The sequence below is a fragment of the Schistocerca gregaria genome, chromosome X (assembly GCF_023897955.1).
Source record: "Schistocerca gregaria isolate iqSchGreg1 chromosome X, iqSchGreg1.2, whole genome shotgun sequence".
Taxonomy (NCBI): Eukaryota; Metazoa; Arthropoda; class Insecta; order Orthoptera; family Acrididae; genus Schistocerca; species Schistocerca gregaria.
Window position 1 is genome coordinate 318383718 of NC_064931.1, and position 72089 is coordinate 318455806.

Consider the following 72089-nt stretch of genomic DNA (forward strand, 5'->3'; position numbering starts at 1 on the left):
GAAACGTTGGTGAATACGTGGCGACTAGTGGAATATCATCTCGACGTGTGCAGGGCAGCAAATGGATCCCACGTTGAGGTCTACTAACAGTATACAAAACTTGAAGGAATTCTCTTTCATGATATGTACTCATTGATGCAACTTCCCCATTACATTTGTACTTTAATCTAGGGAGTTATTTTTCACACACACTGTATTTAAAGACAGATTGTATATATATTTATAACATATTTTAATCTTAAACAGTAGTATGAAGCGGTTCATAAAGAAATGACTAACATGCTTTTGCAATTTTGGTATCCGTAGATACACAGGCACGTAATTTTTAGTTTCTAATAGACAAAGACCGCATTTTTGCTCTAAGGTGGAAGTGACCCAATAAAACAATTTCATAACTCTGAAGCTGTGATCACATTAATGACTTTCAGAACCTTCCCAACCACTTGTCAAAGTCAATATGAGTAATGAATTGAAAGATATTTGTAATAGGGAGATTCTCACCCTCACTCTGTAAGGGGATAAGAACGGCAATATGGTCACTATTTGCTGTACCTTTTCATATGTCAAATATAACGAGATGCAGAAAGAAACTCCTTCGGTAAGTCTTAGTCTCAACTGTTCATTGTTTTTTAAAAAGACACTGTGGTACAGGATTCCCCTGAAATTGTAACAGAAATAGCGATTTATTTTCATGTAAATGGCCACTATTTGCTGTACCTTTGGGTATGTCAAATATAACCGAAGTGCAGAAAGAAACTCCTCCGGAAAGTTTTAATCCCAACTGTTCATTGTTTTTTGAAAATACACTGTGGTACAGGATTCCCCTGAAATTGTAACAGAACTAGCGATTTACTTTCGTGTAAATTGTGGAACTATTGTAGCAAAAAGTCGTCAGTAATTACGCTTTCTAGAAAGAGAGAAGGTTAACAAGTCAGGCCCAAATAATCTTTCTTTTTGTTGCAATTTCAGAGTAATCTTGTAACTCAGTGTCGTTAATAAGGTACAGTTGATGCTGAAACTTAGTAAATGATTTTCTTTCTGCATTTTAAACCTCCAAAACAGTGGTTCATTAAGTGAAGAAGCGAGGACAAATAACATCAATAGCTTACAAGAAGTACATTCTTGATATTAAAATAATTGTGTCATCTCTTTACTTATGTTACTGCAAAAACCCACAACAAATCTCGTTACACCATTGATGGTCCTTAAAAATTACGTTGTTTCATTACTTTATGAACTGCTCGAAATTACTCATTAAGGTTAAAATAGATTCTATTGTTTCACTATTTTGTGAACCACTCAAAATTACTCATTAAGGTTAAAACAGAATGTAAATATATACAATATAACGTTAATAGTTTTAAAGATAATTATGGTGGAAATGTTCACCGTTTCAGTCTCGATGGGGATAGAAACAGAAATATTGTACACTATTTGCTGAAAATTATTTTCATATTTCTAAGATGAAGAATTGCGAGAAAATCCTTTTGTAAGCTTCCATTCCAGTCGTTCACTATTAAAAATATGCACGTTACAGGATTCCGTCAAAACTGCAACAGAATTGGCGATGTATTTTTTTGTGAATTGTTAACTACTTCTCATTTGGGGAAACATCATCAGTTGTGAGATTGGCTACATTTCTCTTGCTGACAGGTTCTATTTTTTTTTAATTATATAATGAATTGCACAAACTTACCTTGGAGTGCCTACTGCGGCAGCATCGTGAAACGAAGTGTCTTATTAAACTGCTATCGGCAACTATGGTGGCCAGTAGCCTACGGAAAATCTCATTGCCTCGGTCTTCTGTAAAATAAGATAAGAAAATTCACATTTAGGTTCATATTTGCCAATCCTTTTTCCAATAGTTGTCTAAGACTCTTAAAAAATTACAGAACTGGATTGAGACGATAAAATAAAAATCATAGCTTCCACTATATCGGCGTAGATAAAAAGTTCCCTATGTTAATCCTATAGCAAATTACTTATCTCATTGCATGCTGTCACTTGCCAAAATCTCGTCTCGATATCTTGAATGGTTTAGGAGATATGATGTATATTACGAATGTTGTAGTCCCGCGCTCGTGCGGTCGGAAGTGATCTTGCTACATACATTCTATTTTCTGAAGACTGGATACAGATAGAGTCATTCTCTTAGCACTAAAGAAGTGTTTAGTATCTCAGCAAAATTTCATGTGTAGCACCATGTGGTGTAATATGCAGCAAAGGCAAAATCATAGCAGCCAATATTTTTTATTGCAAGCCTTTCGAGATCCGCAGAGCGTCGAACTTAGATACGAACATAACGTATTACCATTATTGAAATTTTTGGCACTTCACCATGAAATCGAATTATAAAGCTATAAGTAACGTGAAAAAATCAACTTTTCACTGATTATCTTATGTACAGTTGTGTGAGAAAGGCTACAGAGCTAACGCAGGAAGCTTTACTATCTACCCGTAATGGCAATGCTGCACCTTGACTAGCACGCATACCAGCGTTTTCTGTGTGCATCCGTATGCGCGGATAACTGCGCCAGACAGTACTGCGAGTCGGCGCGCAGACTACTGGCTGTCTTTCTGTTCTCACACTAAAGCATTAATTTATTTTGAATTCTTTACTGAGATACACAAGATGGGACGTGAGTGCTGTTTACGTGCCGCGGTTATCGAAAATGTTCTTTCCCGACTGCCAGATGTTGGGTCATCGACAAAAATGAAAATTGGATACTACAGGACGACAATGATCCTAAGCACAGCAGCATGCTTTGCAGCGACTGGAAAAACGAGAAAACTGTGCAGGTACTGGATTGGCCCTCACAGTCGCCTAAAGCTAATGCTATTGAAAATGTATGGTGTTAAATCAAAAATAAATATCAAGGAAAAAGATTTTCAGTTTGAAACAGCTCTCAACATAAATCTGACACATTTTGAGGTCTCTTCCACGTTATTCTGCGGAAAACTTGCTTTCAAGAATGGCTCGAAAATACCTGGCAGTTATCGACGCTGCGGATGTCTGGACGTATTATTAATTGTAATTCAATTTTTTTTTGTTCATATACTCTGAAGAGCCAAAGAAACTGCTACACCTGTCTAATATCGTGCAGGGCCCCAGTGAGTACGCAGAAGTGCCGCAACACGACTTGGAATGGATTCCACTAATGTGTGAAGTAGTGCTGGAAGGAATTTACACCATAAATCTTGCAGGGCTGTCCTTAAATCCTTAAGAGTCGGGAGGTCGGGGATCTCTTTTGAACAGCACGCTGCAAAGCATCCCAGATATGCTCAATAATGCTCATGTATAGGGAGTCAGGTGTCTAGCGGAAGTGTTTAAACTGAGAAGGGTGTTGCTGGAGCCACTCTGCAGCAATTATGAACGTGTGGGGTGTCGCATTGTTCTGCTGGAACTGCCCAAGGCCGTCGGAATGCATAAGGGCCATGAAAGGATGAAGGTGATCAGAGATCATGCTTACCTAAGTATCACTTGTCAGAGTCGTATTTAGACGTATGGTTCAAATGGCTCTGAGCACTATGGGACTTAACATCTGAGGTCATCAGTCCCTATAGACTTAGAACTGCTTAAACCTAACTAACCTAAGGACATCACACACATCTATGCCCGAGCTAGGATGCGAACCTGTGACCGTAACAGCAGCGCAGTTCCAGACTGAAGCGCCTAGAACCTCTCGGCAACAACGGCCGGCTATCTAGACGTATGAGGAGTCCCATATCACTTCAGCTGCACACGCCCCATAGCATAACAGAGCCTTCACCAGCTTTAACAATCCTCTGCTGACATGCATGGATTCATGAGGTGTTGTACACGTCCATCTGATCGATACAGTGTGAAATGAAACTCGTCTGACCAGGCAACATGTGTCCCGTCATCAACAGTCCAATGCAACACACTTGCTGTCTTATACAGGCGTTGCCGACGGCAGCGTCGTATCCTGCCTGTATGCATCTCTCTGTATTTGAATACGCATACCTATATCAGTTTCTTTGGCGCTTCATTGTATATTATCTGGAAGAAACAGCACACGTTTGATTATGGGAACAGACAGTGAGATATTATATTCGCTTGTGCAGAATATTTGAAACTATTAGTCACATAATAGAGTCGGTACTACACCGAGACTGTGGAGCACAGAAAACAATGAGTGCTGCAGGTGTCAGTGCGAGATAATGTCATAATACAATTGAACAAGGCCACAGTGACTGACCACGTTGTATTGCGGGTGCTGTAGAAAACCCGGCTGCCATTAGTTACTATATTAGCAGTTAAAAGTGTGCTTTATCGCAATTTTTTTCACAAAAATTTGAACCTATCTGGTTCCTCTCCAAGAGGTGCAGGTCCTGCAGAAAGTGTCATCACTTCTGTCTCTATGCTGTTCATTTTTGGAGCACAATTTACGAGCAGCTTAGAGACAGAAGAGATGACACTTCCTGCAGGACCAGGCCATCATTTTGCAGGACAATTCTCAAGCACGTACAGTGCAAGCTGCTACTGATTTATTTGACTGATGGGGTTGCTAAGTGCTATACCATCTACTACACTCCCTCGACTTAAGCCCTCGGGAGTTCAACTCGATTTTTAAACTGAAGGAAGCACTTCACGGCACTCGCTTCAGAGCTGCTACAAATTCGTCGGGCAATAGACAGTGCCGCTCGAACTGTCAACACAACTGGCACTGCTAAGTGTATCCTGCGACATCAACGTCGCTGGCTACGGGTTATACACAATGCTGGTGACTACACTGAAGATCAGTAAGACTTTGAAACAAATATCTATTTTGTACGAGCTGTAAATAAATAGTTGCCACTAATAAAGTTCCAATTATCGTACATACCAAAAACATCGAGTCAGGTACACTGGTACTCGCAGAAAATGTGTTATTGGTTACGAGATTCCACTCTCATTGTCCATTACCTCTCTGTTGGAGAGTTAGAATTGCCGCTTATCGCATGCTGCAGTGCTTGCTCCTTTGGCACACTGTTACGTCTCTGGGAGACAATCACATATAGGGACGGCGCGGATGGTAACTGTTGTTCCATACAGCTGCCATCAACCATCCTCTGCTCAATGCCACCAGGCCACCAAAATTAATTATATCTGTACATTAACTGTGCGTGGTGTGTGTGTTCTAATGTTCTATGTACGAAATTACAAATGTCGTTAGAACAGACATATCCAGAACGAATGTTCCACTGAGCAGCTTAGTTTTCGCTGTTTGAAAACTTCCTGGCAAACTAAGAAGACGTTTCCAAACAGCGAAGAGTAAAAGATTCGTCCTGGAAAGAATCCCCTAGGTTGTGGCTATTTCTACGCAACATCATTCCTTTCTGAAATGCTATTCCCTGAAGCTACGAAAATCAATGTGACGTTCGAAAAGAAGGGGAGAGGTGCTCTTTGAAGCAGAGCTGTGAGATTATCCATGCCTCGAAACCTCAGTAGTAGGATATACATAGATGTACAGCAGATTCGAAAGGGATTATATCATTTTAAGTAATTTTTAATAGTAGTTTTCTATATCCAAATGAAACTCCCTTCTAAAACAGGAGAAAAGTGAAAAATGTATACCACAAATTAATGGAAGGTAAGAACAGAAACATGACAGAACAGATGTACCTCCACTACGACTGCAAGGAGATCTGGAAAAACAGTCACCTATATCTTCCTTCGAATGTGAAAGCGACATCGTACAAGACTGTGAATGGACAAATGCCGGAAAATTCTAAACGCCACACCATTTACCAAACTGAGTCACGTTATGTGCTTATTGTAGCTTAATGGATACTGAGGAACCAAGAATTGCATCTGTATGAGTAAAGGACAGCTGGGAAACCATTAGGTGGAAATCAGCTAGTGTATCGAAGACATCAGCAAACAATATTACACCAGCAGACTTTTTGCATCGGGATACAGTTGCATTATCCAACAGGAAAAGAAATGCTGCCAGTCGGCCTAAGGGACATACGGTCCCTTACATTCTGGCAGAAGATACCAAATTCAAGTAAGACTTGTGGGTAATACCACACCAGCATCAATACTTAACCAACACGAAGAATAAAGAAAGGTTTTTGCTAGTGGTTTAAAATATGCAACTGTGCAACAGGATAGTAACAAAGTTTGATTCAACATTCGTACTCATTTATTGAGTTGTGTCGTTCCCTTTTTTCTGCCCTTTGCTATTTTTTTACTCTTTGTAATGCCTGGGACTTCTGCTGTGGCCGAGCATTTCTCGGTACTTCAGTCCGGAACCGCGATGCTACTACGGTCGCAGGCTCGAATCTTGCCTCGGGCATGGATATGTGTGATGTCCTTAGGTTACTTTGGTTGAAGTAGTTCTAAGTCAGCGGACTGATGACCTCAGATGTTAAGTCCCATAGCGCTTAGAGCCATTTTTTGTAACGACCAGAAAGAACACTGAGAAGTCAATAATAAAAGTATGGAAAAGGTTATATGTAGATATCAGATCATATACAAAAAGGAGAACGCAGTATGGTGAAGAATATTGAAGAAAATTTTTGATTTCCACGGAAGATTAGCTCGACGCCGAAGAAGGAGAATTTGGAGAGCACAAGCAAGGGTGTATGTGGAGGTAAGAGGCCAAAAAACGGCAGAGAAATCTTTAGCGCCACTGCTCTGGGTGCGGAAGGATTCGACTTCGATTTCGATACCTCCTCAGATTTTTCCTGAGGTATGGAGGTCTGGTATGGGTTCCACAGTGCAATATGTAGAGCTGCTTGTAAAAGAAGCAACGGTACAATAACAAAGTATGTTGAGCGTTATCAGTGACAAGCAATGTTTTCAGGTTCGAGGCTCGGCACAGCACACAGTTTTAACCCTTGGACACATAACAATGGACATGGGCAACCTTTCATTTTACAAATAAACTGTCCTCGGACTGGTTTATTTTAGTATATATTGTGTGTAACACTTGCAGATACAATTGACTTATTTAATGAAAACATTACTTGCTGGAAATTAAACTAATTATTTTCTTTATTAATTTTGTAATGCTACACATCTAATGGGATGACAGCGATCCTTCAAGGCGAATATTTCGAATATTTATATTTCATTTGAATGGCAAATTATATTGGCAAGATTACTAGTAAGAATTGGCAGTTGGGCACACCTATTACTCAGTGTTAAAGAGTCAGAAGTACTTTGAAAGCTATAACACAGTATTATTTTGGAAACTAAATGTGTCTCTATACTCCAAAATTGCTTCAGATGAGCGTAGCATTCCTTTCGTGAACAGAGTAATTGTACAAAATACTTTTATTCCCTAGTTACAGCATAGGTACTACGTTATCTCTTAGAAATAAAGGGGAATCATCAGAAGGCATCACAAGTGATTAAAATTTGTTATCAACAGTATCTGAATGGCTCCTAGCTGAAGCTTTCTCTGATCAGGAAGATGACTCGTCTAGCATCCAAAGTGATGGAAACACATTTGCAGTTAACAGATATGATGATATACGAATAGCCTTCAGATTCGATGACAAACAGACCAGAGATACCAGGAGCCAAATAGACAACACGGCACCAGTTCGCTACAGTTTGGATCTTTTCATACAGATCGCCGACGATGATCACATCCTTACGAAATGTTAACTATTGGAGAACAACTTCTCGTCTTCAGACAACGTTGTAAGTTTATTCAGCACTTTCTCAGCAAACCATGGAAATACATAATCAGCATATTTTGGCTTTGCGATTTTTGAGTTCATACGCCAGGAAAATATTACATCAATGGGAACTTTGGGACAAACCAAAAAATAAATTTCACCAAAAATTAAAACTTCTAAGTCTAGAGAACTCTTCTCTTTATCATTTGGCTTCAAAAGCATTTTGACAGTTGTAAGTTATGTAAGAAGAAAGACCAAAAGTGTCACAGAGCCATCTAGGTTCTCTGCACCACATTCCCACAAAAGGAAAAGGACAAGAAAGAAGCCAGGGATTTTTTTTCTATAATTAAACTAAAGAGTTGATTCTCTTGACCAGTTAGCACATGTAAGCGAGGACTTCATGGTAATGTACATGTGCGTCAGTGAAAAAGACCAATAAAAATGTGTTAGCATGTGGACGTAATGTGCTGTTCCAGTCTCTTCTGTACCTAAGGTCCATCACCGTTCCCTTTGGATCCCTACGTAATTCGGTGCTCTCCGATACACACGATCGAACAGAGGAGGAGTGGTACTCAAGCGTCAACTTTAGGTTACGATATCTGCGGATGTAATTAACATTTTACAATGCAACAAACGTCACTGATTATGTATTTGTTTATATGTTCAGATGTGCTAACAAAACTAACGGGGTTCCATTTTAAAAAAAACGTAGGTTTGTGTTAAAATACATACATCCGTACATTTTTTTATGGTCTGTATTAACCAATTACACTAGCCCCTCTCCTCACGTTCGGTCTGTGGAATCGATTCGTCAGTATTTGATGTGGTTTACGAAATATATCCAGCGGTTACGTTAGGTGACTCACCCTATATATCATTGTACAACACATAGTTCAGGAAATACAATGTCATTAACAGTGAGCTGCGCGAAATCGAAACTGCAGGGCGAAATTCGCTAGCGGAACAAATACGCATGAAGTATGTTAAATATATTTTAAACATTCGTATGACGGCAAGAACGTGGGTAGAAATCTCATCCTAAACCCCTGGAACGATTTCAACCAAATTATATTACACAGAAATACTGTGGGGATAATAACGATGAGCCTCCAATTGCGGTGCAGTTGATAAGGTGGAAGGAGAAGTGGCGAGAAGGAGATTGACAGACACAAGGGGGGGAGGGGGGGAGAAGGAGGATATGGACACAGATAGCGGAGGAGGTTATGGGCAGAGAGGAAGGAAGGGGCAAATGGACAGAGAGAGAGGAAATGAAGAAATGGGCGAAGAAAGGAAAGAGGAGGGGATGGACACAGACAGGGGAAGGAGGAGATGATCATAGAGAGGGCGAGGAGGAGGTGGACAGAAAGAGGGGATGAAGAAAGGACTGAGAAAGAGGAAAGGGGGGGGGGGGGATGGACAGAAAGAGGAGCAGGTGCAGATGAACAGGCACGTAGCAGTGGAAGAGGTGGGCAGAGAAGGGATTGAGAGACAGACAGAGAAGGCGGAAGGAGGAGGTAGCCTGAGAGAAGGGAGGGAGGAGATGGACCGATAGAAGACTGGAAAACACACCCAGGCAATGCTGATTACTCAGAACTAAAATAAATTTCACAGTATCACTGAAGGTACGTTGTTATTCATTCTGTGTAACCAGAGCTATAATAGTTCGGTAGTGTTGATTTGATAAGTATCTTTTGTAATTGTTACGAGGTAAGGTGTCTAATAGACAACTCTCATTAATTTTTCGAGGCCAGCCACTCATGCATCCAGGACATAATATGCCGCGAATTTCAAAATTCGTCTTATGTGTGAAGATATGTGTGGTTCGGTTTCTATATTCGTAGACGCGTTAAGAGTGGTCATTTATGGCAAAATACATCCACGTCTTGCGTGAGGTCGGATGAATTGAACACCGGGGAAATCTCACAGTTCCTCGGTTGCTTGACGGTGCGCCTGTTAAGGCCTCATGTGGGTAAGTGATGCATCATACATGTCCTCTCCTTCCGAAGTGGCTCTTTCCGCCTTCCCGTGGTACCAGACGGTAAGCTCGGCATTTCCCGGGCTTGCTGGATGTTACCCTGCGTCAAAAGTGAAAGCTTCGACCGAAGCCGATGCGAAAGCAAAGGGTGCGTGGCACAGGGGGAGCTGTGTCCAGGGACTAAAGATCTGTCCCTGCGGCGGGGGGAAGGGGGTGGGGAGGGTTCAGCGGGCCTGCTAGGATGTGGGCGAGAGGATGGGGGTTTTGCTCACTCTGTGTGCGACGCCTGTGCGCTGGGTGGCTGCTGCTCCTCTCCCTCTCCGCGCAGAGCACAGGACACTAGATGCTTTGCATGCAGGCAACCTCGTTTGTCGGCTTGGGATCTCGGCGCGAGTCAACAAGGATGCTTTGCGACGCCTGTGGGTAGCCGGGGCGTGTCGTGCCAAACCCAGGAGGTGGTGACATCACCTGGGCCTGGTTAGCTGGGTCCAGAACGCTGAACGACTGGGTGACTGACCCACCACCTGTGTAGGAGTGGGTACTTGGCTGAGAGGTGGAAGCTCGGGCTAGTAGGCAGTGAAGGACAAGAAGAGCATCCGCTTCTCTGGAGTGCAGGGTGTACTTGCTGAGGAGCGCTGAGTGAAATCATCGATGATGTGCCCACCGAGTGGGACCAGTACGTTGGCGACGGCGTGCTGAACTCGGCAGCTTGGGAGTTCCGTTGGCCTAGGGGCGAGGCTGGTGGGCAAGCTGCATCAGTCCCCCCCCTCCCCCCCCTCCCTGTGCCGCAGGAGTCGGTCTGGGGCAAGAGACAGGCTTCAATTATCTCACTTCTCATCATGGCTGATCAAGAGACGAGTGATACGAGTGGCTATCGAGGTGTTCCATGCTCTCTGTTCCTATCCAAAGGAGGGCCTGTCACAGAACAAAGAAACTGTTGTTGAATGGCACACTAGAATTAATCAGATATTAGTGTTAAGAATGGTAAAATTAGTAAGACAGCAGTCCTAAAGATAAAAAAATAACTCACTGCCAGGGCCTTCTCTAGTGCGACGCTCGAGGAGCGATTAGAAGAATTGGAGAGGGAGAATGAGCGGCTGCGTAAACAACCAACCAAAACATGGGCTGGAGCTGTTGCGGAAGCGGCCACCAAGACACTACTCACCAAAGGAAACAGTTGCCAAAGTGTCAAAAAGACTGGACACGGCGGTCTTCTTGAGACCCCTGCTGGCTCTAGACATCAAAAAGATGCAGGAGATTTTCCCAACAACTGTGAACCCTGCAAAAGACAAAATTAAAATAAACAAAGTGAAGGCGACTAAAAATGTAGTCATAGTGGATGTCACCACGGACGAGGACCGAAAGAGCCAGCAGATTCAAGGAATTTATACAAAAGGTCACCAGGATGCAAACAGAAAGAGTCATAATGAAAGATGCATGTATGTGATCGGACCCTTGTGGTCAGCAAGATGCTCCCTCTCCTTCAAGCGGGGGACTAAGGTCGCCTGAAGATCATGCACGACCGAAAGGGCATCCTATGATAGGGAGTCTTCCGATGACAAAACACAATCACATGGTAACCAAGGGCAAATGCAGGTCAACATCGTGAGCAGTAGTAATTCGTCTTAATATCCATCCTTCTAGGTAGATTCGGGTGTGGATTCCAAACTAAGAACACGCCTTGCAATTAGAATGCCTGGAGGAGCCGGCTATCCTCACTATAGCTCTGAGATATATGGTGCGTGTTGGTCTTGAGTATGGTAGGGACGTCACTTTCTCATTGATGGAGGCTGTGTATAGGATACAGCTTAAGACGATGATTCTCTCCACTGACTTCGGGTCCCTGCGAGGGTTAGACAAAAAAGTATTTGGAAGACGGAATAAAAAATTTGATTTAGATGAACTGTATAATCAATCTGGTTTAACAAATGGGAGGATTGCATATCATTGGACAAATAACTTTCCAGAATCTCACATACGAACATACTTATCCACAAGAACGATAAACAGAAAGCAAATAAATGCGCATAATAAAAAGCTAATAACCCAGGAACTCCGAAGAGTGGCGGAGGAAAGAAGTCTACTTGTGCTCTGATTGAAGGAGCCATACTCTCAAGCAGGGCAAATCCCCTTCGCAGCGGCCAACTGGCATGTAATCCACAGTGAAGTGTAACCAAGAGCTGCAGTTGTGATCACAAACAGGGCGTTAAGAGCTACGGTTCTTATACAGTTTTCTGACGACCACTGCAACGTCGTGGAACTACTAGGAGTGCTGTACATTATTATCATGTACTTCCAGTATGGGAGAGGAACTGACGAATTCTAGGACAAATTAACCCAGGTCGCCACGGCACTGCGGGGGCGCAGACATGTCGTCACAGCAGATATAAACGCGAAGTCACCCCTATAGTTCAGTGGCACACGAGACGACAGGGGAGAAAAAGCTGAAGAGACTATCATGGCATTACAACTAGTGTTCGCCAACCCCAACCTACACAGATGGTGGGGGTGAGGGCACAAATATTGATGTTACCTTGGTGACACTTAATCTCGTAATCAAGGTAACAGATTGGACAGTCTGGGATCAAATAAGTACTAGCGACCACAATATAGTAACATTCTCGCTAGGACGTAGAGAGTGCCACTGGGACATGGGGTGGGAAATACAGTTCAACTACAATAGGACTGATTGAGACCGCTTCGCGTGGGAGTGTGACATACCGATATTGCGGGAAGGTTATGAGAATGTGGAGTAATACGCCTAGGAGGTGGTGAAAGCAGTCATTAGGACAGTGAAGGCAGCTGTACCAACCAGGAAGAGAGCCGTTGCGGCTTCCCCGTCACAATGGTCAGCCGAAATGGTACACATATGCCAGTCTGTAAGGAGGGCTAAGATGTACTACCAGCGAAGTGTCGTCTGGGAAGAAAAGCAACAGGGAGGCAAAAGAAGAGTTTCAACAGAAGCTAAGGGCAGTCAGGTTGAGAAGTTGGGAAAAAATACGTTCAAATACAATTGGCTACGGACCCTTGGGGCATCCCGTACAGTTTAGTTCAGTGAAAGATCAGATCACCAATGGTGTTGTCTACTGTCAGGGACGAGGGCCGGAAGACGGAAACTTGGCAGGAGACTGCCGAGGTCCTCCTCCGGGTCCTACTGCCTGACGACAGAGAATGAGACGATTCGGAAGAACAACGACGAATCAGAAGAAAAGACCAATAGGACTGTGGAAATAATAGTATGGTTTATCCCTTCGGGTGGCACACCGCGTGTTATGTGGGATGAGTGACAGGCAGTTCGATTTTCGGTTGGGGAGATCGGCGTCTGACGCCATCGCCCTGGCCGCGCAGGTCTGTGATTGAGCCCCGCAGAAGAACATTGTCGCCATCATGGAGGATATCAGTGTCGCCTTCGACAACCTGTGGTGGTCTTCGCTCCTCTCCTGCTTGTGGGAGAAGGAGTGTCCAGGGCCGCTATATGGTTGTCTAAGGAGCTATTGTGAGGAAAGGAAGGTCCGGCTACCGTCCCCTAGCGGGAAAAATCTGCATAAAGATTACAAAGTGGTGTCTACAGGGCTTTGTCCTAAATCCACTCTTTTGGGACATAAATATGGAACCCCTTTTGGATAACTTACAGAACAGTAATTATGTGCTAGAGGTCATAGCCTATGCAGACGACCTCCTCCTGCTGATTGGCAGTCGTAGCAGCGAACACTTAAAGCCGTAAATCGAGTAGGTGGTGATGTGTTTGTGTCTGTTGGTAGTAGTTTATCCTGTAGTGAAGTTGAAATAGTTAGTTCATGCGAATTACTATGGGTAGAGGTTATACTCAACAGCCGTACCAAATAATAATTGGCTCCATGTACCGATCCCCCGACTCAGATGATATTATAGCTGAACGCTTCAAAGAAAACTTGAATCTCACTAGAAATAAGTACCCCACTCATACAGTTACAACTGGTGGATAATTCAATCTACCCTCGATTTGTTGGTGAAAATACATGTTCAAAGCCTGTGGTAGACAGAAAACTTCTTCTGAAATTGTACTAAATGCTTTCTCTGAGAACTACTTTGAACAATTAGTTCATGAGCCCACACGAATTGTAAATGGTTGCGAAAACGCACTTGACCTCTCAGCCACAAATAATCCTGATCTAATAGAGAGCGCCATGAAGAATACAGGGATTAGTGAACACAAGGTCACTGTAGAGAGGCTCAAAACTATATCAACCAAAACCACTAAAAAGAAACGCAAAATATATCTGTTTAAAACAGCAGGTAAAAATTCGCTTGTTACCTTCCTAAGAGAGAGTCGCCATTCCTTCCAAGCTAATTATGTTAGAGTACACCAGATATGGCTCAAATTCAAAGATACAGTATCGACAGCAATAGATAGATTCATACCGCATAAGTTAATAAGAGACGGGACTGATCAACCATGGTACACAAAATACGTCGGAACACTGTTGCAGAAGCAACGAGAAAAGCGCCGAATTCAGAAGAACGCAAAATCCCCAGGTCAGGCTATATTCACGAAAGCTCGAAATTTTGTGCCGACGACAATGAGAGATGCTTTAATAGTTTCCATAACGAAATATTGCCTCAAAATATGGTAGAAAACCCAAAGAGATTCTGGTCGTATGTAAAGAACACCAGTGGCAAAAACAGTCAATACCGTCACTGAGCGATAGCGATGGAAATGTTACCGATGATGGTGCCACTAAAGCGGAGCTACTAAATACAGTTTTGGGTAATTCCTTCACTGAAGAAGACGAAGTAAATAGTCCAGAATTCTAAACCAGAATAGGTGTTAGCATGAGTGACATAAAAGTAAATATCTTAGGTGTTGCGAAACAACTCACGTAACTTAAGAAAGGCAAGCCTTCCGGTCCACATGGTATACCAATCAGGTTCCTTTCGGCGTATGCAGACACAATAGTGCCTTTCTTAGCAATCATATACAAGCGGTCACTTGACGAAATACCTGTTCCTAAAGACTGGGAAGTAGCACAGGTCACACCAATATTCAAGAAAGGAAATAGGAGTAACCCATATCACTGACCTCAATTTGCTGTAGAATTTTTGAGTATATACTGTAATCGAACATTATGAATCACCTTGAAGAAAATCACTTATTGACACATAACCAACACGGATTCAGAAAATATCGTTCTTGTGAAACACAGCTAGCTCTTTATTCCCATGAAGTAATGAGTGCTGTCGACAAGGAATCTGAGATGCATTTCATATTCCTAGATTTCCAGAAGTCTTTTGATACCGTTCCTGGAAAACGACTACTAATCAAATTGGGTACATATGGAGTATCGTCTTAGTTGTGTGACTAGATTCTTTATTTCCTCTCAGAGAGGTCACAGTTCTTAGTGACAGACGGTAAATCATCGAGCAGATTAGAAGTGATATCTGGTGTTCCGCAAGGTAGTGTCACAGGCCTTCTGCAGTTCCTGAATTATATAAATGATCTAGGTGATAATCAGAGCAGCGGCCTTAGACTGTTTGCAGATGACGCTGTAATTTGCCGTATAGTAACATCATTAGAGGATCAGTTCTAATTACAAAATGATCTAGAGAGAATTTCTGTATGGTGTAGAAAGTGGCAATTAGCACTAAACAAAGAAAAGTGCGAAGTCATCCACATGGGTACTAAAAGAAATCCGATAAATTTTGGGTATACGATAAATCGCACAAATTTAAGGGCTGTCGATTTGACTAAATACTTAGGAATTACAATTACTAGCAACTTAAATTGGAAAGACCACATAGATAATATTGTGGGTAAGGCGAAACAAAGACTGCGCTTTGTTGGAAGAACACTTACATCCCTCTGCTGGGATGTTGCTGAGCGGTATGGAATCCTTACCAGTTTGGATTGTCGGAGGACATCGGAAAAGTGCAAAGAAGGGCAGCTCGTTTCGTGTTATACAGTAGTAAGGGTGAGAGTGTCACTGATATGATACGCCAGTTGGGGGTGGCAGTCACTGAAACAAAGACGATTTTTTTTGCGGCGTGATCTATTTACGAAATTTCAATCACCAACTTTCTCTTCTGAATGCAAAAATATTTTGTTAACACCCACCTACGTAGGGAGAAATGATCATCATAGTAAAATAAGAGAAATCAGAACTCGGAAGGAAAGAGTTAGGTGTTCCTTTTTCCCAGGCGCCATTCGAGAGTGGAATTGTAGAGAAGTAGTATGAAAAGGGTCCGATGAACATTCAGCCAGGAATTTAAGTGTGATTAGCAGAGTAACCATGTAGCTGTAGATGTAGATGTAGATTTACAGAGGGCTCGATCCATCTTGACTACGTGGAGCCGTGCGACAGTAATAACAATATCACCTAGTAAGTCCACGTATTTACTACTTGAGGGAGAACTCGTTAGGAAACCAACAATATGATCAGATGGCTCATCAGTTCTTCGGCGCCGCGAGGCCTGGTATATTGGCGTAGTCGTCGATGAGAGGTTGAGCCTCGTACATCATGTATTGACACTGTAACGTAAAGATCCCTGGAAACACTTAACAACTTGATTGGGTTAGAACATAAACGTTTCCACTTGCCACCAGACTTAATAAAATTACACCATAACAGTATTCTAACATCCATTGCAGGTTATGGGTCAGACGTCTGGGCACACAGGCTCATGAGGGTCATGCCAGCCATGGCCGTAAAAAGAGTGCAGCAAAATATGCTTCTGGGTTCTGTAGGAGCGTGTAGGACGACTCCTGGGGGAGCACTAATAGTTATAATGGGACTTTGTCCTCTTGATATAAGAATTAGAGAACAAGAGGCATAGTACTGCGTCAAAGAGGAGAAAAGGGACAAAATAATTGAAATAATGGGGATTCATGAGCCGTCCTGCAGCTCGCATTGGTGCTGTTTGTAGGTTTCCTTCTTCTGTTGGAGGCCAGACCGTATTGTTTAGTTGACATGGTTGCAGTTGTTTGTGTTCTTCTAGCGCTGACTGGCGCCACTTGGTTTCGCAAGCGTTGCCTATCCGCTAGTGGCAGCAGCGGCAGTTATCGATGTGTAGTAACTGTGTCCCTATCTTTGGGGCGACGTTATAGTTCTTACGGGTAGAGTCAGTGTGCAGTTCAGTTGTGGAACTGAGGAGGAGCCAGGTCCACGCAGTTCGGTAACATGCTGGGACCGCTCGGATGGACTGCCGGATCGAAGGCCTGTGGTCACGAGGGTGCACAACCTCGTCGTAAACCGGATCCTGCAAGCTTTAAGCTGAGTGCATTTGGATTCAAGTAGAGGAACCTCCACCATTGTGAGATCTTGCGATTCTCCAGTGACTTGGGTTCATGTTGATGCTCTCAGTGTCGCCGAGGCGAAGAGCAGCGAGGTGAGTGCTTGGGGAAGGCGGATCTGATTAGCTTCTAATTACTATTTATGGCGTTCAGTTTGTTACTATTTCTTAAGTTCAACCAACTGTATTTTTGCTTCCTCGTGCCTACTAACGCCCCAGTTACCTGCCCTGGGGGGGTTAGTGTATTTAACGACTTGCCGATGCTGTCCGGTGAGGCGTCTAGTTTTGACAGCTTTCTTGATGGTAGATTGGTTGGCGATTCTTCTACTCTGGTAATAGTGATTCCTTTCTCGTTCCGTCAGCTCTAAGCACAGTTTTCTGTGGACGGAGTCTGGACCGCCGATTCCGGCTTTGGCGTATTTTTAAATCTTTGCAATTGGTTTATTGGACGTCAGGTGGCCTTAGGAAGATTATCATTAGTCATTTGTTAGACTGCCAATAGACTGAGTTACCATCTAGTGAAGTGAGTGCCACTCTTGGCTGTCTATCTCATCGCTAATGAAACTTTTTTTGTCGGTCCTAGTCAGAGGGCGATTTCTGGTGCACTTTTTGTGACTGGTCCCTTGTGTTTTAATATTGTATTTGCTGATTTTACATTCTTGACATTACAGCAGGTTTAAATTATTGTGCTACCAAGTTTACCATCATTTTGTCTCACTCATATGGTGATCACTTGCCTGTCTTTTTAAATTATCCTTTGCTATTGATTTGCTGTTTTACTGTATGTTTGTTAATTATTTTTAAAAATGCCGTTCTTGGCGTTAAAGGCCTTCAGCCATGACTGTGGTTACCTGCCTTAAAATTCTAATTGGGATCACATTTGCTTGTTTTTAAAACATTATTTTCTGTGTCTGTATTTTATGCTTATTTGGTAAATTGTAACGCACTGAAAGCAGTATTAATTAATCAGGTGTTTATTCCTTCATTAACAACGTGTGATATCTTTATTTATTTCTGATTCTGGAATTACCGTTTTAAAATAAATGTGTGTAATTTCAAAAGGGAACCGATAGTAACTGATTACGGCCCCGTCCACAATCGTAGCCGAATGCTGCCTTCCTTGACAACCAGGTATCAATTCTTGTAGGGGACAAATCTGCAATTAAACGTAGGGGAAGAGTTGTGGCAGGAACAGTGAGATAACGATGATACAGGTCGAAGAACACATGAGCTGCTGCCCAACATCAAGGAGCGTTTACAGCTTAAATACTTCAAACCATCAAGAGGACTGCTGCAATTTCTTACTTGACATGGACCCTATGCCGATTTGGGAAGCGGGTTACACCAATGTGTCACTGTGGGGCCGTACAGGGCATTCCATACCATGTGGTGTATGAGTGGCCCCTCGTCAGTGATGTAGCAGAACAACTAAGACAACAACTACCAAATCACTGCTCAGGCAAAAGGACCATTTTCAAATCGTAAATAAACTTGCCAATGAAATATCAAGCAAAGTTTTAAAAGAGTTTATAAGGAACAACCAACAACAAGTAAAACCTGATTTGGACTCCGGGTGCCTGTCCTGTTCCGCCGAGGCGTGGACTTGGCCAGCCGCTTCACGCCTAGGATAAGGACTAGGAGCAGGGTGCACATTCCAACTGGTCCAGACACGCACTGGAAATGACAGTAGGAATTAGAGTCATGATACATGTAGGATAAGATAGGATAATCCCAATAGCTTAGAACTGCAGCGATTCAAATATTTTGGGCTAGCCCGGTGCCAGGGGTATGACCACTGGGATTAGCTCGGTGGGCGCGGCCGATAACGTAGGTTTGTAACACGCTGGCACACCTGTAACGCTGCGGGTAGTGTTGATTAGTTCAGTAGATAAAGTATCACATAAAGGAAATTACCAGTTGTGAAGTAACTCTAAGTAACATAGCAATAAAAGAAACATGTAGAATAAGATACCAAGCTGATTAAGTAATGCCCATAGTGGAAGTAGCACTAACACTCCTGTAGTAACAAAATAAGATAGGATGCAGTACTTGGAACATAAGTATAAATTCGTACCCGCTAATTTACTAGATGGTGGGTTATTATATGTATCATGCAGTTGATGAATAAAGAATTTTAAGAAAAAGTACATCCACAGAAATATTATCAAAGAGTGAAAACCGGATTTCTGAAGTAGCCAATGCCGTGGAAGTTTTAGTGTCTCTCATTAGGTGGACCATCTGTATTTGTGAAGTACCCTCGCTGTTGGAACCGCGCAACTCAGCTGTCAGCATGACCGCCCGGCTCGCCGCGGCCGTCAACTCACTCTGTCGTCCTAATTATAACAAATCGTGCAGCTGATGGGGTTCCACGCACTGCCCAGCTGGTAGCCACTATCGCAGTTCATCAGAGTTTCCACCAGGTGTTTTTCCACGGATTCCTTGAGAGTCGGGTGACAAAAAGATGTTGCTGTGGTCAGAATCGTAGTTCTCTCATACTCCATTGAATGTCCAGTGGAATTACAGTGTTTGTCAGTAGTGGAGTTGTTTGGTTGGAAAAGGCGAGTGCAATGTCGATGTTCAGTGTAGCAATCTTTCACATTGTGTGGTGTCTTGTGTGGTGGCTTACGTAAGCCATACCAAATAGACAAGGTATACTGTGTACTCCGGCCTTCCGCAATAACAAGTCGTCTTTCACTGATCCCAAAGATCTGCAGTCTTAAATGGTGGATGGAAAATCACTTTCACCTAATATTTACAGAAGATTCTAGCTATTTTAAAAATAAACTTGACCACAAAAGGAAGAAAAGCTACATATTTCGTCTGCGTGTTCTCGTCTTTATCGATTTCCTGATTCTTGGTCTGAAATGATAGCGTCCAGTTAATCTGCTGGGTGAAATATCGTATTTTTCTGAACACTGTCCTTAGCTCTTTAGGAAAATTATCTAGATCTGAGATAGCGTGACCTCTATGTAAGAGTGTTTTAAGTGCACTGGTAGCTTGCGACGGACGATGAGAACTTGGTGGTTGAAAATATAAATCAGTATGAGCGGGCTTACGATAAACTGAATCCCCAGAGAACCACCATTCTTTTGTGCAACCAAGACATCCAAGAAAGGCCGACAACCACCTTTATCTATTTGCATAGCGAATCGAATGTTGTTATTAATGTAGTTGAGATGGCGAGGACACTACATCAATTTTTCGTCTTCAAAAGGTCACAGTATGAAAGTATCGTACACACACATCCAAAATACAGTTGGTTTAAGGGCAGCCTTCCCTTAAATCGTTTAACTTTTTATCCTTTTAATTAGTAAATTACTAAAAATACCTGCTCAAGAGTGCAAGTGTCGAAGGTATCAGCTGTTTTTGTTGTTTTGCACCCCTAAACTTCGCTCACGGTGCTCAGTATTGCTCAGCTCAGCTCTGTCTCTTTTTTTTCCCTAGAAATGTTAGTTCTACGTTAACAGTGACATAGTAGCATGAAAATAACTGATAACGAGTGTGTATGTGTGTGTGTTTGAGGTTTACGGGCGCTAAACAGCGTGGTCATCAGCGCCCAAGCGCATAGAAACAGGAACACAGGCGGTGAAGGGACGAAGACGGACGCCGAACAAGGAGAACGGCTAAAAGACACAGGCCTGACGCAGTTCCAAATGCGCACATACAGAGGCAAAACAAGAGGAGAAGAAACACACTAAAAAAGGAAAGGAAACACAAGGAAAAGAGAACAGATACCGAAGTGAAACAAGGAGGTAATCGTGACTGGCGGACCTCTTACCTAAAAACTGGGTGAGCCAGTCACCCAGCAGCACATTAAAACCTTCTCCCTAAAATCCGAGGCAACAGATTGGACAGGACACAAAACCGTAAAACCTTAACCACAGTCGCTGCGTCGTCTTGCAAAATAGAGGGCAAATCCGGTGGCAAGGAAACCACCGCCCTCTGGTCAGAGAATAAAAGACAGTCAAGTAAAATGTGGCGGACAGTAATCTGGACGCCACAAGCACTGCAGATTGGGGGGTCCTCCCGCCGGAGTAAAAAACCATGCGTGAAGGGACTGTGTCCAATGCGGAGGCGAGTGAGGAGAACCTCATCCCGCCTGTATGACTGGTAGGACGTACGCCATGGTCGCGTAGTGGCCTTTACCAGACGCAGCTTATTGTCAGAAACTGCCAACCACTCCTCTTCCCATTGATGCATAACACGAAAACGCAAAAGGGAGGTTACAGCATGGAGGGGAACGGCACATTCAACAACGTGAGGGAGGGAACATGCATCTTTGGCAACCACATCCGCCAGTTCGTTGCCCCTAATACCCACGTGCCCCGGCACCCAGCAGAAAGAAACCTCCTTCCCCTGCCGTTGCAGGTGGAGTAGGGCATCATGGATGTTCTGGACGACCGTATCCGCTGGGTACAAGTGTTGAATGGTCTGAAGGGCACTCAGGGAGTCAGAACAGATGAGGAACTTAATACTGGGAACACATCTCATCTGCTCCAATGCCCGCAGTATTGCAAACAATTCGGCATCGAGGATGGTAAACACCGCAGGAAGCCGTAACTTGACGACTCGATCAGGGAAAACAACAGCACAACCAACAGTGTCCCCCTGTTTAGAGCCATCTGTGAATACAGGTACATGGTCCGGATGCTGGTTTAAAATATCGTAAAATAAGGAGGTAAAAACAAATGCCGGAGTGCAGTTCCTCCGGTTCTCCGACAAGTCTAAGAGGACGCTGGGCCTCTGGAGCAACCAGGGAGGCAGGCGAGTAAAACCTTGTCGTTGGGGGGCCACACGCTCCACACCAAGGGACTCAAGCAAATGCTTGGCACGAATCCCAAATGGTTTTGTTGCCCTGGGACGACTGGAAAAGAGACGTTCCATAGGCGGTCGGGCAACGGTAGGGTACGCAGGGGAGGTAGGACAGGCAAGGAAATGACACACCCGTCGCACCATGAGGAGTTTCCGCCGGATGGCGAGCGGCGGTTCCCCTGCCTCAGCACACAGGCTGGGGATGGGACTGGTACGGAAGGCACCAGTGGCCAGCCTGATACCCTCATGGTGTACTGCGTCAAGGATCTTCAGATACGAAGGCCTTGCTGACCCATACACGGTGCAAGCATAGTCAAGACGCGATCGGACGAAAGCCCTATAAAACTGCAGCAGACGCGCCCGATCTGCTCCCCAGGACCGATGGCTCAGACACTTCAAAATATTCAGTGCCTTCAGGGCCCGCACCTTGAGGTCTTTAAGGTGAGGCAACCACGACAACTTGGAATCAAAAGTGAGGCCCAGGAACCTCACAGTGTCTCTAAAAGGAAGAACGGTGTCCCTCAGACGCAATTCAGGGGAGGTAAAAAGACGCCGAGAACGATTAAAATGAACACACACAGATTTGTCTGCAGAAAAGGTAAAACCCGTCTTTGCAGTCCATGCCTCTAAGCGCTTTATCGTAAGCTGTAACTGCCGACTAGCACTGACAAGACTGGAGGAAGAACAGAAAACAGCAAAATCGTCCACAAACAAGGAGCATTGGGCAGGACTCCGGATAGTGGACGTGATACTGTTAATAGCAACGGCAAAGAGGGTGACACTTAAAACGCTGCCCTGAGGAACACCATTCTCCTGCACGTACAAATCCGATAGCACATTACCAACCCGATACCGAAAGAGGCGGTGAGAAAGAAAGGACCGAATGAAGATGGGGAGACGGCCACGAAAGCCCCACTCGTGGAGTTGATTGAGGATAAGGCGGCGCCAAGTAGTGTCATACGCCTTATTAATGTCAAAGAAGACCCCTAGACAATGCTGGTTACGTAGAAAGGCCTGCTGGATGGCGGCCTCAAGCAGGGTCAAGTTGTCTATAGTGGAACGACATCTCCGAAAGCCACACTGAGAGGGGCTAAGGAGCTGCCTGGTCTCGAGCAGCCAAACCAGGCGGCGGTTGACCATGCGTTCCAACGTCTTCCCAACACAGCTCGTCAAGGCAATACTCCGATAACTACTGGGATGCGTTCGGTCCTTCCCTGGTTTGAGGAGGGGAATCAAAATTGCCTCCCTCCACGAGTCAGGGTACGTGCCAGATAACCATATCATATTGAAACAGTTCAGGAGAACTTCCTTGGATGGCAGCGACAGGTGCCGCAGCATGCTGTACCGGATTTGATCATGACCAGGCGCAGTATCATGAGCCACAGACAGCGCAGAATCCAGTTCCCACATTGTGAAGGGGCAGTTATAGGGTTCAGAATTTAGAGACCGGAAGTCCAAATGACCCCTTTCGACGGCAGTGAGGTAGCGGCAGAAATCTGGATCACAGTTAATAGTGGCGGTAGATTCCGCAAAATGCATGGCCAGTGTCTGGGCAATGTCTCTCGGCGCCGTGAGGAGACATCCCTGATGTAGCAATGCCGTGACAGGTAGCTGGCTGAGTTTCCCGGAAATCCTCCTGATGGCTTCCCATACTTTCGTAGAACTAGTGGAGCGAGAGATGGAATTCAAGAACGATTGCCATGACCGTCGTTTGCTCTCTTTAATCACCCGCCGCGCTCTGGCCCTTGCCACTCGAAAGGCCGCAAGATTGTCAGCTGAGGGACGGCACTTGAAGCGGCGCAGTGCTGCACGGCGGGCGCGGATGGCTGAGTGGCACTCAGTGGTCCACCAAGGGACAGGACGCCTCTTGGGATGACCGGATGACCGTGGGATGGACAATTCAGCAGCATGAGAGATCACGGCTGCAACATGGTCTACCCATTCGTGGACGCTGGCACGGTGTTCCAAAACAGCCAGTTGGCTGAAAAGTGTCCAGTCAGCTCTGCAAAGGTGCCACCGGGGCGGCACTGGTAATGCCACAGCCTCATCCAGGAGGCGAATCCAGAGGGGGAAGTGGTCACTAGAATGGAGGTCAGCTGCAGCCTCCCACAGAGCAGAATCCGCGAGTGCTGGAGAGCAAAAGGAAAGGTCAATAGCCGATGACGATCCGGAAGCAGTACAGAAATGAGTGGGAGCACCAGAGTTGAGGAGGCACAGTTCTTCAGACATCATGACGCTTTCCAGAATGCGACCCCTGGGGCAAGTAGTCGGAGAGCCCCATAAGACATTATGAGCGTTGAAGTCCCCCAGAAGAAGAAACGGGCGAGGGAGTTGGCTAATAAGGTCCATGAGAGCCTCAGTGTCTATCGCATCCGGAGGTGGTAAATAAACAGAACAGACTGTGAGCCTCCGACCCACAAGAATGTCAACTGCAACTGCTTGCAAGTCGGTGACGAGAGGGAGCTCAGATGAGGGGTGCACATCACGGACAAAAACTGCAACACCACCCTTTGCCCTTTGCCCCGTCAGATCATCTTTTCGATATGCGGTATAGCCGCGTAAAGAAGGAGAATCAGTGGCCCGAAAATGTGTCTCTTGGAGACATAAGCACAAGGGGCACTCTCGTATGAGGAGTTGTAATTCGGCCACATGCGTCCTGAAACCATTCAGGTTCCACTGTAATATGGGAGCCAGTGATCAGGGTGGTTGAACTTTCACCCTGCCTCTGTGCTTTGGAGGAGAGACCGTACTGGCCGGAGATTTATTCCTGGGGCGAGAAGATCGCCCCCGGTCGACATCAATGTCCATAAGATCCGATGACGACCCACGGGAGATGTCAGACAGTACGATGGCATCATCATCGGACCGACGCTGACTAGTCTCCTCAGGTGGCAGAACCTTCATCTTCTGAGGCTTTGTCTTGGGGGGCTTGGAATGCAGAGCCTTGTCAACAGTTGGAGGTTGACTCGCCTGGGCAGAAGGCGCCATATGGGGGGAGGCTGGGAGTACCTCAATGTCAGCAACCACGGCCTTGTCCGATGTAGCGGGGAGAGCCGCAGATTGCAAAACAACCGCAGCAGCACAAGTGCACTGGCAAGCGCAGGTTTTAGTGCTAACACTAGCAACCTCCGTTTGTGTAGCAACAGTGGCCAGTTGTACCGGTTTTTTGAGAGCGGAAGCGAAAGATGTGGAAAACACAGGAGGTTGCATGGCCTTAAAGATCTTCTTGGCCTCACCATAGGGGATGCGCTTAGATGTTTTAATCTCCTGTACCTTCCGCTCTTCGAGATAGATGGGGCAGATCCGGCTCCAGACAGGGTGACTCCCAGAGCAATTCACGCACTTCACAGGCAATGAACAATCGGCTCCGTCATGGGCAGGCTGACCACATTTACCACACGTGGCTATTCCATTACACCCCAACGTAGTATGCCCAAAGCGCTGACATTTAAAACAGCGCATTGGGTTGGGGAAATATGGCCGTACGGACAAACGTAAGAACCCCGCTTTAACATGCTCCGGCAGTCTCGGGTAACTGAATGTGAGAATAAACGAGTCAGATTTGACGAGGTCCCCATTGACTCGTTTCATAATGTGCTGCACGTCAACAATTCCTTCGTCAGCCCACTCAGATTTTAGCACGTCTATGGGGATATCCACCAAGTCCCTACACGTCACAACACCCTTACTATAGTTCAAAGTGGAGTGGAGCTCGGTCTCGACAGCGTACTCTCCTAGACAATTTGCTTTCCGAAGGGCAGCGACTTGACGGGAACTAGAAGTTTCAACTAACAGAGTCCCATTGCGCAGTCGCTTTACAGATTTCAGTGTTCCTGCAATTCCCTCAAGACCCTTGTGGATGTAAAAGGGAGAAACCCTCTCAAAGCTACCCTCCTTCCTTTTAATAATCAAAAACACATTCTGATTATCAGCATGTGCTCCGTTACTACATTCTGTTAAATCTCTAGCAACACCAGGCGCTGGAGGACTCGCAGCGCGTAGCCGCTTTTTCGATTGGGTGTGTTTTCCTACCAGCGGCCCACCCAAGCCACTGGTAGGGGGAAATGAAGAGGTCGAAGGGTCCATTGTGGTCCCACGAGCAGCTAGGGAACTAAAAGTCCGCTCAGACAGAGCCCCGCGTGCCTGAGTAAGCCTTATACAACTGGGGTGCGGCAGGTGCCCCAGAGGTTGCCCGCTTGCGACTGTTCCACCCCAACAGCCATGCATCTTCTAGGCGCGGAGCACACCGAAAGATTGAGGGGTTTTTATAGAGGTTGGCCTTCCTCGCAATCCAGGCGGTCAAGCCAAGATTACCATTCCCCGCAGCACACAACATTTCACCGCCGCGCCGTACGGTGGTCGCTGAAGCATGTCCGGGGGTTACGGTGACAGGACACTGGCGGCGCAGACCAGTCCCCAGCTCAGGACCCCGGGGTCGCCAAGCCCGTACTCAGCAAGTGAATGCTGAGCCCCTGGGGGGAACTGATAACGAGTTGACCGACGTGTAGCTCATGTATTCACATCAGAGTTTGGATTCAATAGTACACAAGCGCCCACGAATAACCGGATCCTTTCTTGTTACTATGTTCTGGTGATTGCTTATCACAGACTTTTCACTGTTGTGAAAGTATTTGCATAGAAATGATCCTGATAACAAAGCTTAATAAATCATAATTAAATTATTATTCCGTAGAGAGCCACCGGAGACCGCAGGTTCCTTCTACCAAGTACTCAGAAAGTGTTCCAGAACGACATTCGACATCTGGTAGGTGGACGTCTGGTTCTCTCTGTAGGCTCTATATACACAGAGTGATTCCGCGATGACGATACAAAATTTCACGGATGCTGGAGGTGGGTGAATGTATCTGTTTGAGGCAACGGACACTGCTCCGGAAACGAATGTGTCGAAAGTTATAAACTGTTTTGAGGCCTCTGATAGTGGACGTTTTGTATTGCAAGCACCCAGCTTTACATATTTTGGGAGGAAGCAGCATAGACCAAAACAAGAAAATATGTCCAGTAAAGATGGGCCACAAAGTGTAAAAATTAAGAACTGAGGCCACTTGTTTATCTTTCCTATTCTGAAACACCTCTCTCCTACTGAATAACTTCTCATAGCTCTATGGTTTTCATTTTAGAGCCCATATTACCTCCAACCAAAATGCGGAAAGCACAGAGCTTGAAATAGAAGAGGTCTGCTATCAGAGACATTAGAAACATTTTTGTTTGTAAGTTTCGATTCGGTGGTTTCCGGACCAGGGTCCCCTATTTTAAATTGATACATTTACCCTTCTTCATCATCCCTGAAACTTTATGTCACGATCACGGAGTCACCATGTACCCACAGGGCGGACGGAAGCAGACTGGAAAGCTTTTAACGGTGTTGCCGGGTAGGCTATGCTGAAAAACTCCATACTTTGTGCTGTTTCACATTCAATTAGCATTGAAGTTAGGGAATCAGACTGTTGTTAGGGCACATTCAAGCGGCACGCCAAATACGGTGTCACCAAGCGTGTTCTCCGTTTGGTTTCCTAAGACGGAATAAGACAGTCATACGAACATTGTACATTGAACTGTAGTAAAGATCGAACGCGAGCCAAAGGGTTAACAGTCTTGTGTGCTATCATCTACGGTATAACAAAAACTGACACTAATTTCATCTAGCGAACATCTTGAATTTGCGCTACCAACGGCGTGATTGGCTAACTTCAATGCTAATTGAGCCGGAAACACCGCAAAGGATCAGATTAGTTTTTTGACAATTATTTATCAGCACAAGCTACTCTGCAACACTCTTAAAAGCTTTTCAGAATCAACAGAACGAAGAATCAGTCCAACTTGCAAATATTTTGTTTTTCATTCCATGAATAGTTTTACTCCGAGAACCATTTTCAGATCAACATAACAAAGTCGAAATTGTTGATTAGTTTATTTGATTTAAAAATGGGTCTCAGCCCGAAACCACACATCAAACGAAAAATAAAAAATTTGCAACATGGAATGGTTTTTCGTTCTATTGATTAACAGAAGTTGCTGATCCAAGGTACTCCAGCATGCTTGAAGTTAGCTTTTCAGAATGTTTCTGACTATGCAGGGTAAGGTGTCTGACGCTTGCACCTGAAGTATCTTTGTACTCGTTAAAGATATTTATAACATATTTTACGTTAGGTAAAGAATGGCCAACGGCTCGTACAATCCAGCCAATGGCTCATTCAATCAACACCTATGGAATTTCATAACTGTGTTAATTACGTAGAACAGATTTCAAAAATTTGTATTCATAGACCAACGCTATTACTGGATGCACAGTAATTGATCATAACTCTTCTGCTGGTTTCAAAGAAAACTACGCAGAAACGAATATGTTGGGTATGGTGAATTCCATGTTGTTCTTGTGGCCGTATTAGTGTGCACCATCCGTGAGATCACGCCACTGTCAATGGAATCTTGTACCGATGAGCTTTGAGATAGTGGTGTTCACGCAATTAATTTATATAATTTCTCATAACAAATCTGTGCTTTGTACATAAGTAAGCCACTGCACTTCAGCCATATCCGCCCAAGGCCAACACATATCTAACTTCTATCTTGTCGAGCAAACATGTTGAAATAATGATACTTGACAACGTGTGTAAGAAATATTTACGTTTCTTTTTACACAGATCAGTTGCTGAGACTTGCTAAGAAGTAGAAATCGGCAATAAAACCATTTTGGAGACCCGTAGGAGCAAAATACAACAAAAGGATTTCGAGATTAGTTACACTTAGAGCATCTATGGAATGGTCGGTATCTGATGTCAACGGGACCAATACCACACGGTACATGGGCTTCTCAACCATAGAAGAGTGAAAGTTTAACTCTGAATTCGAACAAAAAGTTTTTTTATTTGGACAGTCAAATGTTGTTATGGTGAGAAACAATTTGCAAGAAGATTCTGAAGCACTTTTAATGTTATTCATGTACCAGTCCTGCTGACACTGAATTCAGGGGACTTCACACAGTTCAGTAAGGTTTTATCGTGCTCGCTTGTTCTGTTATGTGCTACGTAGAAGCGAACTGCTTTCCGAAACTGTCATTCACTTTTGTCGTTTGCTATGAAATCGCCTTTATAAAATTTACATCGTTATTTGTAGTTTCTGTAGTTCGCTTTGTAGCTGATTCCAGACCGTCTCCACCTTGTAAAGGATTTCTTCAGCTGTCTTCTCTACTGGGAGCATGTACGTTGAAAACGTGTACTTCCTGTTTACAAAAATCAATGTTCACAATGCACAGTGTGCATGTTTAGCTTCTCTGTTGCGGTGGTTATTTATTTTCTTTTTACTAGTTAACATTTTGAGAGGGCTTTCTCTCACAATTATTTTCATAGTGTGAATATTCTTCATCTTGTAAATGCAATCTAAGAGTTATCATGTTAATTCTGTTAGGTAATTTACTGTAGCTTCACTGCAAACAATCACACCATTATCGCATCTCCTGGACTGTTAAATTGACGTCTTCCTATGTAAAATATGTAGATGTGTGTAGTTGTATATAGAAGTTACCACTGCGGGTTTCGGTTTACTTTTCTGCTATTCTACTACCTCGTCTATTTTCTTTCTTTCTTACTCATTCTTTTTTTTAAGTAAAGTTTGATGCACACTGCGTGTCCAATCATTTGGAAGAGTGGTCAACGGCCAACACGAATTACCAGAAATTAATTTACATGAGTTGAATGCAAAGCTATGACAATACTGTTATAATTCATACCATACTTTATTAACAGACGCCCACTGTATTACAATATAATCGTCCCGAATCTCGATCACCTTCTGCCACACATATGCAAGGCGTCGTACACCGTCAGCACGTCCATCTCTGTCAATGTCTCGCAAGGATCGCCCTGCGCGATGTAGCACGTGCTATCTGGAGGTTCCTTCATTTTGGCGAACAGATCGTATTCAAATGGACTAATATCTGCTGAATACGGTGGTGTTCTAGTAGCTCCTAACCCAACGTACACAGGAACTTCGGCACAGGGTTCACTGTGTGGAATCGAGCATTGTCATGAAGGATGATCAGATGCACTGCCAGAAGCTGCCGTCTCTTTCTTCTCAGTTCGGGACGATTGTGATGTCACAAGAAATTGCAGTAGTAGGGCATAGTGGCCGTCTGTTCCTGCGGAACAACGGGATGTGAGATTAACCCATGGATAACGTAAACATCAATAACCATATCTTTGGTACCACCTGGTTCACAGCGCACGTTCTGTGGGCTGCGAGAACCAGGGCGTTTCCATTAATTGGTCCGATCTTGAATGGCGTCTCTGCCATAACGAAACACTTTCACCGATCCCACCGCCCTACGACAGGGCAGTGCTGCATTACCACATGCCTACGAAGTCCTTGAAAACATTGTTATGCACTCGCATCATGTGCCACTTTCATCTTGACCCAGGCACGGGTTTCATGTTTCCTAAATGTAATGTTAGGAACCTTGAAGTAGCCTCCTGCACTTTCAAACAGTATGTACTGCAGCTGACTCAAACACAACCGTCGCCGCTCACTGCACTACTTCAGTTGACCTATTATCAAACTGGTTCAAATGGCTCTGACCACTATGCGACTTAACATCTGAGGTCATCAGTCCTCTAGAACTTAAAACTACCTAAACCTATCCAACCTAAGGGCACCACACACACATCCAATCCCGAGGCAGGATTCGAACCTGTGACCGTGGCGGTCGCGCGGTTCCAGACTGAAGCGCCTAGAAACGGTGGGCCACACCGGCCGGCTGACCTGTTATCAGCTGCACATTGCACCCATGGCAATGGACGCACATGCTTCATATTACCACAGTGTTGCAACTGATTTTTAGCCAGCTCTAGTATCTAGTTCATATCAAACATTTCCGATGAGATTCAGGTTGGAGATTTCAGCTATCCGGTCCCACATACCGACTAATATTCTTAGAAGTGCGATGGAGGACTCTAATACACTTCCCGAGCATATACAGGAAAAACAGACCCCAGACATGAAATTCCATGAATTTGTTACTGCAGCACCCAGAGTTACACACCATCCCACTTGAAATGTATCGCATGACGAGACTATTTTCAGTGTCCCTACAGTGCACTTAGTTAGATACGAATGTCTCCAATTATTAAAATCGCAATCATGAATTAGTTATAATAGGCCTACTTTCCCACAGCTAGCAGCAATCTGCCATCCACGCTAGGCGTACCGAGCGAGAATGTACTGTGATAAGACAGTAGAAATCCATCCACGAGGGCGCATCACTGTCAAGTCAGACTGGGCTTCCATGATTTCCTCAGATCGCTTATTTCGAATGTTGGGCAGGTTCCTCCGAAAGGGCATGACCGATTTCCTTCTGCGTCGTTTCCAGATCTGAGATGGTACTCCACGTCCAATGATCTCGTTATCGACGGGTCTCTAAGCGCTAATCTCACTAACTTTTTTTCACGAACTGCGTGGCTTACACTAACCAGCTATGAAATAATGAACTTTAAAGCGGGGCATGTCAAATAGTATTAGTCACAAGCATTACGAAAACTATTACACTCGCATGTAACATTTTTGCCCGTACTGCTGGTGTGAATTACGACTTAAGAGCATAGCTTAACGCACTGGGCTCTTCAATGCGAGGCAGGAAGGTGCAAGAGACTGGGATCGATTGTGCTGAGCGTAGAACATTAGTAGCCCACAACGCGTGTAGGCAAATGCGAGGCTGGCTCCTCATCTGTTTTTCAACATAACAACCGAACGGTTGTGACAATAAAAACACAAATATGCTGCTATTCTCTAGTCACTGTCTTGCAATGGATACAGTTAGGAGAGAAACCACAAATTTTAAGGTACGTGTGTTGCAAATCACTTTCACATCAACAAAATAAACGATAGTATATTTTACCTTGGATTCAAAGAAATGTGGGAGCGAATCAGGCACATTTTACATAGAGCATCAAACACTGCATCTGCATGACTGTTCTGCATTTCACACTTAACAGCTTGGCAGAGGGTTCATCGAACGATCTTCAGACTATTTCTCTACCTTTCCACTCTCGAACAGCAGGTGAGAGAAAAACGAACACCTGAATCTTTCTCCGAGAGCTCTGATTTCCGGATTCATTAGATTGACTATAATCTTGTGTCCAGACAACCGTATAGTCATTATGGAATAAAAGGATCCTTTTGGTGGCTGATTAACAGGCACGTAAGACAACTTCTAACAGTATTCTGTTGTGACATACATCTGACTTGATGAAGTCATAGAAAACCGATATACCAGTCGATGGAAAATGATTTACAGCTATCTCATCTCTATTGAGTTTGTTTCATGACCGTGATCTTTCACTGTCAAGTCCACAGTGACTGAAATATTATTTAAAGACAGTAAAGTTGCTGTAGTAGATAAGGAAAACTTCTATAAATTTCGGAGTCTAGTGGCGGGAAAAATGTAACTGCAGAGTTAACAAAGATGCAAAACGCACACTTTACAGCTTTTGACTGGTTATGTTCCTCCTGGGAAAAAGATAATTACAAAGAGAATTTGTTCTTCATTGGTACTGTTTCGTAACAGAACACACCAAAATACCACAAAGTAGCTGCGCGAACAGAAAAAAAAACTTGAACTAATTGAAACACCACTTCGTTGTTTCAGTAGTTTACTCTTATCTCTTCATACAAAAATGATTTCAGAGAAACCAAAGCCGAACGCAGGAAAGACGTACTAAGTTATGTTCTCGTTGATTGTACAAAAAGCTGACGCTTTTATGTAGTACTGCATTTTCGGTTTCATTAACTAAATTCGGACCCCAAAGCATATTATCTGCCGGGAACTGTGATCTCACAGTGTTATTTCGTTAAATTACACAGAAGGAAGTTGACACATGCGTACACAGTGCTTCAATAGTTATAAATAATCTCTTTATAAATGATTAGCTGGGAATTAAACTTTTAATTGTGATAAAGCCGTTATTATGAAATTGTGTCTCTTTATTCTGCAAGTATCACCCTACTGGCTGCAGTAGCCTGTGGGCCGTAGCGGCCAAGGTCGACGGCGGAGGACGCCTCGAAGTTTTTTGAAGGCCGAGAGCCTTCAATGCGCAGCCCTGGGCTGCTCTGACGTCAGCCGATGCGCGCGCTCTCAACAGTGACGTCATATGGGCGGCAGCGCCTGGCGGTGGCGGTAGACAGAACAACGAGGTACAACAAACGAGCCCAGGGTCTGCGAGCGAGAAGACGTCGCTCCGCGGGCTCCACAATTCAAATGACCACGCAGATACTGCTGCATTATGTGTTATATTTCCAGGCCAACATTTAACGAGCTGACTGTTTATATGCATTTGGAGGCGGATAAGTAGAGCGCGAATAAGTTTTCATTTCTGTAACTGACAAACAAGTAGCTGAGGCAAATATATTTTCTTGCTTTGCGTTACACAACTAAATGGTATATTTATACTTGTTTGTTTACTTTGTTCACGGAATTTTATTTAAAGCTGCAATGAATCTGCGAGAAGGACAGCACGTTCTGCATATATTTCGCCGAAAGAAATATTGATACAAAATTATGAAAGCATAACAGACGTTGATGAAAACTAGAATGAAGTACACGAAGTTGATATCACCTAAAATAAACAGCCAATGTTTTACTTTCACGGCCGCTTGTGATGGCGAACTTCTCATGAATATTAAGTTCGTAACAGCTACTTGGTCTTCTTGAATTCACATGTGCATTTATGTTTCTCCGTCGGGATATACCTAACTGGAAATATTTTTCTTTCCATTGACAGAAGTGAAGACAAGTTTCTTCAGAAGCAATGCATTTTAACCCTTTCCTGTCCATGTATGAACATGGACATATACCATCAGACAAAAAAGTTTTAAACTGACTTCTGAAAAACGCTGCCTTCTACGTACATTCGGCGCCAGGTAACTGAAAGCTTCTCCACCGTTAGAACATAACTGGCGCGTGGCCACTGCGCATGCGCAGAGAGGTACTTCAAATGGCTTTAAGCACTATGGGACTTAACTTCTGAGATCATCAGTCCCCTAGAATTTAGAACTACTGCAACGTAACTAACCTAAGGACATCACACACATCCATGCCCGAGGCACGATTCGAACCTGCGACCGTAGCAGCAGCGCGGTTCCGGACTGAAGCGCCTAGAACCGCTCGGTCACAGCGGCCGGCCGCAGAGAGGTACTGTTCAGAACTTATACGTAAGCTGTCTTCGGTTTGCCACCCGAGTCCTCTGTGAGTACAGTATGAGTTCGACCGTCCTTCGTGTTTTTCTGTGTTTGTATTACTGGTGCGAAGTAACATCAGATTGACATTATGACGCCTATTAGAGCTTAAAATTTGAGAGCAGGAAACTGAATAGTCAGTCTCAGGACATGTGCTCGTAACGTTTTAATGTTTATGGAAGATAAGTCCTCTCAGGTAAGGAACATTCCTATGCACCACATTCAACTGAGAGCCCAGGTAACCACAGGCGTTTGGCGTAGTGCTATCAAGAAAATTAAAAAGGAAGGCAGACTGTCGGAATCACGGCAGGAAGAAAATTTGTATCTACAGATAACAAACGTAGACGCAATACAGTTACAGACACTGATGGTTTTCATTATACTGTTGTTTGAAGAATTGTTCACAACTTTTGTCAGACCGAAAACGAATGCCTACAACTGAAGAAACTAAACAAAAGCTGAAAGAAGCTGTAAACTTTCAAGGTAGCAACAGTAGTGGAAAGCAGGCATTAAATAAATTAGGTTTCCGCTGAAAAAAAATATCGAGCAGGTTCACATTGTTAGAGAGAAGCGAGATACGAAAAGAAAGAATTGAGTATTTGAAGCAATTAAACAAATTTCGGATGGGAAAAGAAATTTTATCATTACACGTAAGTGGGAAATTATGGCGTGATAATACAAATCACTGTCTTCTCAAACTGGCATCAAAGGAACAACGCCCAATAACAAACCAAGCAGAACGTAAAAGTCCCTTTATTCCAAAAGCGCTTGTCATGTGGGAGTCGTATCAGCCAACGGGAGATTGTCACAAGCACATCAACCAACAAAATTATGAAAAGGAAAATCTAACTGTGTACTAATTCTCGACAGTGTCACTCATCACAACGTTATAATAAACAAAGCTCCATCGTCTAAATCTACTAATGACAGCATAAGAAACTGGCCAACAAAGGAACGAATCCTGTTCTTGGATGACATGCTGAAACCTGTTCTATATGAGCTTTCTCAATGAACCAAGCCAAGGACCGTCGGGTGCTCCGTCGATAAGACTGTTGTAGGACACCGGAAGTGATGGTGCACTTTTGATATCAAGTAGATATAAGTTAATAAAACTGATCAATAATGTCATGGGTTTTTCTCAGCTGGTACGTGGGTTACTTCCATCTGCCTCCATTCACCCCGACCCCGGAAACGGCGGGAAATATAAATTTTGGCAGGAAATATAAAAAATGTCAGAAAATTCAAATGTATTCGCAGGAATATCAAATTTTGAGTGTTCAGCTTGAGATCTGGAGACCAAATGACCTAGTTGACAGCATAACCACCAGAGGCCACTGTGAGCCCTCCGCACTCCCCCACTCCTCCACACTCCCCTCCCCTCATCCATGTGGAAATCGAGGAGAGAACGACGCAGTCTGTGCTGGACTACCGGATAGGATGGACGTAAGACTTTATTTTTTTGTACGCAGTGCAGTATATTGTTTATTTAAACAATCTGAGTTGCCATTGATCGAGCACTAGACAGTAGCTGCTTCCAGTTTAGTCAAAAACTGCTAGATGTGCAGTGACATTTTCGCTTCCTAGCACTAGAGAGTTGCTACAGCCAGTCTAGCCAATAGCCCTATGTGGAAAGGATGGGTACCAATAATAGAAAAACAAGCTATCGAAGTACAGAGGAGCAGCAGCTGCTGGGAGGAACATAAAGATGGTAATAAAAATATGGGAACAGCGACAAATTGTCCCACAGTCCCTACATACAGGACTCCAGTAGCAATATCATTTGGGAATGAAACACAGACCTGTTTACGAGTCGCAAGCCGCTTCCTCGCGAATAGAAACATGGGAAATGTAGTGCTCATTAGTTCACCTGAACAACGTGACAGTATCCGACCCATCGTGACTCCCGTCACTGACCGCGGCATAGTGCGAGTCAAGCACCAGCGGCTTGGATGCATGGCATAGACTCTTCAGTTTAAAAAATCCAAGATATGGGTTTTGTTGACCATACACCTCGAATTTCTTATGCATACTACAGATTTCTCAGTTTTATACGAGTTATTTTCGAAAAGAAAAGAAATCGGACCATAAATGTGTTTTCACTTCGCTAAACTATTGTTACTTGTGAAAATCCCGTACAACACTATAGAATAGGCTACATTTCCTGTAACTATCTTCTCATCAGGTGGAAAACTGTTCTTATCTGCCGGCCAGGGTGGCCGAGCGATCCTAGGCGCTAGTCTGGAACCGCGCAACCGCGACTAGTGTGATGTTCTTAGGTTAGTTTGGTTTAAGTAGTTGTACGTTCTAGGGGACTGATGACCTCCGATGTTAAGTCCCATAGTGCTCAGAGCCATTTGAACCATTTGTTATTATCTGCCACGTCCTGCATGACAAGACTAGAATATGAAACTCATGAAATACAGTCCCCGTGCAAGTTTCTCTCAGATAAATTATTATGACAAACTGTAAGGTGATAAAAAACACTACATTGCACACCAAAGAAAACATCGATTCTCTGTAATACAAAGATGTCTGCTGTTTACAAACTCCAGGGCTGATTACAGTTCCGAAATTTTTATATGCTCACACCAGTCCTATGAAATTATCGTCGGCAGCCGAAAATGCATACGATGAGACATTGTCATCTTATAAGGAGATAAACACCACGATCGGTAGCTAGAGGAGATGTAACAGTCTTATAGCAGATTAGCACCGCCCCTGCTAACCATCCTCTTGCACACAGAAGTCATGGTCCGATGTTAGGTTGTACTGCTCACGTGCGGGATATTGCCGTTTCGCCTTGACGTCACGTCTCTAGAATGCATTCTCTTTCCACTACAAAGGTGTTCATCAGTTTACTTTCCTTCTCCAAAACACGTAATTTTATTGATTTCCCTCAGTACTCATTTCATGGTATTTTCTCCCTAATTTTATCTATTCTCAGTCAGTTTCCGTAATTTTACTAGGTTTTCGCGATTTAACATATTTCATTGTATTTCCTTATTTTTACGTATTTCACATAACTTTTTCGTGATTATACCTGGTTTTCCTCGAATTTTAACGAGTTTCCTTAATCTTTCATATTTTTGGAGTGTTTTCCACATGTTTATGGTCATATTGCTGACACATCCGTCTGTTGTTTGATTTTCTACGAGAATATTTGCGTATCTTGTACACCAACTACTTAACAATTCTGACTTCCCATCCCCCCCAGATCCCTCATGATCATGAAAAGTATAATAACAGTCACCTCATACCTACATGAGACTCAACGAGTGGTGCAGATAATGGATGAATTGGATAGTCAAAGTTTGGAAACAATTCCGTTTATTGCTCCGACCCATCAGGGAGCCCCTCGGCAGACGTACTTGATGGAAACTTTAAGTCTAGAAGCAGTTCTATATGTTCATTTGACTTCGACTCTACCGTGTACAGGTCTGTAACAGGGATTTGACATGTGTACAGAGTTGATTTCTATTGCTGCTCAGACTTTTTTCCGTAAGTATATGCTCTCATTGCTTAGCAGATGTGCTTCATTATTTCTGTTTATACCTTCAAACTCAGATATGTACCCACAACCCTTTCAGGCCCTGTACAAACAGTTGATTTCTGGTACCACATTTAGCAATTATTGACGAAACTGGAGGGACCTACTGTGTAGTGCTCAAATTGCTTAAATCAACACTATGCCGCACTGCATACAAAACAATAAACATTTGTGTCTATCCTATCTGGCGGCCCAGCGCAGACTGATTCGTTTCCCTGCCAATTCAGAGATGGGTGAGTGGGGGGGGCGGTGGCTGAGTGGGAGAGTGGATGAGGGTGAAAAGCGGCCTCTGGCAGTGGTGGTCTGAAGCAGGTCAGTGGGTTTCCAGACCACAAGGTGGACATTCAAAATTTGATATTCCCACCATTCAAGTTGAATTTCACCCCATTTTTTGTATCTCCCGCCAAAATTTCAATTGCCCACCATTTCCATGGGAGGGAGGAGAGGAGGTTAGCGGGAGGTGGTGGACGTCCTGGTTCGTGTAAACCCATGGCTTCGTCAGGGGTATAGATAATTAATTGATCATTTTAATTATTTTGCATAGTTATTTTGATATCAAATTGATATCAAAAATGCACCAGCACTGCCAGTACCGTACTACTTCTGTAAACGGCTGGTCATATTGTTTTACGCCTTTCATCTACATGTACATCCTCATGAATACTCTACAAATCATACACAAGCGCCTGGTAGAGTATTCATCAAACCACCGTCACAATAATTCTCTATTAACAGACTGCCTATTTGCTTCTCTCTCGGTTTCTTCGGCCGACGTTCCTCTGATGATTTTGCTGATGTTTCGCCAGCACGAGTGGCTGGCACTGTCAAAACTTCACCCTCCATTGCCGGTGGTGAACTGGAGCCGAGCTCACGGCCGCAGACTATATGAACCTGGCGCGCCAACGTCCGAGGGATTCTCCGCGGTCATTTCCGGTGCGGTCCTCCTCTTGCTACCTACGACGGTCGTTCGCTGCGGTACAGGAAACCCGAATCCGTTTTCCTTAAGGCTTTCTTCTTTCTTGTTGAAGCTATTCCCATATTTGTGTATTTCTACAGCTTCTCTGAACAAACCGGTATGACAGTGCTTTTCTAGAGCCAGAACTTCCGAGTCGGTGAATTTGATTACATTGTCGGTCTCACTCTGCCACGGCCGATCTAACCACCTGCCCCACCCTGCAATGTTGCTTATGTTCTTTGATCCTGGTGCTGATTGATCGTCCAGCCATTCCGACATAAACCTTTCCACATTTGTATGGTAAGCGGTATATTCACGACATTGTAAGTGGGTTAATTTTATCTTTTGCCGATCTAAAACATCCTTTCCTTCTCAGTCCATGAGCCAATCCTAGCTTGTACTCCGTATTTATAACGACGTTAATGTCGATGGGATGTTCAAATGGTTCAAATGGCTCTGAGCACTACGGGACTTAACATATGAGGTCATCAGTCCCCTAGAACTTAGAACTTCTTAATCCTAACTAACCTTAGGACATCACACACATCCATGCCCGAGGCAGGATTCGAACCTGCAACCGTAGCGGTCACGCGGTTCCAGACTGAAGCGCCTAGAAACGGTCGGACATACCGGCCAGCGATGGGACGTTAAACTAAATCTTCCTTCCTTCCGTTCACCTCGCTGAGAACGGGACGCTAAACTCTAATCTTGGGAAGAAGGATGACGAAGAGAGGTGGCTTGGCCACAGCCTGGGGGCTATTCCCGGAATGTAGCAGACTGCGTTGTTCTGAAACCCGGCCAGCATCTGTCCTCGGGGAAGCAAGGCCTGAACCTCTAGGCTGTTGTGAAGTTTTCACTCATAGACTGCAGAAGAAAGCGAAGGCAGAATATTTCAAGGACAGAAAGAAATGAGCTGCTCCAGCAGAGAGTCGAACCGTGGAAGTTAGTGTTAAAATTTCAACTGTGTTCATTCTAGGATGAGTCGAGCAACATATTGCCTCTTCGCACATACTTCTCGCTAAATGAGGAAAATGAAGGAAATAAGTGAAATAAGAGGTCACACAACAGCCGTTCCACCAAAGACCGTTCAAAAAAGAAATAGTAAAGGGGGCAAATTGTTGTGGGCAATAGGAGAACGCCCCCCCCCCCCCCAAATACGATAATGTGGCTTTCGGAGTGTAGAAACTAGTTATGGACACGGAGAAAAAGATCAGCAACAAAACTCAAAATTTGGTTTAATTATGTCACAGTGAAAGTTCAGAATAATTATGGATTCATGAAGCCATTAAACAATCTTATTTCAGCAGGGAAAACTGTTTCAAAGAGCTCAATAGGAAAACAGTTCAATAAACATCCTGATAGCAATCCGAAACCTCTTTCAGGTTATTCCCTTTAATTCCAGCCTTGTCTGCGCTTAAATGTTTTTTCTTTTCTATTTTTCTTTTGGAGGCGCTGCAGGAATAGCTAAGGCCGTCAATTAAGAAAAAGTCGTACATAAACAGTCCCCTGAAATATAACGACATTGCGAAGTAGTAGAAACGAAGGTATTTACTCGATGGTAAGGCTCTCGATTTAGAACTGTATGGAATAAAAGAGTTTGTCTATAACATCAGCTGGGGAGGGAGGAATATAATTTCGCGTGAGCGGGCTTTTAATGATAGCACTCACCAGCATTGATTTAAATCGTTACGCCGATAATAAACTAGGAAGATCTGATTCTGGGCGCGTAATTATTCGGAAATGCTAGATGGAGAATTAGATTCTGAATCTCAAAGTAAATGCGCTGCGTGCAGAATGTGTAATGTACAAATAAGTTTAGAACGTTCTTTAGAATTTCGACAGTTTGTGTAGCGTTCCACGACTGCGGGAAATACCAAGAGATTTAAAAAATCAGTGTTGTAATCAGTTACATTTGAAGCTCCCCATCTCTAGATAAAACATATGCTAGCAGTAAATTTGTGACACTACGGCTACGAAAATGCCAAACTCATGATCTGTTTTTACAATTTCATTTCATATATCACGTCGGGATAGAAAAGCCTCTATTTCTATAAACAGATAGATGTTCGAGCAATTAATAACGAAGTTAGTTTAAAACAATGACTGAGTTAGTCATTATCTTGCTTTTAGAGACACGCCACGAATACTAGTCAAAATGCTCTGGAGAGGGAAAAAATGCCATTAATTAAACGTCAGTTTTAATAAAACCCTTAAACACTAGGATATTTAGACTAATTTATAAGTACATTTTAAGCTGGATAAGAATTTATATTCAGGTTTATGTTACGAGAGAAAACTAATTCTATAAGAGCTGATCATGCAGTTAACATTCACAGAACTCTAACATACTACCCGGTGATTTTAAAATTTCGAAACTTTCATACTATAATTGTAAACCTGATCATATGCTGTGGTGCTTCCTCGATCATATTCATGGATTTGCCAAATTTAGCCACGCGGGAAGGAAAATATTTCAGAATTCACACTAGAAATTAGAGATCAAAGCTGCATCCATTATTGTTTTGACTGTAAAGAAATAACTCTTCGGTCACATTTAGTGATGGCCATCGTATGCAAACTGGGTGACAGTAAAGAGATGTCTGCAGTAACTAAATAGTACAAAAGGAAGAAGTGTATACGAAGATGAAAAACAAGAATAAGATTAAAAATGTTTACCAATATGTTAATTATACCGACTACGATACAAACTGAAAACACGTAGCTTTAGCCATGTCAGCATCGGCTGTTTAGTGGCAGAAGAATTCTCAACGACGCGGGTCTAACGAAAGATGTTAATATTAATTCAGTTAAATATACAGAGCTTTATTTCTTTTCAGACATTTAGTACACCTGAAAAACCTAATTCTCGGTCAAGTGTGCAATCCAAGATATACATTTATGAAAGGTTAAGCATGCTTTACGCAAGGTAAAGCGAATGCGTTGCAAGTACTGGTATTGGAGCAGAAATGAACTGGAGGGATCAGTTGATAATGACACGCATTTCAGTTTCGAAATCGCGCTTAAGAGTGTTATGGGGTTTTCAGAGTGCGAAGTGCCGGGGTGGAGAAGTGTTTGCACCTCTTTAATTCAGACGAATTTTGCATAAGAACGAGTCATGCACTCGACCCCCTCTTTATCTACCAGCTAATTAATTATGCGCGCAATGGTAACGGACGGAAATGATGGGGCACCCTGATAGTTGGTAAATAGGGAGTGCACACTCGCATTAATGTAATAAAAATCGTTATCTATTCACAAAAAAAGAACTTTATCATAATAAGCAACAGGAAATGGGATTCTGCCTATATGTGCGAAATGATATGCGGATTAAATATCACAATAAGATTTAGTATGTATCAGAACATAAATGTAGATGACTGTCGACACCCGCAGCAGATTAAAGGATAGGATATACTGAAATATTATGCCAATAAGAGTTGGCTCGAGAACAAGGAGCTCTTACTCTCTGTGATGCAATATATTGACGATAATGACTAGAGGTCCTAATGAATCAAATATTAATCGCCCGACTATATAGCAGTATCGCAATTAGTAGTGAGAGCTCAAATGGGATCACATGGAGAAACATGGAAGGTGGATTTGTAGCAAGGCGAGAGCGTGCTGCTGAGGGATTCAGTATAAAATTGATAAGGTCCTACAATGCCGGAGCCACAAAATACTGTAGCAGTACTGAAATCTGCAGTATGTAGTCGGTAGGCAGCGTCCTGATGATGTAGGCGCCGACTTCTGCCGTGCAGCAACTCTGTGACTACCCCTGGCAGCGAAGGCTGTCCGAGAATTCTAAGTTCTTCCGAAAACGAGCGATCAAGTCGCAAGACCCTCCGACTCCGAAGAAGATCAAATCCCGAATCTTACTGCCTGCACAACATTGCTCTACTCACTACTCTCCTCGAAAAACTGTGTATCAGCATTCAGTTCTGATTCCAAAATGCCCCCACACTGTCTCAGAACATCATTCGCGCCAATAGCGACCGTTTCCTCCAATTTCTAACAGGGCTTTGTGACCTCAACCAGCCTCAATTGAAATTGACCGATCATGCCTCTGCTATTCAGCTGAGGGCACTGAACTTGCCGTTTGACCGGCTACGAAAACAACCTTCCTAGACCACAGGCCATCCGGCGCCAGACAGTCGCACCCAGCAGGACACAGTCAACAGGTATTCTCAGAATCATGAGGACAATGCAGTCAGTCAGTGCCAGGAATCTTCGTTCCGGGCGCGCCGGAACGGTAAACGCATAAGCTGCGGCGACACTCAGCCGTCTTGCAGGTCGTTTCGCCCTGCATACAATAGGCGAAACTCGACCGACGTCAGTCGTTCTGCCAGGTGCTTAAGCCTATTGTACGAACCCCTTAGAATTCAGGGAAGTGCAGCTCCCAACCGCAAACGCAGTGTGCCGCCTCCTACGATGCTCGCCTCGCCCAGGCCACCCACGGAAGTAAAACATGTTTAGGAATCAAGTGACAAGTAATTTTTTGAGCTCTCAGTACAAATACTCTCATTACAATAACCTTATTCAGACTGTTACTACAGTGCAATGACAAAGAACATTAATAAAATTGATAAAAAAGGGAGGATATATGCAAAAGAGGGCATGGGACCCCTCAAGAGTACCACGTAAAAGGAAAACGTGAAGATGTATCATGCACTCGTATGATAAGCAGCAGGAAAGACGTTAGTAGTGTTATCTCCAGTGCTGCAGATTACAAGCTGAAAGTTATAATTGAGAAAATATGTTAGGAAACGCTTTTCAGTTCTTCGAGAAACAACAAATATCTCGGAAGAATGTCTTAAAAAATAATTTGTGTTTCGGCTTCAATTTCTACAGTTCTACAACAGAAAATTACTTCAGAGATTTCTGCTAGAAATTCGTTTACTTATAAGAGACATTAAATTTAATGTTGCTCTTGAAAGGTACATATATGTAGCTTTGTCTTTTCACTTCAGTTCTATTTCTACCGATTGTAAAATATTTTATGCAATGAGTATGACTGACTTTAATAGAATCTCAATAAATGATGACATCAACAAGAGAAATTTAGATTGTTTTGAGCATAAAAAATGCTTTAGTTGCTTAATCGTGAAGAGCCGGAGTTTCTAGAATAAGAAGGAGTCTCTTGTGATCCATTCCGAGTTCTAGAAACGTCCAAATCATTAAATCTATTGCTCAATCTACTTTTCAACACTAATAGCATCCACCATCGAGGTTAGAATTGAAACAAAATCAAGAACACCATACTCTAACATAAAATGGCTTATTGCCTGGTTATTCACGACAGCATTTAGTAAATACGTCAACCAAACGCCTAGAGAGATGTACCTTTGCATCGTAACATTATCAAAGAAGAACAGTATTTCAATTTACGACACTGTCGATTCTGTGCTACGTCTTTCCTGCAAGAAATAAGAAGAGGAAGAAGATGATGAAGAAGAAGCAGAAGGAGGAGAAAATTGTGGTTGATAATGTGTACATTTGAGTCACTGCGTAGTTTCTATATTTGTAGCAGTGTCTTTCGTCTTATTTTCTGCTTGTTGGAGTTTTTGTCGCCATGTTTTCTATTTTTTGCCGTTTGTTCTCGGTCTACAACATGTCCTCTGCAACGGTATGAGCTGCTGTTGTTAACAAAGCATTAAAAAATATTAACATACATACGCCAGAGTTATACCGTTGGGAACTGCGTTAGTACTGCGGATAGAATTTTGGTCGGAACTAGGTTCTAGCGTAACCTCTCATGTACTCATGTTTACTGGTCGGTTTGTAGTTGCTCTAAAAACACAGAAGCACATAACTTAAGATTGCGACGGTAATTCAAATCATTACGCCATCTTGCTATTCGCTTGTGTCGCAGGATGTATCGAGTATCGCGAGAAGGTTTTGAAAGATTTAGCGGTAGTTCTGATGACTTCAGTTCCTTACTTAAGCCTCTGTGTGTGATGGCCGAGTGGTCATTTACGTGTTTGTTATTTCCAGTCCGTGTCCTGTGCCAGTTCTCTTAAAGTAGTAGAAAATGTTATGTTACAAAGTGCTGTGTTTCCATTTTTTACGTATTTGCCTTCCACTGAGGTTCTTTGTATGTCTAATTATTTTCTATTGTTTGATTTCGGTGTAAAATGTTGTTGTGTTTCAGGATATGTAGAACAGTTTCGATATTTGTGGGGTGGTGGTTTTTTTATGTATTTAGGGTTCAGCGGAAGTGGAATGCGTGTTGTCACCCTTCAGAGCTCTCATGTACTCTGTGTTCCTTGTTCGAAAGTTTCTGTATGTTTGCCTTCTGTGTAGGAATTGACAGGAGTTGCACGTAAGTTGCTATATTTCTGTAATAATTGGCCTTGAATTCTTTTGTCTCCTCTTACAAAGGCACACGCCGGCCGCGGTGGTCTCGCGGTTCTAGGCGCGCAGTCCGGAACCGTGCGACTGCTACGGTCGCAGGTTCGAATCCTGCCTCGGGCATGGATGTGTGTGATGTCCTTAGGTTAGTTAGGTTTAAGCAGTTCTAGGTTCTAGGGGACTAATGACCACAGCAGTTGAGTCCCATAGTGCTCAGAGCCATTTGAACCATTTACAAAGGCACTGTCTAGTCCTATATCTCTGAACCAGCCCAGAAATATTTCATTACACCGAAAAAAACACAATGTCAAAATTTTCGCTGCTTGGTCAAACTGCAAGTATTTCTTTAAAAATGTGGAAATTTGCCAAATTCTAGCTGGCCAGGCGGCTGGAGAAATATATGCCTCTGTTGCAGCTGCCGGAGATAGCGCGTACGTATTCTTTGTTGAAGGCACGTCGCTAAACAACGCGATCCTAATTTGCATATCGAACTATAATTTTCGTTGATAATTCTTCTTTTACAATTATTCACAGTAACTATATACTCGAATTTGCTACTCATTTATTATCCATAATAATTATTAGTTGGCTTTGCGGTACCGCCAAGTGTTAACAATGGACATAAAACTGAATTAATTTTCTTGTCATTCCTTCGTATAGGCTTGCCAATCGCATCTGCCTTTGTGCAGGTACTAGAGCTTCACAGTAATGTGGGATCCAGTGAATGTTTTCAACCTTACAAAGATGAAATATGAAGAACATGGGATGCAATCGAAATCACTTACTTCATTGAAGACCTACATACGTTTTATTTATTAGTTAATTTTTTGAGTTTCTTTAGAATGATGTAGAATAGGTGCGGAGGCGTTAGAGGAAACATTAAACGGCTTTATAGATATTGTGAATTGTGGTTTGAACGATGGTTGTTGTGCAAGATGAAGTCCTGAACAACAATACAGTACTTCCAAGCCCACAGAAAGTATGTACAGTAAGAGCTTTTTTAGTTAAAAGAAAGAGGGAGAAAGCGCTTATACATAAGCAGTGTGAAAATCCGGTTTCGTTTCGTAAAATATGAAGTTTGAATCATATAAGTGGAAGACAGATTTATACGAAGTACGAAATGTACGCTAAACTGAAACTCGCTAAAGTATGGAAGAAAAACTTTCGAAAGATTTAGAAGTGCTCGTGAGATTAAGTGTACCATTACCAAGGGAGACCTACAATACTAGGCTCTCTGATTTGCAAGTGAGATGAACTATACTGATTTCCAGGCATTTTCGACCTGGTTAAACGATTTATGATATTATAAGGAAAAGGAAGTCGCAAAATTACGAATTTTATCTCAAGTAAACGTTTAGAGCAGACGTCAATAAGAGGTAATACTGTAGAGAAACTGGTAGTGACGTGAAGATGAAACTTTTTGTTATGTCCTAAAATGTTGCTGCAGAGATAATTAGTCAAGTTTCGTACAAACCGCACTTTACTATTTCCCGCGGAAGAAAAAGAAGACAGAGTCGCTTATGCAGTCGATGAATGCTGTGACACATTCGTATACAACAATACCAGTGACAAGTCTCAGTGGTTTACTATTTTCCCAGCCTTAAATATGTCTTCAGCAACATCAAGATAAATTAGGACAAAAGTCTTGTAGTCGATGGAGTAAAATCTGGAGAAATTGATGAGAATGATTTTCAATATTACATCCGAAAGGTCTTCTTACCATTTGCTGAAAATAATTCATTGTTTTGTCGGACTCTTGGTCTGGACATAACTACACCTATGCCTTTAGGTGGACGACGGAAAGACCGTTAATATAATGTCTATAACATGCGGAACTAATAGTGTGATTCAGTCTCTTTATAATTTTTTTCAACAGTCTAGAGGTTTTTCAGAAAACAGTCGGGCAATATAACTTCCCTTATCTCTTTGTAATTTCAGGTTAAGCAGCAGAACAGTATTATTTACCTTCAGCCATTTGTGCATTGTCAGTTTGCATCATCATATTTTACTTCTTTGATCAAGTATGCTTAGTACGCTGCACAATCGCCCATAATCATTTCATATACTTCATTCCAGTTCTGGTTGAATGTGAGGTGTCTGAATGCATTGTTTTTCTCTGTCATTGTCCTCGGCATTTGCTCGGACGTCGTCCTTCAGACCGAACACTCCGAGCTACCGTGCCGGCAAACCTCTTCGGTCACCCGGACACAGTCTCTAACTCACTCAACTTTCCAAACCTATCACACGCTGCGGCGACCCTCGTCCATTAAACCCACTACGCCAAAGTCCTGATTCCCGTATGAGTTCGGACGATATTTGTGCATTCACGGAGAGACAGACATCGACGAGCCATCACACTCTTTTTTCAAAAATGAGTATATCTAAGTGGTGTATGTTCTGTCGAACAGCTTATCGAGCTTACCGAGTATCGAAGCAGATTTGTGACTGGATTCAAGGTTTCATTGAAGACAGAACTCAACACGTCGCTCTTAAAGAAACTAAATCAACAGATATAAAGGTAATTTCCGGTGTACCCCAAGGAAGTGTGATAGGACCGTTACTATTTACAATATATATAAATGATCTCGGAGGAAGCGTCGGATGCTGTCTAAGGCTGTTCGCAGATAATGCAGTTACCTATAAAAATGTAGCAACAGCAGAAGATAGTAACGATTTGCAGAATGACCTGCAGAGACCTGATGAATGGGGAAGGCTCTGGTAGCTGGCCCTGAGCTTAAATAAATGTAACATACTGCGCATACATAGGAAAAGAAATCCACTAACGTATAGCTTCACTATAGATGACAAACAACTGGAAGCAGGGAAACGGTACAGTACTGCCTGACATTGAAAATAGGTACAACACACTTCATTATTCTTGTCAGAACAACATATTTTTTGTAAAAATAACTCAATTTCAATTAATACAGCAAAGCCCGATATCAGTGTGGGAAAGAATGACAATTTATTTATTTAATTGATAACATGTGCACTCCCACAAAATAAATCCCTACATCCAGTTTGGTGAGATCTGGTAAATGAATGAATGTATAAAATCACTACATCCAGTTTGGTGAGATCTGTGAAATGAATGAATGTATGGTCGTCTGCTAACCGCAGATAGTGAATGTGAATATATGATCATCTTTGAGACGATTCTTTGGCCAATTTTGGTGGTACCAAAGAGATGAAATTTACCGGAACTTTGAGCGCCTGAAATGTGGCTGATCAATACGGTAGCAAAGTGCTCCCCCACTTCGGCAGAGGTGCGAGATGACCAGAAGAACGGCCAGGTTTCAGCACTCTGCCGCTGGACCTAGTGTTGGTAAGACCTGTCTTAGGTGTGCTCCGTAAAGACAAAATAGTGGAGACATGGTATGCATGTGAAATACTTAAGAGTAGTTTAGAATGATAATTTCTCTATTTCAGGAAATTTTGTGGGGAGAATTAAATATCAGGCACGTAATATTAAGGGGATCGTAGTAATCTTCGGAAGTGACCAACGGTCACAATGAAACCACGTGTAGCAATAAGGTGAAATACTTCCGAGTGCTTAAGTTAAGCTGAATTACTAGCGTGTGTACTATAAGTTTGAAATATTTGAGAAATGGTGTGTGCAGGACTTGAAATTAGAGACGAGTACTTCCACGTGGTGAGTACTGTGTGAGTCTCAATCTGTGTATGAGACAAAGGATAAAGAGAAGCACTTGTCCATGGTATCAGTTGAGGACTAGCGTTTGTGATGAATATGTTCTTAATATTACTTTGCGCGTTATGTTTCCGTGCGACGCTTGATTCAAACTATAATAGCAAGGTGAGTCCGCCGTCTATCCAGCAACGCCACTTGGTTTGCATTGCACAGGAAGACGTGCAAATATCCTCCAGAGTTCGTAGTAGGAAGGAAAAGTTACGAATTGGGGCAGTGTGTGAAACTGGGATGAATACTAATTGAAGTGGGAAAAGCTGAAAGTGATGTGATTATAATGTTGTGACTGTTCCTTGTGTTGTATTCCATGTTTCAGTGTGTTGTATGTCATGTAATTTAAGTATGTGTGGTTTGCATGGGAGAGTAGCAAGGTAGTTTCAGAGGTAGTGGGTTATGCATGTTCCTTTTGTACCGCTCGGTCTGGAGGAAAGTTTCGTGATGATGGTTGTGAGAGTCGAAGTGTGAGATATAGCAAAAGATCCACCATCCTATCCAGAAAGGGTGCTGTAGCGTTAAATAATTACGAGACTATAAGATAGAGAATCACCAATGTAAAGCCATGCTCACTGGGCGGAATTTCTCATGTGTTATTGTTGTAGGTTATAGAATTTGTGTGGTTAGGTTATAGAATTTATCGGAATAAATAAGATAGTGAAATGAAAAAGAGTGGTGGCCTTTTCTTTCGAATTGTATGTTGTCACGATATCCAGAGCTTATAATGTGTGCGCCATTCATATTCAGTGCGATGGCCTCGTGTTGATAAAATACATTAAATAAGAAAGAAAATATGGTATTGCCAGTGCGTAGTGAACAGTCAGTGTTGTGTAAATTACTAATAGTCAGATGTGCGTTACCGTTGCGTAATATTCATACAGGAGAATAATTTGTAACTTAATTGTGAATACTAGAGTTCATGTTACTCGATAAATAAGAATGCATCCACTCGCTCGGCAGACCACTTATCTTGCAGGCCTGACTGCTTGATCCCACAGTATGAGTAAAGCATGTGGGTGCCTCTCAACAGTATCTGCCGTAACATACCTAAGAGTAACTATCCGGAGCAACTGTAAGTGGGATAACCATATAAAACAAATAGTGGGAAAAGCAGATGCCAGATTCATATTCATAGGACGCATCTTAAGGAAATGTAACTCGTTCACGAAGGAAGTGGATTATAAGGCGCTTGTTTGCCCGATTCTTGATTATTGTTCATCTGTTTGGGATCGCTGTCAGATAGGACTGATATAAGAGATAGAGAAGATCCGACGAATAGCGGCACGTTTCGTCACGGGATCGTCGAGTCGGCACGAGAGCGTTACGGAGATGCTCAGCAAACACCATTGGCAACGTTACATGAGGCGTTGTGCATCACCGAGAGATTTAATTTGGAAATTTCGAGAGAGCACTTCCCAGAAAGAGTCGGACAACATATTACTTCCCCCTACATACATCTTGCATAATTACTATGAGGAGAAAGTTCCAGAAATTAAAGTCAATAGAGAGGCTCACCGACAATCATTCTTCCCACGCGCTATTCGGGAATGCAACAGGGTTAGAGGGCTCAGTTTGTGGTACAAAAAATTTCCCTCCACCACACACCATTACGTGGCTTTAGGAGTGTGCTGAAGATGTAGAAATGGAATAGACATCGCTCAGATACATATATATTTAGGAAAATGTTTGTTTTCGTGACACAATACGTACTTCACATTTTTGTGGCGACTACAGAGAATAAACAAGGAACTATTTCATTGTTAACCAAATATACGTTATTCAATGATTACCGTAATAACTGTGCTACAGGAATTGTTATAAAAATATTTAATACCAACAAATTAAAGTACTCATTAATCGAAGTCGCCTGTACTTTAACAACATGCACAGTGTAGATTTTTTCCTCTAGTCTGATAGACATTTACGCAACAATTACATCTGCAGTAGTTAATCGGTCTATATGAACTGCAATTTATGCAAAAAAATAATGTTTGAGACATTTTTGGTATAGTTTATGTGCTTAAAATCAGCAATGTGTACACTTGGGACTTCTCGCTACGTACGATACTTCCTCTGGTCACAGTTGCGTCTGCTTATTTGCTGACTCGTGCGTTAGGCCAGAAGGGTTGTACAAACGGCTGTTACAAGCTACTTCATGGGGCTGAAATAAGTAACTTGCAGTCGCTTTACCAGCTAAAATTTTGACACTGATTTTCTTCAGAAGTATTCTTCCTGTGTGACAAATTTCAGGGCAGTTTTCGACATGTCAGATTGGACCATTCCCTAGTCATTTTTGTTGTACTGTGCTGTGCGTTCTGCACGTTATTGGGATCTCTTGCTTCTTCAATATGTTTCCGGTTTTGTGTACTATTTTACTACTATATTTTAGTATGTACCTTGTGTTGTTTTTGTGTTGTGCGTCGCCACGTGGGTTTTAGCCGAGCGGTCTGAGGCACTGCAGTCGTGGACTGTGCCGCTGGTCCCGGCGGAGATTCGAGTCCTCCCTCGGACACGGGTGTGTGTGTTTGTCCTTAGGATAATTTAGGTTAAGGAGTGTGTAAGCTTAGGGACTGGTGACCTTAGCAGTTAAGTCCCATAAGATTTCACACATTTTTTGTTGTGAGTCTGTGTTTTCAGAACTTTTGGTTGAGGACTGCGCTGGGTTTCATTTTTACCTTGCCTTTGAGCTTGTTTATGGTGTCTGTTATGTATTCACTTTCAACAGCAATTTGTTTGATTATATTTAGTTCGTGTGTGTACTTGTGAGTTTTAGGAGGTGTTATGTTTATCGTCTGTAGCATGCGTGCTAAACTGGCATACTTATGAGCTCTCGGGTAGCTGGATGAGCTATGGATGATAGTGCTTGTGGATGTAGGTTTTCTGTAACAACACACTACTAACTGCTTTAAAACAAATAACGCACAACACAGACACACACACACACACACACACACACACACACACACACACACACAAACACGCACACACACACAAAGAGAGAGAGAGAGAGACAGAGACAGAGAGAGAGAGAGAGAGAGAGAGAGAGAGAGAGAGAGATGCACGTACAAACACGTATGAACACTCCGCTATCACACACACAGACCTAAGTAAGGAACAGAATTCGTCCGAACTCCCGCTACAGCTTTCAAAGCCTTCTCGCTACACGAGATTCATCTCGCAAAACGCGCGAACAGAAAGATGGCGTAATGTTTTGAAATACGGCCAAGGTGTTTAAAGGTAACTGAAAAAGAGTAACATACAAATTCTAGTGTTTCAATTTTTGCATTAATTTTTTGCTGTTATACGGCAAGAGAACCAATGTATTTCCGATCGTTCTATACGTCATTAAAAATCAAAGCGTAGAAATTCAGACGACACTGAAGAAAGCGTGAAGGACTATATGTCACAGTCACACTTTTAGTGTGAATATCATTAGGAAAAGCATCCTTGCTATCATTACTAAATACCTTTCGCGTTAAACCAAGTATTTTCTCTAAAGCTGGAGCCTGCAATAGTTTACAAATCCAACAGTGTATGGTATTAATTGTGTCGTTTCTACTTGCGATTTTAGTTTGTTGTGCTATGAGAATGGGGCACTTCTGTAAAGAGCGAATGTAAACCTTCACCTGTCAGTAATAGGAAACGTCACAGGGGTGACAGAACGGCATACTCTTTGGCGGAATTACTTTTAATGAACTCGTCGTTATTCCAGTTTTATAGAGAACCAGGCCATGCTATGAGGAGCGCAAAAATTCGAAACTGTGCTCTCAACCTCTATGCTACTGACTTGCCGGGTTTCATGACACGTGCGCGAACTGATGATGTAGCATCAAAACATTGTCATCTTCTCGGAAAGTATAGAGTGTTGACACCGAGGATAAAATAAGTGTCCGTTTACTTTCACCCTTCTTTCACTAAACGAAGTGTCACCTGTATCAGATAGTTATCCTTCTTCCCCGTTTTAGAAGTGCCAGCTGAAATTGAAGGGTTCTAGTTGGGAGTTATGTGGAGACTGGAAGCAGTGTATGTTTCCGGTTCAGTTATGTGAATTAGGGACTCCGAATGCTGCAGAGATCTCGGTAATACACAGTTGATGACTTGTTTGCACTCTCCTTACGAGACAAAGCGAGACTTGGGGTCATTATCTAAACCATTTCATCAGCACCGAGGAGAAGGGGGAATTGATGCGGACCCGACTGCAAATTTTTCCGATAATGGTATAACTACGTCACGCAGTGAGATCGCGTGCTGCATCGCACCGGGACTGCGATGGCTATCGTATCGGATGGCTGACATTCCCCCATCTCTCTTTAATGACACGTATTTGACGGTTGTTGTCTGTTTAGAGGCGATTTAAAAGCAGGAAATTTGTGGTAAGGTCCTATAATTCACCTTTTTCTGGTTATTCCACGGTAATGTAAAGAGTGCGGTATCTAGTCTCGATGTCTATTTGATCTTCTTGTACTGCCCTAATAACGTGACTCTAAATACTTTATTTGAGAGAGAGCCGATGAGCAATTGCATCAGGAGACAAGTTGATGTGCGCAGGATCTACCATAAAAACGTAGTAACGTCTTTACAATAGTCTCCACGATGAAATGAAATTACAAGTAATATTGTCCTTTGAAACAGATTTGCCCATATGTTCCATAATATTTAACATAGCACCTTTTTTAATAATTACGATTCGATAATTTTCATATGAATGTCGTGACAGCCTAGAGGCGACGTTATTGGAGAGAAACATGGAAATAAACTACGAGCAAACTGCGGCAACTCAGCGGCACTGCAAAGAAACTCCGTCCCACGATCACCCAGGCTTAAATATTCTTCTTGCTTTGGTTCCTCACTGTCATAAAGTGCCTGAAAATTGAAAAGCTCATTTATCAGGCGCTTTTCGCATTTATTGACGAAGCATCACCAGCAGTTAGTCGTATTGTTATCGTCACGAGTAGCCGATGCTTTCCGTCTCTTTGCATTTTATAAATGAAATACAGTTTTTATTAAGAACGACATTTTCGACACATTTCTGTCGGCGCTTTTTATTCCTACTTTCACATTCTCCTCACAGCTGCTTCCTCTTTCACGCCGTCAGAGGCTGGGACCAAACTTGCACTGCAGTAATTCACTTGTTTAATTTTCTTTGTACCTTCTGAATCCTATTTTTCGGCCACGAAGAAAAATTTTCTTGCATGGTGTGCTTTTCTTATTTGAGACTCTATGTTATTCGCAGTTTATGAAAATTTCATTTATACTTTCGATTTTTGTAATAAGCATTAAGTTGTCTTCTGATCTGAGCGATTATATGTTAGAGTAAGTGATAATGAAAGCATTCATAAAAAACTATTTTTATGTATATAACATTAAAATGGATGTTATTTACTCGATGTTAATGACATTTGGTGGTGTTTATAAAGCGAATAGCTTCTAATTAATGAATTTTTTTGTTTGCAGTTCACTCCTGCAGAAAGCTATATAATTGGCAACTACTGAAGAGGAGAGCCACACAAATAATTTCGCCAGCTCTATGGCTACGAAGTTCGAGTTTCAGTCGGTGTACCTCCATATTATTCGTAACTAAGCTTTAGACCTAAATCATAGTTACAGAAATATGAACCAAATTCATTGGTCTGTTCTAGGTGCTTCTGCTCCCAGTCACCGAGGTGGCAGTCTGCTTCACCAAGTCTCTGAAGCGAGATCTTCCCTAGTGCTAGCTAGCTCTAGCAAAACATTAGCTCAGCAAACGTATACTTCCTGTCGCTAGGATAATGCAGGATTGTTCACATTGTAGAATAAGTATGAAGCCTCCACGACCGTCGATTTACACACTGGAATGGTTCAGAATTGCTCTGATAAATTCACTTTATATTTTGTTGTCATTTACATTAAATATTCTCAATTATTCTCGTTTACAGATTGACGTGGAGATAGTATACTTATGTTTTTGAGTCCATTAATATCATTCCAGCAAAAACTACAGCTCATCCCGTCATGAGTGCAAATTCATTCAGTCTGTAGCGCAGTAGCTGCTCATTTATTTTGTTTTGAAAGCAACCGTCCATTCATTTGGTAAACCGGTCAGTTAGGCTCCAGCTCTCGGCTGATATGCGGGTGCAACTGCAGAACAGCAAGTTAAGTGTTAACATCTTTCTGTGTGTTTTTCCTTGGATATTTATTAAATTTCGTGCGTGTTTTTTCTGTTTAAGCAGTTTAATCTCGCATTTTTGTAAGCGTAAATTCATTGTCTGTAACAAAGAAGTAGCTCCCTGAACAACCAGCTGCATAGCTCATTAACGCATCAGCGCCCGTTGGTGACAAATCAGGAGGGTAGATAGCTGCATATCTAGATTTCTGTTTGCCTTTATAGTTTACTTTTTCAGTTAATCTTGCTAGGATGGTTAGAATGTGTGCATGCTCTGTGATGACACAGGAGGAGCTCGCCGCAGTCCGTGAACAGCTGAATGCACTTTTGACTATGGGCAATCACCTTCAGGATGCTGCCTCGGGGTGTAGCGGTGGCGAAGAATCGCGCATCGCCTACAAAAATGTTCAAATGTGTGTGAAATCTTATGGGACTCAACTGCTAAGGTCATCAATCCCTAAGCTTACACACTACTTAACCTAAATAATTCAAAGGACAAACACACACACCCATGCGCGATAGAGGACTCGAACCTCCACCGGGACCAGCCGCACAGTCCATGACTGCAGCGCCCAAGACGGCTCGGCTAACCCCGCGTCGCCTACAATAGCTCAAGTGCCGCTTCTTTTGCGCACGCGCTCTGCTTCCGAGGCACCTGTTACTGCAACTGACGCGGTGGATCCACTCTCACAGAAGGGTGAATGGTGGGTGATAACACTTTCGCGTCGCTCAAGGCTGACTGTCATTGTGGACACTGGCCGCCTGACATCGTCCATTCACCCGGTGAGCGCACAGGTGGCCGCTCCTTCAGCAGGGTCCGATCAGGCACGCGTAGAGATGGGTTTACTAGTTTTTGGGAGCTCCAGTGTCGGCGCATTGTAGAGCCCCTGAAGTAGATAGCGTCCAGGGCTGGAAAGAAAGTCAATGTGCACTCGGTACGTCTGCCCGGGAGCCTCATCCGAGATGTGGATGCGGCCTTGTTGCAGCTACCGTCTGTAAGCTGTGGCTCACGTCGGCACCAATGACGACTGGCGCATTGGTTCTGAGGTCAATCTCAGCTGGTACGGGAAGCTGGAGGAGCTGGTAAGACTGCGAATATCGAGCACGGGGTGCAAGCACAGTTCGCAATTTGCAACATTGTTCCCGGAGTTGATCGGAGTCCTTTCGCTTGGACTCAAGTGGAGGGTCTAAACGAAAGGCGTAGTCGATTCAGTGATGGTATCTGCTGCAGATTTCTAGACCTGGGTTATTTTTTGGGGATTTACAGGACTCCATTTGATAGATCAGGGGTACACAACACAAAAGAGGAAGCTACTCGGGTAGCAGGGAACTCAAGCGGCACTCAGAATAAAGATACTCCGACTTTCACAATTTTATCAATAAACTATCGAGGTAATAAGCATCCGTATTTACTGCCCTCCATGGAAGTTCTCGAACTCAAATTATTCTTGGGATCGGGAATTGGCTGAAACCCAAAGTCGAAAGCTCTGAGATATTTTGCGAGTTGTGGAACGTATATCGGAAAGCCAGGTTGCAATCCATAGGGGGGGAAGTGTCCATTGCAGCTGACAAAAGTATTCTCTCTAGTGAGGTCGAAGTTGTGTGTGACAGTGAAGTTATCTAGTCGCATATAACAAGTGTAGGTGAAACCAAGTTACTTGTTGAATCCATTTACCGGCCACCCGAAAAAAATGGTTCAAACGGCTCTGAGCACTATGGGACTCAACTGCTGTGGTCATCAGTCCCCTAGAACTTAAAACTACTTAAACCTAACTAACCTAAGGACATCACACACACCTATGCCCGAGGCAGGATTCGAACCTGCGACGTAGCGGTCGCGCGGTTCCAGACTGTAGCGCCTAGAGCTGCTCGGCCACTCCAGCCGGCCGAAAGTTAATAAATCAGTCCAGAAGCCTAGGTGAGTGTTTCTACTAGACAGAGCAGATACGTAGAGTGAATTGGAATCACCTAGTTCCAGTAAGATGGATGTAGAGGGATTATGGACATAGTTTAAGCGAATTGTAAATCGCGATCTGGAGAGTTATCTGCCTAGTAAGTAGATATGCATCATTTAATAACGATATTCGGAGGATGCTGAGGAAGCAGAGATTGTTGCACTCTCTGTTCAGAAAGGAACGTAAAAATGAGGAAAAGCGATGGTTATTAGAGATTCGTGCGTCTGTGATGAAATCTATGCACGAAGCATACAACTACCACCGTCACACCTTAGCGACAGATCTGGCAGGGGACCCGGGGAAATTCTGGTCTTATGTAAAATTGCTAAGCGGGTCTAATGCTTCCATTCAGTCTCTTATTGAGCAGTCTGGTGTGGCAGCTGAATATAGCAAAATCATCTACATCTACATCCATACTCCGCAAGCCACCTGACGGTGTGTGGCGGAGGGTACCCTGAGTACCTCTATCGGTTCTCCCTTCTATTCCAGTCTCGTATTGTACGTGGAAAGAAGGATTGTCGGTATGCTTCTGTGTGGGCTCTAATCTCTCTGATTTTATCCTCATGGTCTCTTCGCGAGATATACGTAGGAGGGAGCAATATACTGCTTGAGTCTTCGGTGAAGGTATGTTCTCGAAACTTTAACAAAAGCCCGTACCGAGCTACTGAGCGTCTCTCCTGCAGAGTCTTCCACTGGAGTTTATCTATCATCTCCGTAACGCTTTCGCAATTACTAAATGATCCTGTAACGAAGCGCGCTGCTCTGCGTTGGATCTTCTCTATCTCTTCTATCAACCCTACCTGGTGCGGATCCCACACTGCTGAGCAGTATTCAAGCATTGGGCGAACAAGCGTACTGTAACCTACTTCCTTTGTTGTCGGATTGCATTTCCTTAAGATTCTTCCAATGAATCTCAGTCTGGCATCTGCTTTACCGACGATCAACGTTATATGATCATTCCATTTTAAATCACTCCTAATGAGTACTCCCAGATAATTTATGGAATTAACTACTTCCAGTTGCTGACCTGCTATTTTGTAGCTAAATGATAAGGGACCTATCTTTCTATGTATTCGCATCACATTACACTTGTCTACATTGAGATTCAATTGCCATTCCGTGCACCATGCGTCAATTCGCTGCAGATCCTCCTGCATTTCAGTACAATTTTCCATTGTTGCAACCTCTCGATACACCACAGCATCATCTGCAAAAAGCCTCAGTGAACTTCCGATGTCATCCACCAGGTCATTTATGTATATTGTGAATAGCAACGGTCCTATGACACTCCCCTGCGGCACACCTGAAATCACTCTTACTTCGGAAGACTTCTCTCCATTGAGAATGACATGCTGCGTTCTGTTATCTAGGAACTCCTCAATCCAATCACACAATTGATCTGATAGTCCGTATGCTCTTACTTTGTTCATTAAACGACTGTGGGGAACTGTGTCAAACGCCTTCCGGAAGTCAAGAACCACGGCATCTACCTGTGAACCCGTGTCTAAGGCCCTCTGAGTCTCGTGGACGAATAGCGAGAGCTGGGTTTCACACGACCGTCTTTTTCGAAACCCATGCTGATTCCTACAGAGTAGATTTCTAGTCTCCAGAGAAGACATTATACTCGAACATAATACGTGTTCCAAAATTCTACAACTGATCGACGTTAGAGATATAGGTCTATAGTTCTGCACATCTGTTTGACGTCCCTTCTTGAAAACGGGGATGACCTGTGCCCTTTTCCAATCCTTTGGAACGCTTCGCTCTTCTAGAGACCTACGGTACACCGCTGCAAGAAGGGGGGCAAGTTCCTTCGCGTACTCTGTGTAAAATCGAACTGGTATTCCATCAGGACCAGCGGCCTTTCCTCTTTTGAGCGATTTTAATTGTTTCTCTATCCCTCTGTCGTCTATTTCGATATCTACCATTTTGTCAACTGTGCGACAATCTAGAGAAGGAACTACAGTGCAGTCTTCCTCTGTGAAACAGCTTTGGAAGAAGACATTTAGTAATTCGGCCTTTAGTCTGTCATCCTCTGTTTCAGTACCATTTTGGTCACAGAGTGTCTGGACATTTTGTTTTGATCCACCTACCGCTTTGACATAGGACCAAAATTTCTTACGATTTTCTGCCAAGTCAGTACATAGAACTTTACTTTCGAATTCATTGAAAGCCTCTCGCATAGCCCTCCTCACACTGCATTTCGCTTCGCGTAATTTTTGATTGTCTGCAAGGCTTTGGCTATGTTTATGTTTGCTGTGAAGTTCCCTTTGCTTCCGCAGCAGTTTTCTAACTCGGTTGTTGTACCACGGTGGCTCTTTCCCATCTCTTACGATCCTGCTTGGCACATACTCATCTAACGCATATTGTACCATGATTTTGAACTTTGTCCACTGATCCTCAACACTGTCTGTACTTGAGACAAAACTTTTGTGTTGAGCCACCAAGTACTCTGAAATCTGCTTTTTGTCACTTTTGTTAAACAGAAAAATTTTCCTACCTTTTTTTATATTTCTATTTACGGCTGAAATCATCGATGCAGTAACCGCTTTATGATCGCTGATTCCCTGTTCTGCATTAACTGATTCAAATAGTTCGGGTCTGTTTGTCACCAGAAGGTCTAATATGTTATCGCCACGAGTCGGTTTTCTGTTTAACTGCTCAAGGTAGTTTTCAGATAAAGCACTTAAAAATATTTCACTAGATTCTTTGTCCCTGCCACCCGTTATGAACGTCTGAGTCTCCCAGTCTATATCCGGCAAATTAAAATCTCCACCCAGAACTATAACATGGTGGGGAAATCTACTCGAAATATTTTCCAAATTATTCTTCAGGTGCTGAGCCACAACAGCTGCTGAGCCCGGGGGCCTATAGAGACATCCAATTACCATGTCTGAGCCTGCTTTAACCGTGACCTTCACCCAAATCATTTCACAATTCGAATCTCCGTCAATTTCCTTCGATACTATTGCACTTCTTATCGCTATAAACACGCCTCCCCCTTCACTTTCCAGCCTATCTCTGCGGTATACATTCCAATCCGAGTTGAGCATTTCATTACTGTTTACGTCTGGTTTCAGCCAACTTTCTGTTCCTAGTACTATATGGGCGTTGTGACCGTTTATTAATGAGAGCAGTTCTGGGACCTTTCTATAGACGCTCCTGCAGTTTACTATAAGCACATTAATATTGTTATTCCTTGTTGCATTTTGCCTACTGCCTTGCCGCGTCTCAGGAGGCGTCTTGTCGGGCCTAGGGAGGGAATTCTCTAACCTAAAAAAACCCCATGTGCACTCCACACGTACTCCGCTACCCTCGTAGCCGCTTCCGGCGTGTAGTGCACGCCTGACCTATTCAGGGGGACCCTACATTTCTCCACCCGATAGCGGAGGTCGAGAAATTTGCACCCCAGCTCTCCGCAGAATCGTCTGGGCCTCTGGTTTAAGCCTTCCACTCGGCTCCAAACCAGAGGACCGCGATCGGTTCTGGGAACGATACTACAAATAGTTAGCTCTGATTCCACCCCGCGAGCGAGGCTTTCCGCCTTCACCAACTCCGCCAGCCGCCTGTACGAACTGAGGATGACCTCTGAACCCAGACGGCAGGAGTCATTGGTGCCGACATGAGCAACAATTTGCAGTCGGGTGCACCCAGTGCTCTCTATCGCCGCCGGTAGGGCCTCCTCCACATCTCGGATGAGACCCCCCGGCAAGCAGACAGAGTGAACACTGGCCTTCTTCCCCGACCTTTCCGCTATTTCCCTAAGGGGCTCCATCACCCGCCTAACGTTGGAGCTCCCAATAACTAATAAACCCCTCCCCCCATGTGCCTGCTCGGACCTTGCTGAAGGAGCAGCCACATGTCCACTCACAGGCAGAGCGGGCGATGCCACACGGCCAGCCTCCACATTGACCCTCCGCCTCGTGCGCCGCGAACGCCGCTGAACCCGCCACTCCCCTTGGGGAGAGGGTGGCCCAACCGCGCCCGGTACCCGCGAAGATGTCTCGACAGCAGGGACAGTGGGTGAAGCATGTAACACCTGGGGTGTACCTTGCGACGCACCAGACTCCCCACTGCCGCTACACTCCGAGGCAGCAGCCTGAAGACGGCTGACCGCGGCCATCAACACGCTCAGCTGTTCGCGAAGAGTGGCCAGCTCCTCCTGCGTCCGTACACAGCAGCCACACATCCTATCCATCCTAAGAAGTCAATTTACTATAGAGTGTTAATAAACTTTTAAATGGACTGCTAATTCACTAAAGGCGGTTGATTATTGACTAAAGTGTGATTGCTAACCACTCCTTGTAGAAAACAAGGAAAATAGCACTACCTGTCTCTGGACTGTATTCAAAAGAAACACTAGCACTACTAGCACTATGGCTGACTAAAGGGACTCTCTGACTGTATTCAAAACAAACACGAGATCTATGGAACACTTAATAGCACTCTACTATTAAAGCTTCCTAAAAGCAAAAACACGCAGAAGAAGAAGTGACAAGTAAGAAAAATACAGTTAATACTTAAATTAAGGTAGCTCGCTGCACAGCAGACGTGAAGCAGACGGCGGTTAGGGCGACACTGACACTACTGGCACTATGGCTGACTAAAGGGACTCTCTCTGACTGTTTTCCATTTCTGATGTTTTCCATTTCTCGTTCAAGAAATCGTTCACACGGGAGAACCCTACGAACATACCGTCATTTGCTCATCGGAAGATTCCCGTATGGACGAAATGGTAATAAGCATCACCGCTGTAGAGAATAAACTGAAAGATCTGCAAGAAAATAAATCACCAGATCCGGATGGAATCCCAGTTAGACTTTACAAGTAGTACTCTACGGCATTGGCCCCTCATCTAGCTTCCAATTAATGGGAATCTCTCGCCCAGCACAATGTCCCAAGCGACTGGAAAGAGGCACAGGTGACTCCAGTATATGCTATTGTGCACGAAGTTGGAGGTATGAGCAGGGAACTAGAGGTGTATATCGAGACTCTTCTGAGAATGGTGAATACGTTAAATGAGTTAGTTAATGAAGTCGGTAAGAAAGTAGCAGACTTAACTGAAACGGTCGAGGCTATTGAGGGGAGAACAGATGTAGAGTTCCTTGTCGTTGAAAAGGGAGAGAAGATACACACTAAGAGGAAGAAGAAAATGAGCGGATATATAATGCCTAACGCTGCGGAGATGTCTGATTAGTATACACTGAGATGTCAACGAAGCAGAAAGTGATTCAAGCGCGGAAAGCAGTTCGTGAGAAATTACGGTTGCTGTTGTTAGGGGATATCGGCTGACAGTAAACACTAAGAGAGACCTTTAAGCCGGTTACTGAATCTCTCTGACCGCTCTCAACAAAAACATAAACAAACGATGATGGTGTGGCCATTGACGAATTCATTATCCGTCAACCTCCTGGTCAGAAAGAACATTCGGCTTTAGCAGGGGATGACCGTACATGTTGGCTACGCATACTATAACTGTAACTGATGACACAATAGAGATTGGTGATAGGTGGTTTGAGAGGACAATTGGCTTAATGAATCTTATTTTCCTAAGACCCACCAAAAAACCTATAAATTATTCAGTTAATGATAGGGAAACGTACCGGGAAATACTGCACATGACTGATGTACATAGGATCGCGAAAAGCCTGAGCAACAAGAAATATGAAACGAATATAAAACCAATCCTTGAGGGCGAAAACAACAACAACAACAACAGCAACAGCAGCAGCAGCAGCAGTGATGGTATTGACATTGACCATAAAGCAGTGAACAACTGAATCGCGCAGTATATTTATAATGACGACCCCAACGAGTTAATAGATCGACTACGGCTGCTCATGGCATCAGCTGCTGCAGGTAATACAGCTCATTCGAATGAGGTTTTTTGAGTAATCTTTGAGGTTAGAGAGAGAGGTGTCATCGAATAAGTATGGAGACAGTAGCTCGAGAACTGCACAAAGCAGCATGCAAAACATACCCTCATAGGCATTTTATGATTAAAGGTTTGGATGACTTATGGCAAGCTGATCTTGTGGATATAAGGGAATATTCACATGAGAATAACGTATTCAAATATACACTCCTGGAAATGGAATAAAGAACACATTGACACCGGTGTGTCAGACCCACCATACGTGCTCCGGACTCTGCGAGAGGGCTGTACAAGCAATGATCACACGCACGGCACAGCGGACACACCAGGAACCGCGGTGTTGGCCGTCGAATGGCGCTAGCTGCGCAGCATTTGTGCACCGCCGCCGTCAGTGTCAGCCAGTTTGCCGTGGCATACGGAGCTCCATCGTAGTCTTTAACACTGGTAGCATGCCGCGACAGCGTGGACGTGAACCGTATGTGCAGTTGACGGACTTTGAGCGAGGGCGTATAGTGGGCATGCGGGAGGCCGGGTGGACGTACCCCCGAATTGCTCAACACGTGGGGCGTGAGGTCTCCACAGTACATCGATGTTGTCGCCAGTGGTCGGCGGAAAGTACACGTGCCCGTCGACCTGGGACCGGACCGCAGCGATGCACGGATGCACGCCAAGACTGTAGGATCCTACGCAGTGCCGTAGGGGACCGCACCGCCACTTCCCAGCAAATTAGGGACACTGTTGCTCCTGGGGTATCGGCGAGGACCATTCGCAACCGTCTCCATGAAGCTGGGCTACGGTCCCGCACACTGTTAGGCCGTCTTCCGCTCACGCCCCAACATCGTGCAGCCCGCCTCCAGTGGTGTCGCGACAGGCGTGAATGGAGGGACGAATGGAGACGTGTCGTCTTCAGCGATGAGAGTCGCTTCTGCCTTGGTGCCAATGATGGTCGTATGCGTGTTTGGCGCCGTGCAGGTGAGCGCCACAATCAGGACTGCATACGACCGAGGCCCACAGGGCCAACACCCGGCATCATGGTGTCGAGAGCGATCTCCTACACTGGCCGTACACCTCTGGTGATCGTCGAGGGGACACTGAATAGTGCACGGTACATCCAAACCGTCATCGAACCCATCGTTCTACCATTCCTAGACCGGCAAGGGAACTTGCTGCTCGAACAGGACAATGCACGTCCGCACGTATCCCGTGCCACCCAACGTGCTCTAGAAGGTGTAAGTCAACTACCCTGGCCAGCAAGATCTCCGGATCTGTCCCCCATTGAGCATGTTTGGGACTGGATGAAGCGTCGTCTCACGCGGTCTGCACGTCCAGCACGAACGCTGGTCCAACTGAGGCGCCAGGTGGAAATGGCTTATCAAGTCGTTCCACAGGACTACATCCAGCATCTCTACGATCGTCTCCATAGGAGAATAGCAGCCTGCATTGCTGCGAAAGGTGGATATACACTGTACTAGTGCCGACATTGTGCATGCTCTGTTGCCTGTGTCTATGTGCCTGCGGTTCTGTCAGTGTGATCATGTGATGTATCTGACCCCAGGAATGTGTCAATAAAGTTTCCCCTTCCTGGGACAATGAATTCACGGTGTTCTTATTTCAATTTCCAGGAGTGTATTTATTATGCTTTATCGTTTACACTGAGGTGACAAATGTCATTGAATACCTCCTAATATTTTGTCGGGTCTTCTTTTTCGCAATGCAGTGCAGCATGTACTCAACAAGTCGCTGGAAGTCTCTTGCAGAAATATTGAGTCATGCTGCCTATACAGACATTCACAATTGCGAGAGAGTTGCCAGTGTAGGATTTTGGCATGAAGTGAACTCTCAATTACATCCCATAAAAGTTCGGTGGAATTTATGTCAGTCCCTTTGGGTGGCCAAATAATTCGCTCGAAATTTACAGAATGTTCTTCAAACCAACTGCGAACAATTGTAGCCTGGTGACATGTTGGTTGTCATACATAAAAATTCTTTTGCTGTTTGGGAATATGCGAGCCATGAATGGCTGCAAATGGTTCCAAGCAGCCGAGCATAGCCATTTACAACCTACTATCAGTACAGTTAGACCAGATGACCCAGTCCGTTAGATGTAAAGACACAACACACTATTATAGAGCCACAACCAGCTAGCACGGTGTCTTGTTGACAACTTTGTGGGGTCTGCACCACACCAGTACCCCACCATTGGCTCTCATCAACAGAAATCGTAGCTTATCTAACCAGGCCACGGTTTTCCAGTCTTCTAGGGTCCAACCGATAGAATCACATGCCCAGGAGAAGCACTGCAGGCAACATTGTCCTGTTAGCAAAGGCCAAATTTCACAGCACTGTCCTAACATCTGCATTCATACTACGTCTCAAAGAGACTTCTGCGGTGGTTTCACGTAGTGTGGCTTGTCTATTAGCACTGACAACTATAGGCAGACGCTGCTGCTCTTGGTCGCTAAGTGAAGGCCGGCAGCTTTTGTGTTGAATGTGGTGAGAGGTGATGCATGAAATTTGGTGTCCTCGGAACATAGTTGACACTGTGTATCTCGGGATACAGAATTAACTAATGATCTTCGAAATATAATGTTACTTGCGAGTAGCTCCAACTAATATACCGCATTCAATCTCTGTTAATTTCCGTCGTACGGCCTTAATCACGACGGAAACCTTTTCACATGAATCAACTAAGTACAAATGAGAGCTCCTTCCTTGCACTGTCCGTTTGCGCCTTGCGTAAGCGATACTACCACCATCTGTATATGTGCATATCGCTATCCCATGACTTCTGTCACCTCAGTATATGGTGGACAGGTAGAGTCACTGGCAGCCGTACATGAAATCTGCATTCAATGGCATTTTAACGTATGTGTGTGAGCATCTCGTGCATGTGATTGGCTTAGAACTTTGTAGAAATTAATGTTCCCATGCAGTTCCAAAGTCAGTCACTGTCATACCAATAAATATTAAATCCATACAAGCGGAGCTTACAATCAGAACTTGTAGGCTTACTATTGGCGCCATCTATTTAACTGTGATACAATGTGAACCTAAAGAATATAAGATACAATTATTTAGGACATACTCCTATGAGAATGCTATAGAGTGAGGAAAAAAAAACAGAATAACATTATTTGGTGATTTTTGAATAACAGTGTATTAAACAATACAATAAAAATATTCTCTTAAAAAATATTTTTTGTTTTTCCACAAACCCATCATGTAAATTAATATGATTCAAGAGTTTATAAGGAAATGCAGTCACTGTAGCCCAATGAGTAAGGTGTTTGTTTCTTAAACAGAGGCTTATACGGAAAGAAGCATTAGCATCCTCCCACTACCTTGCTAACCTACAGTGACGGGACAGTAGCTTAAAGAAAGTTATACACCAAAAGAAATATTTGCTCTTTTTGACAGCCCAGACAGATCAGTTTACCATTTTGAAGACTAGTTACTTAGGCGAATGTTGGGCGTATAAAATCGGCCATTTATTTCGTTATTTAATTCGTTACTGGCGCATATGTAACTGATACAGCTTCAAGAGTAATACGTACTAAAGAGACACCATGCCTCAGGATTTGTTTTCCACGTTTACTTGAGATTTTTGATACACTAAAAATTTTAAAATAATGATGACAAAGTATAATTATCCTTCCAAACGAAAAGTGGGAGGAGAGTTATTGAACAATTTGTTTCACTTCACCTTCCAAAATATCTTGCAACAAACGTTACTTATCTGTAGCAGAATTACAGCAAACTGTGTAACCTAACGAGCGCGTACACGAAATTGCGTCAATGCAATAATTATGGTTCGGTCGTTCATTACAACATATGTTACGTTCACTAACATTTCTTTCAAAATAATTCTGGAAATTGGCAACAGAAGACAGCACATGTTAACGGGCGGGTACCAAGACGCCCGTACATTGTTATCACATGAAATGAGTCAAGTTTTCGAGCGAGATACTTTGCTCGTGTGTCAACAAAATCGTGGCCCAAGCTAAACTCGGGGGCAGTCTCTTGAACACAGCATTGTGGACCGAGCTATTCTGGTGGTTGGTATACAGAGTGTCAACAAAAGAGTTCCAACAATTTAACATTCTGCATTAAAATAGTAATGCTTGTTGCAAGATTCATACTTTGAAATAAACATATCACTGTTAAATACTAAGGGGAACCAGAGGAAACTGTGAAATATCACATAACAAAGGCTTCATTTGTTAAGGAAACAGGCAACAGTCTATTACGTTCAAGCTACAATTTCTTTCGCTAAGTTTCTTTTAAATTTAAGGAACCTTCTTACTCGCTTTTCTAGATTTAATCAACACGAACAGGTTGTGTGTGTTAACAGTCATCATTATTTTCACGAAATCCAAAGTCGTCCAACTGCAGAATCGAGATATATTCGTTAATAACTTTTTCTTGAATCTTTAGGACTTCAAGGGCTTATCAGATTCCACAGATACGCCAAAGTTGTGCAGTCATCATTTTCCATTAGCAGTGAGTTAATGGATGTGTTCAAAGTGATGGTACACTCCTGGAAATGGAAAAAAGAACACATTTACACCGGTGCGTCAGACCCTCCACACTTGCTCCGGACACTGCGAGAGGGCTGTACAAGCAATGATCACACACACGGCACAGCGGACACACCAGGAACCGTGGTGTTGGCCGTCGAATGGCGCTAGCTGCGCAGCATTTGTGCACCGCTGCCGTCAGTGTCAGCCAGTTTGCCGTGGCATACGGAGCTCCATCGCAGTCTTTAACACTGGTAGCATGCCGCGACAGCGTGGACGTGAACCGTATGTGCAGTTGACGGACTTTGTGCGAGGGCGTATAGTGGGCATGCAGGAGGCCGAGTGGACGTACCGCCGAATTGCTCAACACATGGGGCGTGAGGTCTCCACAGTACATCGATGTTGTCGCCAGTGGTCGGCGGAAGGTGCACCTGCCCGTCGACCTGGGACCGGACCGCAGCGACGCACGGATGCACGCCAAGACCGTAGGATCCTACGCAGTGCCGTAGGGGACCGCACCGCCACTTCCCAGCAAATTAGGGACACTGTTGCTCCTGGGGTATCGGCGAGGACCATTCGCAACCATCTCCATGAAGCTGGGCTACGGTCCCGCACACCGTTAGGCCGTCTTCCGCTCACGCCCCAACATCGTGCAGCCCGCCTCCAGTGGTGTCGCGACAGGCGTGAATGGAGGGACGAATGGAGACGTGTCGTCTTCAGCGATGAGAGTCGCTTCTGCCTTGGTGCCAATGATGGTCGTATGCGTGTTTGGCGCCGTGCAGGTGAGCGCCACAATCAGGACTGCATACGACCGAGGCACACAGGGCCAACACCCGGCATCATTGTGTGGGGAGCGATCTCCTACACTGGCCATACACCTCTGGTGATCGTCGAGGGGACACTGAATAGTGCACGGTACATCCAAACCGTCATCGAACCCATCGTTCTACCATTCCTAGACCGGCAAGGGAACTTGCTGTTCCAACAGGACAATGCACGTCCGCATGTATCCCGTGCCACCCAACGTGCTCTAGAAGGTGTAAGTCAACTACCCTGGCCAGCAAGATCTCCGGATCTGTCCCCCATTGAGCATGTTTGGGACTGGATGAAGCGTCGTCTCACGCGGTCTGCACGTCCAGCACGAACGCTGGTCCAACTGAGGCGCCAGGTGGAAATGGCATGGCAGGCCGTTCCACAGGACTACATCCAGCATCTATACGATCGTCTCCATGGGAGAATAGCAGCCTGCATTGCTGCGAAAGGTGGATATACAATGCACTAGTGCCGACATTGTGCATGCTCTGTTGCCTGTGTCTATGTGCCTGCGGTTCTGTCAGTGTGATCACGTGAGGTATCTGACCCCAGGAATGTGTCAATAAAGTTTTCCCTTCCTGGGACAATGAATTCACGGTGTTCTTATTTCAATTTCCAGGAGTGTAGATGCTTCAGTTTAGGACTTGCACAATGCATTCATTGCAAGCTGTTAAATTAACGACTATTATTATTGCTCTCCAATTATCAAGTTTACCACCAAGTATCATAACCTTGTTCATTTTGAACAGTCTGTGTGATGACAGTAGTAGAGAAATCTATGTACCACGCTACCTTCCATTGTTGCAAAATTTATTCAAGATGGCGGCACAGACGTCATCCAAGATGGCGGTATGCAGACTTGGGGAACAGCACGTGACGTCATCCAAGATGGCGGCATTTGGCAGGAATATAGGACAGTTGGGCAACAACCACAAACCCAGAAAAAATGGCGGGAATTTTGAATTTTGGAGAGAAAGTAGGTCATTGGGCTACATCCATTAACCTAACCCTCCAGAAAAACTGGCGGGAAGTTTGAATTTTGGCGGAAAATAGGTCAATTGGGCTAAGTCTACTAACCTAAGCCTCCAGAAAAAATGGCTCTAAATTTGAATTCCAACAAGATAGTGCCTGCAAAACCTTACTTTTCTTTATTATTATTCATTATTATTCATTACCATTTATTATTATTCATTATCATTCAATATCATTTATTATCATTTATTTATTTGTTATTATTATTATTATTATTTATTATTATTGGCATACCTCCACTAGAAAATTCGAGCCAAATTCTATTTCCAACATGACAGTGTCTCGAAAACTGTACTTCAATTTTTTATTATGTTATATCATTCATTATTATTATTTATTCAAGATTTCTAATTTTCGCGGCGAGAAAGCCACTTGCTTTACATACATAATTAAAATCAATCACAAGTTCAAATCCCAACACCACAATCGATCACACGTACGAACTTTTGCGATCACTTATCTTTTTTCACTGGTAACCTATCAAAATCGCGTCAAATAATAGTAACCTAAGTCACGTCCTTTGATTTTGCTGAGGGAAAGGGACTAAAGTCTTTATTTCAAGCAGTAAGGTCATCACTTGTTCTCCAGCAAAATCAGTACACAACTTCAAGATCGCCGAAACGGCACGACGGCTGCACTCCAACAGAATTAGTTCAAATCGTCGCTATCCCCTGGTCCCGCAGGCTAGCATGGTGACCGCTACCGACGGATGTCACGCAATGCAGCTGCTCGCGGGCTGGGGGCCGGCCCGTGCTAGCCGCTGGACCAGCGATTGATCTCACATCGCAAACGTGTTTTCGCTGGACACGCTGGTACTTGCCGAGGTTGACGACACAATCGTACCTTGTCCGTTCACCACATGTATTCGTCGCCTCCGCATGTTTCTCGCCAAAATTGTTTGTTTGGGAGCAGAATCCCATAACAGCTGCCCATTCGGCTCAGCACGTGGTTAGACAAAGAACGCCCTGCCACACTTTTAGCGTGAAAGTTGTTTTCCCGGACACGTGAAAACCTGTCCATGCCGACCGTACGCCACCCACCACGTACCTTTGTGCGACTGAGAACGTCGTGGTACACTTCTGGCTCGATAGTGGAACCCTCCATGACTGTACAACAGTACGTTTGGTCGCCACGAGACACCTTGCTAAGTTAACTGACTCTCTCTCTCGCGCGCGCGCTCGTTATAAGCGGACACGCACTGCGCCGCCGCCCCGCTCACGTCTGACCGCTTACGGCACACACTCTCGATCACCCCGCGCATCTTACCTATCAATTGCCTACATACTTAATTCAATTTCAATTTTAATCATATAAAGTAATTCAATTAACAATTTCATATACGTTTGCAAAGGTGTTCAACGGCGTACTTTCAACTACTTTTAGAGGACCAGATCGCCTCCTCTTCACGGGAACACTCACAGACTCTGAATTCTGTCAGTAAAGAAACGTTACATTCGCTTTCGCTACCAACTTAAGAAAATTGCCTGTAAAGAAAGGGCAGTTGTGCTAACCTCATCCACCTGACCACCACTTTCTTCTAGGATCAGGTACCAAGTGTGAAATCTCCCAGTAAACAGACATCACTTGCGTCTTCGCTACCAACGAACGAAAATTGCTGAAGACGAAGCGTACCACCACCACCACTTCCTATGGGGCGGGTGGTAAAAGGACTCAGCCCACACTAGGCTGCTGGAAGGAGGAAGGAGTATACTTTATTGATTTGGGATCAATTCATTTAGGGATGGAGTATATGTATCACAGAACACACGCTCTGACATGCTCCCCACAGCAAACAGACCTGCAAAATACTCCTACATAGTTCATGTATAAGGCTCTACACGCTAATTGTAAACCGTCAAAAAACTCAGTGCACAGCCTACAGACACGTGAAGCACACCTAAATAATTCAAAACATTCACGTCCATAGAACCGAACAACTCTTAATTCTTCTAAATAATAATCCATCTAAAATAACCTGCTCCCTAATCGTCAACCTTTCAAAAACATACACCTGTCTTTATTTAAACAACTAGAGATAGACAGCACCATCACCCTCTGTATTCGCCACTCAGTCCACGGTCCAGCTAACTTAGTACACAGGACACCCCCCTGACATCACAATATCTGAATAATTTCACATATCTTTTTGAAACTTTTGAATGCCATAACTTTCGATATGCAAGGCTGACCTAAAGCAGGTTCTGAACTAATGTGGTACACTACACCTAGCAACACAACCACACCCATCAAGATATTCGTTCCAATCCAGGCCTGTAACTCCTCTATGGATAAATTTCTCCAGTTATTTGTTGACGCACTTACAGTCTACCCAGATTGCCGTTTTTGAGCGAAAACCACTCAGACTGCTCTGTACTGCTCGGCGAACTAAGGAAGGACTGCACTCTATTTATTTCGAGCCGTTTTATTTAGGCCTGGAGTATATTTGTCACAAACCACCCGCACTGATCTGACTGTGGTCATGTGCCACAGCCCACAAACACGTAAACAACTCCTAATTCAGTACACAATATCCGAAGACAAGCTCTGTACTTTTAAACTCCCCAAATAACACACAGCACAGTGGACAGACATGACCGCAAAATAGTGCAATAGACTTGTCCAAACAACCTCACCCAGTACCGAGTCCTTAACTGCCAATCCGACCAAAAGTCTCAGCTCGGCCTCCCCCGAACATGACCTCCTCACAGTCGCATTCGTGCCTAACACCGAAGAAATTCATATTACTTATGCGCCTTAGATTACGCTCCAAGGCTGGTCACGCGCGCGTGCGCACGGGAAAGGGGGGGGGGGGGGAGGTGGTTAAAGAGTCTCCAGTCAAGTTCAGCTTCCGCATGCTCGTGACAGCACTCTCCACTCACACATGTGAACGCTGCACTGTTCTTTTCATGTATACCGCCGGCGTCTCACGTCTGGACCTGTCTTCACGTCTGTTGTCAGAATAGCCCATAGTTCGTTGACACACAGGATTAACGCCGCGAAAACACTTACTACTCGCCGGCAGCCGAGATGGTGACGGAAAACCAATCACTCTGATCTGTGATGCAAGGGCGTGTAATGATTGACAGCACTCTATTTATTTTTTCCAACAACTTATTTAACCATACGTTATGTCTATCACACTACCACAAAACACCAACCCAGATGTGCCCTGGGCCATGTTGCTCAGCCCACAGACATTCACCCAACTCATAATTTAAGTACACACAATAGAAAACCGCTACTAAACACTGATGTGTAGATACGCTCAGTACTC